The sequence below is a fragment of the Ambystoma mexicanum genome, chromosome 7q, assembly GCF_040938575.1.
Source record: "Ambystoma mexicanum isolate Mex_15411 chromosome 7q, UKY_AmexF1_1, whole genome shotgun sequence".
NCBI lineage: Eukaryota > Metazoa > Chordata > Amphibia > Caudata > Ambystomatidae > Ambystoma > Ambystoma mexicanum.
This window is the reverse complement of record NC_090941.1, coordinates 664,690,761-664,762,849: the sequence shown is the minus strand read 5'-3', so window position 1 is coordinate 664,762,849 and position 72,089 is coordinate 664,690,761.

Sequence of the window (72,089 nt, the reverse complement as noted above, 5' to 3'; positions counted from 1 at the left end):
CCAGATGCAAGGGTCAAAGGTGTACACCGCCATTGACCTGAGCAACGGTTACAGGACAGTATCCGTGAGTAGGGAACACCAGTACAAGCTTGCCTTTACCTTCGGGGCCAGCCATACATGTGGACCCGAACCCCCTTTGGATACATAAACTCCAACAATGAGTTCAACATCTTCCTACATAAGGCCATGCCCGATTTGGGCAAAAGGGGAAACCTGGCCTATGTGGATGATGTTTTGATCAAAAGCTCAACTGTGTTCAAATCCGCTATGTTATGGTCTTACCCAGTTTCAGAAGGCTAGAGCAAAACTGTCCTTTCAGAAGGCACAGTGGTGTAAGACCCGAGTGAACTTCTTAGGGCATGAGATCACACCTGAGGGTCTTCATCCCCAGGCGAAGAAGGTGGAATCCTTATTATAATTAAAAGACCCCATCACTCAGCAAGAATTAAGAAGCATTCTTGGACTTACTAATTATAGTTGAAAGTTCTTTGAAGGCTACGTAGAGGTCATTCGACCCTTGGTCCATTTATTAAAGGCCGGGGTCAAGTGAGAGTGGGGTCCAGAACAATCCGAGGCAGTTAAACAACTGAATAGAAGCCTTTCCCAGGTTCCTTGTTTGGCTTACCTCATAAAGAGCAAGGAGGTCTTCTTGGAGACAGGGTTCTCAGATACTTGGCTAACATTGGTATTGTACCAAAAGCATGACAAGGTCAACAAAGTCATCTCATCACACAAGTAAGATTTTTCTTTATGGTAAACTCAGGAGCGTAAAAGTCATGCATCATCAAAGGTGACTTCCCACTATCTGGAAAGACAACCGACATGCAGGGATTCTCTGGGGCTGTTTTAACGGTTCCACACACAAAGGTGTCGATTCATGGAATTAATGTGCGCCGAAAATTCCCGCGCAGAGGTGCCAAAACGTGCGATTCGCAGTAAAAGTGCGAAAATCGCAGCGCAAGTGCGAAAATCGCAGGGAAACCAGCGCACATCGATTCATGGAAGGCCGTGCGAGAGAAAAATATCGGATGTGCGCTGAAAAAGTGCGCGGCGCACGCCGGCGCACAGGATAACTAACGGCGTGCGCCACGGCCACAGCGAAATCGCACATAGCGCGGCGCACACAACAAAAGTAGGCGGAACACGAGGCGTAACACTCGGCATGGGGAACAACTCGTCAAAATGTGGGCGTCACGGGGGAAGTACAGGAGGCAAGTGCGCGGAACGCCCACACGCTCGCCTACAACACGTATTCATGGAATCCAATAGGGCAAACCAGCGCACGGTCAAACCAGCGCACAGGCCCAAACACGTCCGCCACAAGAAAGCAGGCGGTAATGTCCCTGCCCCTGAAATAAATGTGCGCCAACAAAAAGCACCTATATACAGCTCTGATGAATGTCAAATACTGTGGCCCTCTAAGACAAATGACGTGCAAAGGGGTACGCGACAAACACGGACACCCGCTGTGTGAAAAATAGCGTGTGTGTGCATTCTGTGCTGCGCGGAAAGTCCCACACACGATGTGCCTGGGTACGTGTATTCCGGGGTGCGCGGGAAGTCCCACACGCGATTGGCTGGGTACAGGTATTCCGGTGTGCGCGGGAAATTCCACACGCAAATTGGCTGGATCCGTGTATTCCGGGGTACGCGGGAAGTTCCACACGCTAATTCTGCAGGCTACGTGTATTCCGGGGTGCGTGTGAAGTTCCACACGCTAATTCTGCAGGGTACGTGGATTCCGGGGTGCGCGGGAAGTTCCACACGCTAATCCTGCAGGGTACGTGTATTCCGGGGTGCGCGTGAAGTTCCACACGCTAATTCTGCAGGTACGTGGATTCCGGGGTGCGCGGGAAGTTCCACACGCTAATCCTGCAGGGTACGTGTATTCCGGGTGCGCGGGAAGTTCCACACACGATTTCAGCAGGGTACGTGTATTTTGGGGGTGCCGGGTAGTACTACACGTGAATTGACCGTGTGGGTCCTCCCAGGTGTTCCCTCTACACCCTCCACGGCCCCTGCAGGCAGGCCACACCACAGGGGACTACCCTGCACCCCTGCTCATGTCCCCCAGGCAGCCCATCCACCATGGCCATGCCCCCCAGCCAACCCACATGTCACCTTGCACTACTGATCACCAACGCATGTCCCCCTGCACCCCCACCCCCCAGCATCCAGGGGTACCCTCCACCAGGCCCTCACACATGTCTCCCACCACCCCCACCCCCCAGCAGTGCAGGGGCACCCTCCACCAGGCCCCCACACATGTCTCCCACCACCCCCACCCCCCAGCAGTCAGGGGCACCCTCCACCAGGCCCCCACTCATGTCCCCCTGCACCCCCACCCCCCAGCAGTCAGGGGCAGCCTTCACCAGGCCCCCACTCATGTCCAACGCATGTCCCCCTGCACCCCCACCCCCCAGCAGTCAGGGGCACCCTCCACCAGGCCCCCACACATGTCTCCCACCACCCCCACCCCCCAGCAGTCAGGGGCACCCTCCACCAGGCCCCCACACATGTCTCCCACCACCCCCACCCCCTTAGCAGTCAGGGGCACCCTCCACCAGGCCCCCACACATGTCTCCCACAACCCCCACCCCCAGCAGTCAGGGGCACCCTCCACTAGGCCCCCACACATGTCTCCCTGCACCCCTACCCCCAGCAGTCAGGGGCAGCCTCCACCATGCCCCCACTCATGTCCCCCACTGCTGGTGGAGGGTGCCCCTGACTGCTGGGGAGTGAGGGTGCAGGGGGACATGAGTTGGACATGAGTGGGAGCCTGGTGGAGGCTGCCCCTGACTGCTGGGGGGTGGGGGTGCAGGGGGACATGAGTGGGGGCCTGGTGGAATTTAGGGTTTTCAGACCTACTTCCCATTTGTCAATCAATTTAAATGTGGGAATGGTCTGATCTTTTTGGAGTTTCCTGAATAATTGTTTGCTGATGAAGCTCCTTGTATTATTCAGGCGTACTCTGGCGAGCACTGGTTCCTCCCCCTCATTTAACAGAATCAGGAAAAACAACTGCTCTCTCTTTTTCTGAATGTTCGTTAGACTTTGAGCGGATTCTTCCTTGCCTGGTTTCACAGGACTCAAGGTTTCTTCTGATTTTGGACTGGCATAACATTTTAGGGTGTTCCCTTCCAGTGTGGATTGCCACTTAAAACTGGGAGGAAGGTTGATTTTCAAGAATGGAGAAGGGTTCCCATTACCAGTGTGTTCTCCTACAGAGATGTCAGTGATGTCTGGGAATGGTTATTTTTTAAATAGAACTCTACATTCTCAGAACGTTGATCAGTTACGTGACAGGTACCATTCAGGCTTACATAATTGGTACTCATTTTTAATTTGATAGGGAGGTTAGTCTGAGTCCACAGGACCTTGTTTTCACAGTTCATCAGAGGTGATAACCTCCTAAGGAGATTGTTCCCCAGTAAACAAAGTGTGCCCTCTGTAGTCCCAACGATTACCGGATGTTTCAGCTGGTGCCATCCAATTTTTATGTCCAGATCTGCAATTCCTTCGATGGAAATATCATACCCGTCAAAATTTTGGAGTTGCCCAGGTAGTGGTGTGAGTGAAATATGGTGCCCCCCTGCCCTGAGTTTAGTTGGTCATAAAATCGGCCTTCTTTCTCCTCCAAGGTGCAAAGAAAGTGTGAGTTATTTGACAGCCCGATGGTCATTTTCTTAATATTGAACTCCGACACTGTGTGATCATGGGCAGTTTTCTGTGTCGGAGTTCGGGAATCTAAAAAAAAAATGTGCAACTCGCAATGGGTGCTGTTGGGGAACCCTCCTTTTGCCCGGCTCCTTGGCTGTCCCTCGCTACCTGGCAACAGTTCCCAGAACCTGTTTGGAGAAAGCACACCCACTCTATTTCACTTCTGTGTGGCTCACATGTTAGGGGTTGAATGGTTTCTGCATCAGTCTCCATACGTTCCCTGTCCCACTCTGGGTCTTTTGGGACCCATCTTTCTTTGGGAGAGATCCCCCGATTTTGAAAGAGAAGGTCTGCTTACCTGAATCCTCCAGGGATTCTTCTCTTTTAACTCTTTCAAAGGGGATAATGTGGATTTCTTCCACAAAGTGGGTTCTTCTTTGGTGTCTCCTATCTACTCTTTGCTCTTTGGGTTCTAACATTTTGGGGTACAAGAGACTCTTTCAGGCTGTAAGGTTTTTAGGGTTTTGTTTGGGTGAACTAGGACGCTTCCTCAAGTGCTTGGCGTCACCCCTCCACCCGGGCCCCCTCCTCCCGAACATGTGGTTTGTCTGAGGTTTCCTCCTGTCATTTCCCCCCTGGGGCATCAGATCAGGGTGTTGGGGAATTCTGGGAAGCAGGGTTAGGTTGAGAGTTGGACCAAGCCCTTAGCATGTTCCCCAGATCTCTGGTCAGTTGTTGTAACTGTCGCTCCAGTTGTGAGACCTTGTCTGGGTGGTATGGAGGTCTCAGGTCACTGCTCTGCTGCTCCTGAAAGGGGTAACTGGCATTCTTGTGGTATGGGGTCAGGAAGCTCTTTATGGCTTTGATTTGTCTTATTGGATCTTTCACAAAACCCTTACTTTGCTTCCCTGTCTATTTCTTCCTATGCACACGAGTCCATTTACCTTGTGACTCAAAACTGCTACTGGCACTCCCTTCCCTGTCTTCTAGGCGCTCCCTATCTCTATGAGACTGGGATTATCTCCCAGAACCACAGGGTCTGGACTCCTCTTGCCTGGACCAAAGTGAACTCTCAGGGTCACTCTGCTTGGAGTTCCTTTCAGGCCCAACATAGGACCCAGTTTCCTCATCCCTCCTACCAGGGAGTCTGGGCCACCCCCCTTCCTCTGAATATACAGAATTTTTAGAATGCCCTTCCTAGGCTGAGGGTCTGGCTTTTCTCTTTCAGCGAAGCAGCCAAGGTGGTCTCTTTGTAGTTGCATCTTCAGCCAATCTAACTCCCTGACTTTCTCCTCATAAGAGTTTTCATGGTCTGATGTACTTACCATATTATTCCTTACTTCCCAGGACACACTGGTCCGGCCACTTTCCCTTCTGTCTGGTAGAGATGAATACTCATCAATATCAGAAAGGGACTGGCCTTCTTGATCATTTGGGCTAGGCCTGGGTAATTCTAACTTCCTCATGTCGCTCTGTTCTGGATAGGTGGCATGCATGAGGTCAGTTCCCATTTGTGAATGAGAGGATATAAATGACTGGCATGGGGCCCCTGCTGAGAGGGGTGCCAGACCTTGATCAGTGGGCCTTGTCCTATATCATGATTTTTCAGGGTTCCTCAGGTTCTGTTTATAATTTTCGATTTCCTTGGTGAAGCTCTCACACCTGTTTCTCTCTTTATTCATTTGCTGTTGGTAGGCAGCGAGCTGGCTTTTTAATTCTGACACTATGGCCTGATTAATCTCATGCACCCTGCTCAGAGCTACCAACCGATCCTTTGTTTGCTGCACCTCCTGCTGAAGTGATTCATTTTCCCTCTGTGAGCCTTGCATGCTACATGCATATTCAAGGTGTTTTTCCTTTAGGAGACTAATCTCTTTCTCTTGTTCATCCTTACATTTTGCTGCCTCTAAAAGTTCAGCTTCTATTTGCCTCACTCTCTCTACAATCTTTTTCCTTTCTTCTCTAATTCTGGTCAGTTCCTGAGAACCCGACTGTCCCTTTTCTACCTCGATTTCCAACTGATTTATCCTCTGTAATAGGATGCTGTTATCCTGATTCAATAGTTCTTTTCCCTGAATCAGCTGCATCCTCTGTTGTTTCAGAGTAATTACCTGCTGTTATATCTGTCATTTTGGGAATCAAACCCTTTGATAATTAATTGACTATTTTAAGTTTTCAGTTGTTTTATTTCTGATCGGAATGCGAGAATGTCGTCAAAAATGACTCATTTATGAGCAGCCTGGTCATTTATCTTATGTTGCAGTGTGCTCCTATTTTCTGCACACTCTTTTTGTGCATTTTTCAGTGCAAAAAACTGTGTTTCATGCCCTGCACTCTCTTGCTGCAGTGTTTTTAACTCAGCTTTCAGTTGTTGAACAAGATCCTGGGCCTCTGACAGGTCTCCAGCCTGATTCATCCCACTAGCCTCACTATTTTGCCAATGCTCTTCTACTAAGAGCAAATGAAAATAACTGAGCAGTTAGCTGAGCCATTTGTATTTGTTCATCACGACCAGTTGCGGTCATATGATATGCCTCAAGTGCTTTGTGCAATATCCCAGGTTCAAACCAACTATCGTTGCTTGCTGAGGTAACCTCCCACACAATTCTGGTTTGCCAGTTTTCTGCATCACCCTCAACCCATACATACTTTCGTTAGGTGATGCTCCCTGGCTTCCCCAATTTGTACAGTAGTCATTTTCACAATTGGCTTTTTGCACTTTAAAAAGCTTTCTTTATGCAGGAGCAAACTCATCCTATTCCTGCTTGATTTCCTCACTCAATAGACTGTCAATGTACATGCCATGGGTCAGGAATAGGAAGCTAAATCCCAGCCACAAGCCCCCACTCTGTAATGGTTTATTGAGAAGCCACCCTCAACACAGGGAGTGTCTTCCCTCCCCACTCACGTGGTTATAAAACAAACTGTTTAACAGATTATTTTTTAGCCCTATCTCAGACACATATCATGCCCCTTGTATCCCTCTCCCCTGAGCTAACAATGAGCCAAGAACCAGCACGGTGTACAGGAAGTATATTGGTATTTATTTAAATTAAAAGTAATATAAATTATCACGAAAATATCAAAAACACCACTTTTTCCAGTGCACAAAACAGTCAGCGTCTAAAAGCATAAATAAATCACAAAAGTGAGTTAAAAAGAACACAGACACACATCTTACTTTATGCAAATTTCACTTCACAAAATAATTACACTGATCAATTGTACTCTTGTGCGATTTTGATTTTCCTGCAGGCTTAAAAGGCCAGCAGTATGATTTTTAAGGATGGTTCAAATACATATGGTAATTATGATTTCGCCCACACTTTTGGTTTAAAATAAACACAGGGGCCCTCATTACGACCCTGGCGGAAATCGAAAAACGATGGCGGAAATGCAATACCGCCATCGAATACCGCTCGTTGCGACTATGACCCGTCACCGTAAAGTACAATGCCATTAGCGACACCGTAGTGAACGCCAACGCTAACTGCACCAAGTACGCGCACGCGCGCCATGCAAAACCGTAATTACCACCATGGCGCAACGGTACGCGAATTCTGACCCTAGCGGACATTTACATTACGCCATCAAGCATGGCGGAAAGTACCAATCCGCCATGGCGAGAAATACGGTATCGTGAACCAACCGTAAATGGCCCAACTGAGTGCCTGTACACCACTCCCTGGCCACATTGCACAACACCTCGTAGGTGCAATGAAGTAAAATGCAACCAGTGAAATGCACAAGTCACCCACGCATGCCAACGAACAAATGAATGTAGGGGCTCCAAGTGCCTTGTGAGTGGCCATCCATATTTGGCATGTCACCATTGCCGTACTGATGCAGCACAGGCATGCGAAGGTTCAAGTACAGCAAAATGAACTGAAAGATGAGACAAAACAACAACAGGCCCCCATCGCCTGACACCAGTGTAAGGCAACATTCAAAGCAGCATCCTTAGGGAGACTGCACCAGCCCTGTACACATGCCAGTAAACAAACCAACCATCAGCATAAGCATGTACCACACAAGTTGGCAGAGTGACTGAGCAGCCAGGCTCATCTCAAGAGGGGCCAATGGGAGCTGCAGGGCACAGATGGCACGAATACAGAAGCTATTCCAATGGACATGACCTCAGTCTCCCTCCAAGAAATGCACGCAAACACAGGCACCTGTGACCAGCCATTATCTGATAATCACATCATTCCACCAATCCACCTGGCTGACCGGCATCTGTTACACAAAAGCTAAACCCCCGCCCCTAAGCATGACATCATTAAAACAGTCATGATGGCAGCCCCTATACCTGACCTCACTGGGCTTCGTAGGCAAACGCGGCCAGTACAGTACCACGCAACTATACTCAGAAGCCGGAACCCAATGCAGATCTACTCACAATACATCGCTCCACAAATAGGAATATGCTACATTACTTCCAAAGAATAACGCTACACGGTTAACATCAGACTAAAATTTTAATGCACATCAAATTCACCAAGCCCATACAGCTATTAGGTCATGAACCCCAAAATATCTACATTACTGTGGGCTGCATCCGCAATAAATGACCAGCTACTCCTTGTGTGACGCCCTGTTCCTTCATGGTACACAGGGGCTACATTCACGTCCAAAAAGGCAACATGGAAGCGCCTAGAACCGCAGGCCCGTCCCATTAGGTAGGCACTAGTCCAGCTGAAAGGTAGATATGTTGCTCCTAGCCACTAGTACTGCGTAAGGGCATGTGGCCCATTGGCGATCCTCCCATAAGATCGTAATGGTGCTCCACTGATGAACTCGAAGCAGCAGGTGTCGGGAGTAAAAGCCATCTGCAGGAGTGGCATACAGATGGCAGCGGCAAAAGGGGAGGAGATACCTGTCACCCAAATGAAATGAAAAACAATAGTATGGCCATCAGAACTTCATTTGAATCACTCACTTCAATGATCACACCAAATCTACAGCCATATGCATGCTAGCCCACTCAAAAGGATTATTTCCACCCATGAATCACTTGCCAATCATAACAATATAAATCGAGGTGAAAACACTATTACAAACGAGTGTTTGTGTGCATGCGTCTGTTAAAACAGAATCCATGAGATGGGATTAGTAACGTGCATAGACACAAGTGTTGGAAGGCGCGTCGAGACAGGGAGGGTTCAACAAGGGCAGATAGACGATGGTCCCACTATGGCAGCTCTGCATCACATAGCGCAGGGGAAGGGGATAGATACCAAAAAGCCATGTACATGGCAAACTCTCTATTAAATCATCTGTCCATGCATCCATACATCATTCCCTCATCCCGGTATAAAAACGCATGATTATTAACTCACATTACATTTGAAATCTCCATTGAGTCTGTGCGTAATGCAGCCTGCAAAATCCACTGTGCTCCAGCCCGGAATTCTAGTGATGTGAAGTAACATGTATTTGGGAACGTCCTGCCTTATCGTCCACTACGCTATTGCGCATCCCATACTATTCATATCAATCATTGCATTCTCGCCATGGCCCCTGTCCCAAGGACATTAAACAATAGAAAGTTATATTTGCAGTCAGACCTGTGGGCGTCTCCTCGCCGCTAGCTGAAAACCGAAAGCGCTGTCCTTCGAATTCCTCATTTGCAACATCACGTCGAAAAGGCATCCGTGGGCGCTCGAAATCACAAAATCATCCATGTAGTGCGGCAGTGTGTGAAAATGGCAACTGGCTTCACTCACAAATGGGACGCCCCGCCCGTCGGTGAACCTCGGTACAGTGCTCGCCCAAAGGGGATTGCAGCTGGCACAGGTGGAATGAATCACCACAGGTGGAGGCTATACAGCCTGAAAACACATAAATTGCACACCCAACCCCCTCCCACAACCACACCCACTCCAAAATGCTACCGGCAGGACTAGCGATGTTGGGCCTGGGGGACCTGATAGCACTGCAAGTACTCCAACTTCAAGAAGAAGACGAACACCAACTACTACAACAACCGGCCGCACAGAGGAGACGCAGGAGGAGGAGGGCAAGGCAGGGCCAGCAAGGCCCACCAGCACAGCCACTACCACCACGCAGGCAGCCCGCAATCCCACGCCTCCGAGCTCATCCGTTCAACCTCACTGATGAGCAGATCCACACCCTCTACCGTTTGGACCGGGACACCATAATCTCCATTGTGGACATGACACACGCTGACCTTGTCAGCATGATAGATAGCCCAACCGCCATCCCACCCCTACTGAAGGTGGTGTCTGTACTCCACTTCCTGGCCACAGGCACCTACCAGCACACAGTCGGACAGTTGCATGGCATTTCACAGCCACTGTTCTCACGGACACTATTGCAAGTGCTCGATGCCCTCCTGAAGCACGCAGACGACTACATCTCTTTACCACGCTCGGAGCAGGAGATTACAAACACAAAAGTTGGATTCCATGCACTGGCCGGCATACCGGGTTGCATTGGTGCCATCGACTGCACCCATGTGGAATTGGTTGTCCCACATGCCATGGAGGCCCAGTACCGCAACCGGAAGCAATATCATTCTCTTAATGTACAGATGGTGTGTGACTCCAACAGGATCTTAACACATTGTTGTGCCCGATTTCCTGGATCAACCCATGATTCTATGGTCTTGAGGAACTCTACAATACCACGCTACATGGAGCGACACGCAGGGAACAGATCCTGGCTACTCGGTGAGTCTCATTCCATGCATGATAATGTGGGGTATGTGATGCGGCAATGACCTGGCAGGAAGGGGGGGGATGCGTACGTAGCAATGTCATTCCACAAACATCCTTTCTTGTCCACATACAGGTGATGCCGGGTATCCACTGAAGAGATGGCTCCTTACACCACTCCGGAACCCACAGGACCAGCATGAGGAGGACTACAACCATGCCCACTCACGTACCCGGGTAGTCATAGAACAGGCATTCGGCCTACTGAAGGCTCGTTTCCGCTGCCTCAGCAGGTCTGGCGGGGCACTCCTGTACCGCCATGAGAAGGTTGCAAAGATATTCATGGCATGTGTCATGCTACACAACATGTGCGTACGTAGAAATGTGCCCATGCCCCCTGACGCAGAACTGCACGCACCTGAAGATGGTCATGATGAGGCTGGGGATGTGGCAGCACCTCAGGGAGTCCGCGAGGCACAGGAGGCCCGTGAAATTCGTCAGAGTATCATAGATTCATGCTTCTAGCACTCACGCCTGGTGGCTGATACATGGACACGGGACTTGCGGCACTGTGTGTGTCTGGAAAATGCACAATGTGGACTGTACGCCTATAAAGGCCTCGTACACAAAGATCAATGTCCACACGTCTCATTGGATGATTATGAAATGTTTATAGCATATGTGAAGTTATGTTACACACCCCATCGACCCACCACCCAAGTAAGCCCAACACCCCCCCTCCACCCTCCTACCTCCCCCCCCGAACACCAGTGTCCAAAGATGCTCATTGTCAGTGGGCAGACGCTATTGCAAGCCCCCTCTCCGGGTATCAGGGGCACCCCTGCCTGTGGAGCGCAGGTTCCTCCCAGATCTACGTTGGGGGCTGCCCTGGACGGAACTTGCAACGGATGATGTCTCTGCCTGCTCACGTCCATGCATGTCCCTAAGGGTTTGTGAGAGCTCAGTGAGCACACGGCGCACAGCGGCAAGTTCAGCACATACGTCTTTGGACGTCGCATGCAGTTCCCCCCTCAGGCTCTCGGTGCTTCTCTCCATTTGTACCCTCAGGCTCTCGGTGCTTCTCTCCATTTGTGCCCTAAGTGTCTCAGTAGATGTTTCTATGGCTGCCTTAGTACCCCCACATTCATCAGCATGGTCCTTGAGGAGCGTGGCCAGTTGCTGCTGTTGCACGATCACCTGGTCGAGGGACTGTTGCCTCTGCTGTGCCATGGCCATTTGCGGTGGTGTCACAGAGGGGCTGATCACCTCATGTTGCCTTGCCACAGGGCTTGTGGGGGATGGCCAGTCGTCGTCTTGTGGGTGCCCCTGCGTGGTATCCTCATGGTGTAGGGGATGAAACAAACAGGGGGATTGAGACAGGTCATGGATGGGTCCTACATCGACAGCACCGTTGTCTGTGTCGGAGCATGCTGGCATCAATGCAGTGTCACCTATGGTGCTGCTGCCATCAGAAGCAGTGCCTTCTGTGGCATCCATTGGGGGGACCTGTGGTGCTGCTGGTGTGGGCATGCTGGCTGCTGGGGTGCCTGTTGAAGTCCCCTCCTGTGTGCTGCCACTTGATTTGGGCTGCTGCCGTGTCTTGATCCATGCAGCTGAGGTGGAGGGTCTTTGGCCGTTGGTCTTGGCCCTCTTTGCAGGTGTGCTGGTAGGGGTGTCCTGCAGCTCGTCGTTTGACTCGGACCCTGTGGTGGAGTAAAGGAGGGCGAGCGTTATTTATGGGTCTGTGGAAATTGGAATGGCAATGTATCACATGCATTGGGGTGGTACCTGAGGGTGATTTGGGTCAGGGCCTTGGAGGTGGTTTCATTTCTGTGTGGATTGAGGATGCAGTTGTTTTGCAGCCTGCAGTTAGGGTGTGCATGCTGCACGTGTAGAGGGTGTTTTTAGGATTTTTAATTATTTATGTATTTAATGTGACTTTTAAAGTGCGCTATCAGGCCAATGTATGTGGCCGTTCTCCTGGACATGTGTTTCTGTTGCACTATGTGGCCACATGGTACTTCACATGATTGGACATTGTGGATTTAGCATTGTTTTATTTGGCCCACCTACCTGATTCTTCAGATGTCTGCACTCCTTTCTCCATCCCTCCGACTCCCTCTATGCTCTCCATTCCAATGGTGGAGGCACAGATTTCTTCCCAGGGGGTCAACTTGATGGGTGATTCCGATCCTCCCCCGGTAGCTGTGGCAATGTTACGGTTGGCTGATAGTATGCTCCGTACGCGTATCCGCAAGTCGTCCCATCGCTTTCTGCATTGCTGTGGGTTGCGGGGTGCGGTCCCCACCGCACTTACCCGCTGTGCCACCAGGGCCCATGTGGCCTTCTTGTTCGCAAGTGCCGTCCTGGTCATTTGCGTCGAGAAGACGACGGCAGCATTCTCCTGGAGGGTCTCTGTGAGCACGGTGAGTTCCTCATGGGAGAAGTGGACCTGCCGCTTGCGGTCGCACGCTTTTTTTGCTACTTTTCCCATTTTGTTTGTTTTAACTAGGGTGGCTGTCGGGTTGGGATGTGTCTCAGGGTCGGATTTTAATGGTTGTGTTGGGATTCTGATTTTATAGGTGTGCGGCGTGCTGTTTCCCGTTCCGGCCCCATGTTTTTACTTCCGTTTCCGTATATTTACGGTCACCGTATTTTGCGATTGGCGCTCATTACGGTGACCGCTATGATGGGTGGCGGAATTGCACCTAGGGTGCCGTACGACGGCGGAGAGGGGCGTTTTGGGGACATTTCCGCCATCGCGGACTTTGCACTTCCGCCATGGCGTAATGCTTGTGCCCGATGGGTCATAATTGGCCGCACTTTACTCCATCGTGCAATGGCGGAAACGCTATTTACGCTATGGCGGTCGGGTCTGTTACTTTCCGCCAGGGTCGTAATGAGGGCCAGGGTGATTTATCGCTTTGTTTTTCATACCTCCCCTTGCTTTGGTCTATTTTGGGAAATCAGGCAGAAAAATTTGAATGCTTTGGGGAATTTTGGATTTCAGACCCCCCCTTACTGAAAGGCCTGTGTTGGGGAAGCTGGATAAAAAGGTCGGAACGATTTAAGAAGGTCTGTCTCTTCTCTCTGTCCTCCTGTCTTTCTGCTTTTTCTTTATCCCCGGTTTGTGTGTGTCTCCCCCTGTCCTAGTGCAGTCCCCCTTTATATAGCAGAAATTACATCACCAATTTTACAATTTGGGGAAGTACCCTGCAATAATCCCTGCCACCATGATTGGACAATTACCCACTCTCTCCCCTGCCAACACCACCTGCAAGTCAGGATTGAATTAGGGGACTGGAGCAACATATGGCAATTGCTATTTGTCATAATCCTTTGTTCTCCTTGCACCTTTTTGGCACCAACTAGTTACGTATCACAACTTCATAATGTCACTAGCAACTGCCAGACTAAACATATTTTCTGTTTTAGCTGATCATGGAAAATTAGATAAGCCAACCTCCAAATCCGTATGATGTAGCATGGCCATGTGGCACATTTTTGCTGTGCCCATAAAAAGTACAACAGTTATGGATATGTAAGTTATTAAGCATATCACTCATTTCATTTTCCACCCGCTCACCAACTCTCACATTTGGAACATGTTCAGATCCCAGAGTCACATGTAGTTGCATTTTATATCCCCAAAATCGCCTAGAAATTACATACAAAATGGTACAATAAGGAATTCAATCCACATTAGGATTGCTGTGAAAAAGGCCTAAATGTTAATATTCCTTTTAAATTAGATGTGAATGTTCATATGGGACAAATGCCAGTTCGGCTTTCAGGCCATCTGTTTTCACTGGGTCAGCTTGTGCCCAGAGTTTTTTTTTTATCAGTGTCCTTTGTGCTAGAAGATTGCTCTTTGAAGTTGCACCCCCCAGTCTTCACACCTTTTAGTCATCCTCCAGCCAAGGATGATTTCCCTTGAAACCCCAATCCGTTAAGAATTTCAATCGGGCAATACACCCGGGTCTCAGCCGAGCATGCAATGCTCAAATGAAATACTTATTTATTGTGTCTATAGGTTCAATATTCTGAGTGATATACCACTCATATCACACCCCTTCTCAAAATACCACCAGGTCACCATGGACCAGGAATCTGGCTGGTAAAGGTAATATTTATTTATTTATTTATTTATTTAAAATCCAAATCAAACATATGTTTAATATATGGGGCAGCAATCACAATGGTGACTATACAAATAAGAAAGTAGGTAATGCAGTTGAATTCACTTTTAGCAACACAGAATATAAAACACAGAGGAAAGAACAGTTTTGGCCTGTTGAAAAGATAGCGTTTAAGTTAAGATTTCCCCCTGCAAATTTCTCAACTTACAAATAAGCATTTCTACACAGATGTAAGTAAGCAGCAGGTATTCCGGAATATAGAAAAGTGTACAGGGTTTGAATACAATCTTCCCTCCCCAAACAAGAGAGAAAAACATTTGGACATTTTACACTTTTAAAATGACATTTGAAAATGGCTGAGCAAAACAATGAAAAGTGTGAAAAAGTCCTTAAATTGATATAAAAATTGATATAAATCTCTATGCGTGAAACACTGAAAAGATGCTAACAATCATAAGCTTTAGTATGAGCAACAGTAAACACTTTGAATCTTTATTGAAGTATGGAAATAGATGAAATTGAAAATCACACGTGTGAAACCTTTGCAGAAATGCAAATTTCCGCCTAATTTTTCACTGAACGGTATTTAAGAAAAACAGGTCAAATACACTGTTCCTAGATGCATATGGGGATGTAGGTAGCTAAAGGTCTTAGGTTTAAGTCAGAGTTGAAATTAAGTCTCTAGCTATTAACATGAGGCAGTTATGCACGTTTGAATGAGAGGTGTTTTTAGGAAATAAAGACGTGAAAAAGAAAACAGAAATCAATTTATACAATGACAGATATGCTCTACACTAGGGCATTCAGGCTGATTACCAGTTTGAAACACAGTAAGCTCTAGAGTGATCCACGGAACCAACCCCAGCACCTCCGTGTCCGCCCTGGAGGACTCAGTCCGATTACCCGAGGGAGGATTTACGTGTTTGGGATTTCACAAGACAAAAGGATATTAAAGAAATTATCACTAGCACAAGGAATCAAAGGCAAGGTTTCGAGACTTGGGTGACAATATTACAAGTTCTTAAGGTAAGGATAGGATGAATTAGATGTTGGGATGGAACAAAACAATGTATACTATGATTCTCTATGCTTCCTATTTATACTTACAGTCCACTTTAATTTAGGATTTGGACCCTCAAGCGTTCTGGTCATCTGGATCAGTCTAACCACAGACAGCAGGGCACCTCTGGTGGAACAGGATCAGGTGGGCGGTTCTGGTCACCGGACTGCACACTGGACTGGATTGGATTGGATTGGCCCTTCTGCTTACTGGAGACTAAAAATCAGTGGGATGGCGAGTTTGGAGCAGGTAAGCCTTAATGATAGCAAGCCAGATTGGATCAAAATTGCTTCCCTTACGTTTTGGGATGGTTTCAGAATTTGGGCCTAGCTGAAAAGGAGTTCAGCAATGCTGAGGCCATGGCTTTGTAAAGAAATCTGGAATCAGGAACAAAGATGGAGGCTTCAGGAACAAGGTGCAACCAAGAAATCAGGATGGAGTCAGGAATCAGTGTGTCTGTGTGTTATGAGGTTACCTTATTTATCCTGCCAAATGACATCACTCAGTTTATGGTAGGGGCAGACTTACAACCCACAACAACAAGGCTATGATTGGTCAAAGGCACAGTTCTCGCCTTACTCTTTGCTGGTTGGATGACAAAAAGGGTTGTCATGTTTGATGATCTGATCTGGAAACCTCCCATAGTTATTGGGACCATAAACAAACTTTCCCATAAATACATATTTATGTACTTATGCCCTCTAAGAAAATCGGATACATACATTACATATTTCGTGGGTCACATTTACATCCAACTCCCAAGTCAGTGGGACCTGGTTTTGTCTTTCTATTGAATTTTGAATTTTTTAATCATAAAGGTTTGGCCTAACATTTCCTACTTCAGCACATATATGTGCAATCACCCCTAGAACATGGATACACAATATTAGATTTGCAGCATTAATAGTTTCTGCGCAATTAGTAATTTTTCATAACTTCAGTTCCTTACGCAGTAAGAAATCCTACCAAGTTTTCAACGAGCTAGCATAAATTCCGATTTATATGTATGTACTTTTCACTCGTTTACTTATTTTTGCTGCCAAGTTAAATGTCTTGAAGTTCAGTGGCAAATAAGCATTTTAAATCCAAAAATCACATGTCCATTTTTTTTCCTTTCTTCCCAAGTGTGACCAAATTGCAAATCCTTTGAAGTTCAATGAGGAGCCTCTTCCTGGAGAGTAGAGCATCCTGCCCCTTCCCTGGAAGGATGAGTGTCCAAGCCTGCTATTGTCTTTGCCTGGGGCCCAGACAAATGTCTAATGAGGTCCTTTGTTATGAGTATGCAAGGCCTCCCAACAGCAATTAGCCTTCCCTGCCAGCAGTGAAATGTCAACCTTTCCCAGGCTAAGGACTGTCAGAGCAGAATTGTTTTTTTTAAAAAATAGTTAATTAACTCAAGACTGGGTTTAATTTTAAGTTTCATCTAAATCTTACATTTAAACATATAAAATGAACACAGTTTATAGGTGGATTTTCACATTAGCAATCCTTTGACATTCTTAAAGAATTAAGCCTTTAAACAAAAGCAGGCTTTCACAACAGGTCGATTTTGCACTTCATTCCTTAAAAAGCACATTACTGATTTCCTTAACTCCGATTTTCCTATGCAGCACATAGACATTTTATTCAGCACCAATTCTTCCCTTGAGTGCTGAGATTGTTTGCAATCTGGATACATGTATCCAGCCTTTGTTTAGAGTTTCTCTCTGCAGAGCTGATTCTGTTACTTGTTGCAATTTTAGCCACGTTTTCCCCGTGGAAAATGAAAACAAAGGTTCCTGGGCTGCTTTTTCATTAGGTACATTTTATAGCGCTGTCAGTCAATGAGGCCCGGTTCCTCTGAGCCACACTGGATGATCCTGGGCATTGGAGTACCCTTTTAATCTCAATGATTCAATGGAAATAATTTGATCTAGCACCAGAAACAGCACTTTTTAAGGTTGCAAAGCTAACATTTTAAAAGGCATTTTTGGTTTTCAGCACAATTCTGCTGATTTGCTCCATGTTGAATGTGGCAGTGCACACTGGCATGCTCCTGCAGTGAGAACTCTGTTTTCACCCCCCTGACTGTGTGTGGCAGGGTGTGCCCTTTTTCTGGTTGTGACACAAACGCAGTTTCAAGATTTTGGCGCGCACAGAAGTCAGCACATTCATTTTGGGCTGTTTCTTTCATCATTTGTAAAGTGATGCAGTGGGGCACATTGGAATGGGTCAAAATATCCCACAGCTTTCAGAGCCAGCAAGTCTGGAGAACACTGGGCTTTCAACACCTTCAGAAGCACATTTTATTGTGGGGGGTCATTAGATGGGAGATGTGACATCCAGGCTGAAAGTGGGAGTTTTCCTTTGTGAAGTTTTGACCACAGCCAGAAACAGGTTTTTCATGAAGACAGAGTCCCTTTTCAAATGTCACTAGATTTTTGTAGGTGAAACATAATATAGATTGCGTTTGTCAACCCACACATCATGTTTTGTTTTCTTGACATTTTTCAGTGAGCAGTTGAGATTGAGATTGATTGATATTTTATTTCTATTGCGCTCGTACACAAGTGTTTCAGAGCGCGACAAGGCAAGGGAGGGGAACAGGGGAGAACAAAACAGCGATCTTACTAGGCCCAGTGACATTGAGAACGCGCAAGTGCATGGGAGAGGAGGGAGGGGAAAAGTGCATGGAAGGGGGGAGCGTTAATTGAGTTGATGGTGCACTGCAGTGATGATGGCTTGATGAACCATCATCAACTCTGCAATCTAATTACTGTGGGGTCCCAGCAGAGGGTTCTGGGGTATCATTCACCCAGGCATTCCTTTTGCCAGCCACTAATTCTTTTTTCCTGCTGTTATCAACATGGTAGGAGCACCCATCCACATAAACTAGGTAACCCCTGAAATGTGTCTACTTCGTAGACCTTTTGTGGGGAATTTAAGTATGCCTCCATGTTGTTGTTGGTCATTAGAGTTTCGTCCTCGAGACAGTTTTATTGAACATAATTATGCAAGCCCTCCAACCCTTGCGCTGGGGGACTCTTCTTGTTTTGGCCATATTTGACCTCCCCAGGAAAGCCTTGCATGGACAGAATCCAGGAAGTAATTCTGGAATTACTGATGTTCCCTGCCCGGGCTGTCCCTTTGGAGATTTTGCAAGGGTTGGTGAGGAATCTTGACCATGATGTGCTCCGTCGGGATGAATGGGTGGTCATTTTTCAATGCCCACACTGTGGCAGGAGTGCCTTATCACAGTCATTGAATGTTTCCTCCACAGAGGACAACTCTTGCTTGCGTACAAGTTGACTTTGTTGACCGTGTCGTGCTTTTGGTACAACACCGCTGTAAGGCAAGTATCTGAGAACCCTGTCTCCAAGAAGAACTCCTTGTTCCTCCTGTGGTAAGCCATACAAGGAGCCTGAGAAAGGCTTCTTTTCAATTGTTTAACTGCCTAGGATTGTTCCGGACCCCACTCCCACTTGACTCTTGCCTTTAAATGAATGGACCAAAGGTCGAGAGACCTCTGCCTAGTCTTCAATGAACTTCCGACTATAATTAGTGAGTCCAAGAAGGCTTCTTAATTCTCGCAGAGTAATAGGGTCTTTTAATATCAATAAGGCTCCCACCTACTTCTTCTGGGGATTGAGACCCACAGGGTTGATCTTGTGTCCTAAGAGGTCCACTTGGGTCTTACACCACTGTGCCTTCTGAAAGGCCAGTTTTGCTCTGGCTTTCTACAACTGGGTCAGAACATAGCAGAATTCTGCTATTTGCTCCTCCACAGTTGAGCTCTTGATCAGAACATATACTACATAGGCCTGGTTTTCCCTTTTGCCCAAGTTAGCATGGTAGAAAGATGTTGAACACATTGTCGGAGTTTATGTATCCAAAGAGGGTTCCATGTGCACTGCTGCCCCCTGCCCCCGAAGGTAAAGGCAAGCTTGTACTGGTCTTCCCCACTCACGGGTACTGTCCAGTAGCCATTGGTCAGGTCAATGGCGGTGTACACCTTTGACCCTTGGATCTGTGCCAGCCCCTGATGTAGGTAAGTGGCACTCATGACATATGTGAGGTTGGGTATATGTGTGTGGCGCACGTCCCTTTCTATAGGTTTATAACTGGTCTGTGCATATTAAACAATAAGGTATATGGACTAAATATGAGATAAAATGCCTTTGTTCTAGAGTGTACCCTTTTGTTGACGTGTGTTTCACAAGTGTCAACACGTGGTTGTTAACACATGTTTCCACCAACATTGGTCTTTATCAAAACAGGGCAATTGTTCCGGTGAGTCACAAACATCAAAAGTGCAAAATGATAAACAATCAGAAAACAGATATGCCAAAATAAAACATTTTTGGTGAATGTTTTATTTTGACATATCTATTTTGACATATCTGTTTTTGAGTTATTTGCCAGCCCGGTGGTCATTTTCTGAATATTGAACTCCGGCACTATGTGATTTTGTGCAATTTTTTGTGTCAGAGTTCGGGAATCTGTAAGGAACATTTTACAACTAACAATGGGCTGATTTGGGGAATTCTCTTTCTCCCTTGATTCTTTGCTGTCCCCCTTTACCTTGAGTATGTTCTCAGAGCCTGTGTAAGGGAAGGACCCCTCCTTTTCTACCTTGTCTGACTCAAATGCTGGGGGTTGATAGCTTCTTGTTCTGGGCCCGTCTGCATAATGACCCTGTACCACTGAGGGTCATCCGGGACATATTTTCCTTTGGGAGGGATCCCCCCATTTCTGAAGGAAAAGGTTGCTTACCTGAATGCTCTGAGGATTCTACTCTTTCAAAATCCTAAGTTCCTCCACAAAGTGGGTTGTTCTTTGGTCACTCCTACTTACCCTTTGCTCTTTGGGTTCTAACTTTCCGGGGGTAGAAGAGTCACTTTCAGGCTGAGAGGTTTCTAGGGGTTCTGTCTGGGTGATAAAGGAAGCTTCTTCTAGTTCTCCTAGGGTTTGGCATCTCCCGTCCACCCGGGCCCACTCCTCAGAAGCCTGTGGTTTGTCGTACATATCCTCCCATCATTTCCTCCCGGAGCATCAGCCCTGGATGTTGGGGAATTCTGGGGATCAGGGTTAGATTTAGGGTTGGACTGAACCCTCAGCATTTGCCCCAGGATGTCAGTCAGTTGCTGGACCTGTCTCTCCAGCTGTGAGATCTTTTCTGGGTTGTAGGGGGGTTTCGAGTCATACCTCTGCTGCTCCCGAAGAGGGTAACTATCCCTTCTCCCAGAGTAGCTCGGGTACTGGAAATTTCCCCCATAATTTTCCATCCTGAATCTCTCTTCTACCGGGTTCAGGGATCTATTGTCCTGGAATCAGGGAGAGACGGGAGTATTATTTTGGACGTTCTGGTTCGGGGGATATCTAGGGGAAAAGTTCTGTTTGGGAGGTGGAGTAATATTTCTCTCCTGAGGTAAGTTTGGAGGGAAGTTTCCTGGGGCAGTAATTACCTGATTGCCCCCCGCACCTCTTGGCCAGGGGAGTGTATAGATACCTGTCACGATGCCTGCCCCCGGGAAACCAGGTTTGGCCCAGCTACCCCGGAAGCAGGCATCATGCCATTTAATGCAAGCCCATGAACCCCAATTAGGGGCTATTTGGGTGCAGTCCTGGTGCCTATGGCGCCAGGCTCATAAGTTCAGAATAAGTCCTGGCGCCATGGGCGCCAGGCTCATGGTCAAGGACTTACCTGAAGCAGACCATGCTGCTAACTTACCTGAGGCAAACCATGCTGCCAGTGACCAGAAGTCAAATGAGGCCTAGGAGGGACTATTTTTCCCTAGGAACTATTTTTTACTCGGGTGGGGCCGCGGAAGGATACTTACCTGGAACTATTTCCAAGGCTATTTAAATCACGCCCTGACAGCAACCCATGCTTCGCGTTATTCTGCACCTGCAGCGTAACGCTCACCGTGCCTGCAGCAGCTCCAGTCTTCAGCCACGCCCGCCTGGATGCCGGAGCTCCTGAAAACCTGAAAGAAAGAAGAGGGAAGGTTAGAACCGGAGTTTTACCTGCAATCCTTACCTAAATCCTGAATCTTCACGGCTCTGACCTAGAAGGAAGAAATCATCAGACGCGTGCCGCTTCGCATCCTGCAGCGCTGCGCGGGAACTCACCTGAAGCAATCCTCCGCATTCCATCGCGCTTTTCAGCATCCAGCGGCCGCTCTCCAACACCTGTGGAAATAAAGACAATAAGGAGAGCAAGGAAGCATTCCCAGACAATAAAGGCAATCCCCAGGACTTACCTGATACCACAGGGAGTACTTACCTCATCTCGGGTCGGCGCGGCCTCCACAGCTTCTCCGCCGTACCCCGGCCCCAAAGGGGAAAACTAAAGCAACACAAAAGCGCAAGTAGGGGAAAACGAATTCCGCTACAGACTTACCTGGTTACTGCCTGAGGCCACAATCATCGGAACCTCCACCGATTCAGCGCCTGCAAAAGGAAAGGGTCGCAGGTTAGACCAGGTCCTCATTATCGAACTGAACAGAATCCATAAACACTTACCTGCATCTTACTGGTTGACACTTGGAACTCTTCTCAAGAACTATTAAGGCAACCTAGGGAATTTGGACAGAGTGAAGGCCAGACGTTTTTGAACTCTTTTTCAAACTATTTCCTTACGGAGTCAATACCGTTCTGCAACTCTCCAACATCCCACACCAGTGAAGTAACTGGTCATCTATGTGCCCCTGCGCTCGAGGCAGGATGGAGAGCTCATCTTTCCAAACTATCAGGTGAGAACATAGCAAGAGTTCGGAAGTAATTTGTGGGAAGAGATCGCAGGAGTGGGGGAAGGTGGGGTTAGCGCCCAGTCCCCGCAGGTGGCTAATTCCCTTTTCTCCATTACAGAAGAATATTCATACGGGCAAAACAAGCTAAGCTGGGTGGTCCGGTCCAGTCCATCATTTCGGCGCCCCGTGTGTCGCTGGAAGAGGTAACAACAGCCCAGTTCAGATCGACGCCCCCGTGGACACCAGGTGAGTGTAACAATACCCCAGGATTGGCTTGGTTTCCTTTTACCTAGGGCTTACATAGGTGGAATTGTCAGAGGGATCATTGTTCTGGGCCACTTTTTTCTTGTTGGCCGGATGGTTACTTTTAGGCTCCCCCATCTCCACATCCAAGGAGGGAGGGGTATTATCACCTCTGCCACCTTCACAGCTGCAGGTGTGTTAGATGGCCTAGGGGTTTTTTAGGGGTGTTTTTATTCTCAGTGGGTTTCTGGACGTCATAGATCCTGGCGTCATGTTCAATTACCCAATCCAGGGTCCTGTGCTCATGAAAGTCATGCACCAGCTGAGTAATTATGTATTTGGGGAGCGGATGGAAGGAAATACATGGTTACGAACTCCCTACTATTTGTGTTCACCCGCCGGGAAGTCTGCGCAAATGCACACTTTAATTCCTGCACAAAATTCCTAGGCACCTGATCCTCCCTACATTGTAAATTATATGCAGCCTTACAGGCCTCTTGTGGGTTTCTGTTTGAGGAGAAATGTTTTAAAATAGCTGCCTTATAGGTGGACAATTTATAATGATCCTGGACCTCCAGTCCTGCAAAGAAATTGGAGTACTCAGGTGAGAATGTCCATTTCACAAATGCAATGCAATTCATATAATTTCTGATCTGAAATGATGCCATCATCTGCTCATACATTTTCAGGCGCTCCCATACCGAATACTTGGTATTCTTGGGGTATGGGGCCAGGAAGCTCTTTATTGTCTTGATTTGTCTTATCGGGTCTTTAACAAAACCTTTTCTCTGTTTTCCTCTTTTTCTTCCTCTGCATTCACCTTCTGACTCAGAGCTGCTACTGGTACTCAATGCCCTGTCTTCTAGCTGCTCCCTACCTCTATGAGACTGGTAATGTCTCCCAGAACCACATGGTCTGGACTCCTCTAGCCTGTGCTGCTGTGAATTCTCAGGGTCATTTCACCTGTAGTCACCTTTTGGCAGAGGATAGAATACAGTTTCATTATCCCTCCTTCCAGGGAGTCGGGAGAATCCCCCCCGTCGCCTGAATGTACAGAGGTTTTTAGACTGCCCTTCCTAGGCTGAGGGTCTGGCTTTTCTCCTTCAGCGAAGCAGGCAAGGTGGTCTCTTTGTAGTCTCATCTTCAGCCAAACCTGGGTATGTCCAACTGCCTCATGTTCCCCTGTTCTTCATCATGCATGAGGTCAGTTCCCATTTTTACCTGGGAGATTGCAAGTGACTGGTCTGAAGCCCCTGGTGGGAGGGCCGCCGCACCTTGATCAGTGGACCTTATCCACTATTTCTGATTGGTCAGGATGCCTCAGAGCCTTTTTCTATTTCTTAATTCCCTCATTTAATTTGTCAATCTTGCCTTTCCTTGACCAGATTTCCTTCTGGTACTCAGAGGGTGGAACTTAGAGTTCTGACACCGAGGCTTGGCTGGCTTCAACTGTGCTGCTTTGCCCCACCAATCTATTCCCCACTGCCTGAACCTCTTCATGGAGGGCTTCATTTTCCCTCTGGGCTTGTAAAATGTGCGCCTGCTCCTGGCGCTTCTCTGTGAGACTGACTATGTCTTTCTCCTGAGCATCTCTATTATGGTCTCCCTGAAATAGGTCAGCTTCTACATAACTCACACGCTCTAGATGCTCAGTATCGTCTAACCCTCACTTTGGTGAGTTCCTGGAACCGAGGCTCCCCCTTTTCTGTATCCATCTTCTTTTGGTATACTTTTTGTAACGGGACACTATTGTCCTGCTGTAAGCTTTATTTTTCTTTCACCAGTTGCATTTTTTGTTGTTTTAAAGCCTTTAAATCTTGTTGCAACTTGCCAAATTCTTTCTGGGAGTAAACCCCTTTTATAATTAACTCGTTGCTTTCATATTTCAGTTCCTTGATGACTTACTTTTTATGAACCGCCTGATCATTCAGTTTACCTTGAATGTGGGTTACAGTTTCTGCACACTCCATATAGGTGTCTTGGAGTGTAGCAAACAATGTTGCTCGCTCTGCACTGGCATGCAAATGGGTGTTTAACACATTTTGCAACGGTTTTATGAGACTTTAATGTTTCACCTCCAGAATTTGGCTCTGTTGCCATTCCTCCCTCATTTGTTCACATGAGTGCTGACCCTTTTTTAGGGCCTCAGTTTGACTCAAGACACTGGTCTCTTTTATTTGCAGCCACTCTTCAGCTAATTGCAAACATAAATAGAAATGTGATGTGAGTTAAGCCATTTGAGTCTGTTCCTCACGTGTAGTCTGGGTCATGTGAAATGCCTCTAACGCTTTATGTAACCTCCCACCTTGAAGTCAAATGTCAATAACTTCTGATGTAATGGCTTGCATCATTTTAGTTTGCCAGCTCCCCTCATCCACCTCTGTTCACTTTCTATGAATGAACAGTTTGGCGAGGAGATGTTTCCTGGAATCATCTATTTCAATGGTACCTATTTTAAAAATTGCTTTTTTGCAACCCTGTACCTTTTTTTTTTAGTAACAAAACCACCTTACGCTCTATTCCTACAAGCTTTCCAGAATCAGTGCCAAATCAAATGTAAATATTACTCAATCTTAATGTTTCACCTATACACCCCCATGGAACTCGCGGGTCAAGTCATTGCGGCACTTTAACAAAGCAAAGATGATTTTCAATCTACTTCAGTGCAATTACATCAGAATGTATACTGTGTCACAATGCACTTTTCATAAGTCAAATATAACCAGCCAACTCCTGGACGAGCCCCCATTTGTAGCGGGTTATTGAGAGGCCACTCTCAACATGGGGAGTTCCTTCCCTCCCCAATCTTGGTGCCACACAATAAACTGTTTAAAGGATTCTTTGTTCAGCCCTATTTCAGATTCATACCATGCCACTTGGATCCCTCCCCTGTGACACCAATGAGCCAAGAACCAGGCCGGTGTACAGAATATATATTTATATTTATTTGAATTATAGGTAATGGAGATCGCACTAAAACTACACACGCCAGCTTCTCTGTGACTCACAATTAAACCTCTTTTTACATAAATAAAACACACAAGTTGGTTTGGAAAACACAAATCACAATACTTTACTTTATGCGGATTTCAGTTCAAGGAATAATCAACACTGGTCACTGAACAAAACAATTTATATATGGTTCATAGTGATAATTTCGAAAACAAAGTTTCGACAAACAAAAGTTTCGAAAACAAAGTTTCGACAAACAAAGCTGTGACAGCCTATATATATATTTTTTTTAAACTTTTATTTTTGCTGACAGAGGCAAACCGCAAACACACACATCAGAGCAATAGAAACAAATTTGGTACATATGTAGGTGAATACCAGAGCATATAGGCAGAAGTATGACAACAGTAGCTGAGTAACAACATATCACGGAGCAACAAGTTACCAAGCAGTTAATAGAGAAGCTAGGAGGACTCATCCACCAACAAAGTGTCATTTAAGCTAAGTAAGTTGCTGTTGAATGCAGACCATATGTTTTGAGGATGAGAACGTACTGGGAGCATACCCAGGAATTCCTCCTCGCAGTTTTGGGACCACGTGAGTAAATTTAACCATTTCTGGAATGTAGGGGGAGTAGGGCTCTTCCAGCTTTGTAAGAAACATTTCTTGGCTACGACACAGCTCACATTCAAGAACTTAACAATGTCCTTAGCCCCCCCCGGGCTCCCATACCCCAAACAGAACCCCCATTGGATCGGGATCAACAACAGTATCAGTGATTGCAGACAATTTCTCTATGACTTTACTTCAGAATGTGGCCAGTTCCGGGCAGTCCCAAAACATGTGTAGATGGTCAGCACCTTCCGCCCCGCAGCGGGTGCATAGCCGAGGATCACAGCGAGCAAACCTCGAGATTCTACATGGAGTGTAATACAACCTGTTGAGCAATTTATATTGTAGTTTAGGGACACCCTGCTAGTATGCAAGCACATCTTCTCCCACTGTTGATCAGTGAGTTCCTGCTCCAGTTCGGAGGCCCAGTCATCACGAGCCCTGGATGGAAGGGGAGAAGCAGTGGTCAAGAGGAGTTTGTATAACGAAGAAACCACCCCAAGGGCGCCGCCCGAGTTGGCGATGTAGGCAATCCCAGGAGAGTCCTGGGGATCAATGGGGAAGACAGGCCATGCATTTCGAAAGGCAGCGAGGAGTCTGTAGAACTGCAGGAGTTCCAGAACGGAACCCGAGTGCCCCGGTGTCCATGTCTGCGGAGTTATAAACTGTCCCTCTGGATAGTAATCAGTGAGGGCTCGGTATCCCAGGGCCTCCCAGTGTCGTGGCAGGGCGGTGTCATGTGTGGGTTCCAGCCCAGGAAAGCTCCAGGCGGGGAGCCATTTGTAGTACGGATATTGCTCGTCACAAGTTTTGAATATCTAGCCCCAAGCTTGTACCATGGTCTGGACCGGGTCAATGGGCGAGTCTGGTACATACTGCCAGTTTAGAATCAATGACATTACATTAATGCCTGCCGCTGCCAGAACCTCAAGTTTGACGTGAGGACAGGGTGGGGGCCCAGGGTACCAGCAAGATGCGAACTGTGCCTGTGAAGCAGTCCAATATCGCAGCAAGTCAGGGGCTGTGAAGCCCCCTCTATCCGACCACTTTTTACGCACCGCGCCAGAGTGCCATAGGAATTGAGCAAACAATTTGCGCAGGTTCGTGAAGTATCTCCTACCCGGCCAGACGGGGACATTACCAAATATGTATAGCAACTTGGGGAGCAAGATCATTTTTACCAGCGAGAGTCTTCGGCTAATGATAGTGGAAGGGTACGCCAGCGCGTAATTTTGGTCTTGGCTTGCTCTGCAACAGCCCGGTAGTTGTCTGCTAGTAGCGAATCTTTGGACAGGGACACCTGGACTCGCAAGTACTTGATCCCATTCGGGGACCAACGGAGCGGGTACACGGTGGTGGGCTGTATCGTGGAGCTAGTAAGGGGGAAGATCTCAGATTTAGTATAATTTATAGTGAACCCGGAGTATGTACCTATGCGGGTGATGTCGCGAAAGATTGGGTCCAGATGAACAGCTGGGTCTCTTATAAAGAGTAACACATCATCCGCATAAAGCGAGATGATCTCAGGGGAGTCTTTCAGCCGCACCCCTTTGCGCGCGTGCCGCTCCCTGACGTAGTCGGCCATTGGCTCTATTGCCAAGGCGAACAGGATCGGGGAAAACGGGCATCCTTGTCAAGTGCCTCTAAAGAGAGGGAACAAACCGGACGTCTGGGAGTTAACTCACACCCTGGCCACCGGGGAAGTGTACAGCAACTTAATATATGCTATCATATTAGGCCCTATACCCATATTTTCCAAGACCAACCAAATATATTTCCAATACACCATGTCGAATGCCTTCTGGGCATCCAGCGTGACCGCAACCGCACTCGCCCCTTGATCAATGCGCGACATGACATTAAGCAGCCTTCTGATGTTATGGGATGTTGATCTCCCAGGTACAAAGCCTGATTGATCATCGTGGACCATGTACGACATGACCGGGAGGAAGCGGATAGCAATCACTTTGGCGAAGATTTTGGTGTTCAAATTCATTAGCGAGAGGGGCCTATATGATCCGCACTCGTTAGTGGGTTTACCGGGCTTGAGCAAGACCGTGATGAGGGCCTCGCGCAGTGATGGGGGAACGGTGCCCAGCCAGAGTGACTCGTCCAAACTTCTAGTAGTTTGGGGGCCAAAATGGCCACGTGCTCCTGATAGAACTCGGCTGTCAGCCCGTCAGGACCAGGTGGTTTTCCTTTGGGGAATTTAGATATAGCCTCGATTATTTCATCCAGCAGGATGGGGGAATCCAATTGGTCTCTGGTTGCAGGGGTGTAACGCTCACCTGATTCTCGCAGAGGCGCCGGTCTTGACTGGGCGACTACCGTATCTTCAAAGGTGATGTGTAGCACCCGGTTGGCTCTTTGGGCTGGACCTCTCCATCTGCCTCGGGGCAGGGTGCTGTAACCAGTTTCTTCACTGGATAGGTAGCGCAGGCCTCTTGACTTCAGAGGACTGCTGTCCGTCGTTTACTGCACGAACGGTAAGTTTCGAGTCATTCAAATGTCTTTAAAGTCTTTAGTAATGATGTCTCTTGTTTTGCAGGGTTCCGGCGATGGCGGATGACGGGCTGAAGTGAGTTGAAGATGGAGCCCGTGTGATGAATAGAAGCGCCTGGAAGCACGTAAGTAAGCACTTGTTGCCTGCTTCACTATGCGCTCTAACTGTCTTTTTATTTTGCAGGTACGAGTTCGGAGCGGCTGCAGGGTGCCGGAATACCCACTGGATTAGATGTGGAAAGGAGTAATGGCACGTGAGTATTAAAGTTCCCCAATGTCTTTAAACGCACCTTGTTTTGTCTTTCAGATGCGGGATGCAGCGCCGAAGGCCTCCGGAGCGTATGAAGAGTAGGTAAGCCTTTGCCTTTCAGATGCCGGAATGCTAACCTGTTCTTTCTTGTCTTTATAGGTGCTGCTGAAGACTGGATTCAGGATGGTAAGCCTTTGCCTTTCAGATGCCGGAATGCTAACCTGTTCTTTCTTGTCTTTATAGGTGTTGCTGAAGACTGGATTCAGGATGGTAAGCCTTTTTCCTTAGGCCCAGGACCGGATGCAGAAGACACGATGAGCGTTCTGCTGCAGAGGTTGCAGAATAACGCAAAGCAAGATTCATCCACCGGGTGTGGTTTAAATAGCCTCCTGTAGTGCTTAGGTATCTCCTTCCACAGCCACACCTAAGTAAGAAAAGAGTTCCTGGTAAGAAAAGAGTTCCTGCCTTCCAGAAGAGTTCCAGTGTTCTGAATCTAGGGAGTGGCTCCAGCCCCACCCAACAGGAAAAGTAGTTCCAAACAGAAGAGGATCAGAGGCTCAACTGGCAGGCAAGTAAGCAGCATGGTCTGCTGAAGGTAAGTCCACCCAAGCATTATGAGCCCGGCGCTTCCAGCGCTGGGACTGGGCATATTTATGAGCCTGGTGCCACTGGCGCCAGGACTGGGTCCAAAAGGTCCCAATTGGGACTGGTTGGCACTCGGAACCTGGGTTATGGATCTGCTTCCAAGGGAGTTGGGAAAACCCTGACCTTTTGGAAGCAGAGATCATGACAAGGGGAGACGATAGTCGTGGGGATCTGCTCGAGGAGGTCGCGCATTTGGGACTCACTGCGCTCGGGGGGCTGGGAGTACAGCTCTGAGTAGAAGTCTGTGAAGACTTCCAAAATATGTTGGTCAGACCAACGTTCCGACCCCAGGCTGTCCTTGACGCTAGTGATCTGTGCTTGGCCCCACTCATCCCTAGCCAATGCAGCCAGCGTCCTGCCGGGCCTGTCTCCCTCTCCATATTTACGAGCCGCCTGTGGACGACTGAAGTAATGAACTTCCCTGGTGGCCTGTTCGTTAAAGAATTGGAGTTCCTCACTGATCCGGGAGAGGGTAGCAGGGTCAATGGATGTAGGATGAGCACTCTCAAGTTCGCGCAATTTGGCCTCAGAGCGGGCAAGGGCAGCTCTAATGGCCTTGAGGACTCCCGCCTCCCTAGATATGGACATTCCCCTGATGAATACTTTGAAAGCCTCCCACCGGACCCCCATAGAGGTGCACTGGGGTGTATCAAGCTCAAAATAGGACTGGATGTCGGACAAAATATCAGCCTTAAATACTATGTCCTGTAAGGCCAATGACTTGAAACACCATGTGTTAATTGTGGGGGCGGGCACTCCTAATTCTAGGGATAACCAAATCGGTGAATGGTCCGACAGGGTACATGCCAATATTTGAGTTTCCACCACCCTCCCGAGCAAAGTACCAGACAGAAAGAACATGTCAATTCTGGAGGAGCTGTCATGCACACAGGAATAATGAGTATATTCACGCGTCTGCGGGTGCATTACCCGCCATGCGTCTCAAATGTGAAGGGTAGTGCTATGTGCCAGGAGCCTGCGCGCCACATTGGAAAGGAGTCTGGGGGCTGTGCCTGTTCTGTCCAGTGTGGTGTCTAATATGAAGTTCATGTCCCCCCCCTAAATGATCTGCACCCCTACGTATCCCAGCAGTATGGAAGCCACCTGGTCAATAAAGTTGGGAGAGTCCATATTAGGGCCATAGGTATTAACCAGTAAATATTCCCTGTTAGCTATTGCGCAATGTAGGATAACATACCTTCCCTCCAAATCGATGTAGCTCTTATGGAGTGGAAACTTGAGTGACCTGTGGATCATTGTCAATACCCCTCTGGCACGGGTCGAGTAAGCAGTGGAATATCTATGGAGACCCCATGATGGTGCCATGCACCTTGTCAGCAGGCCCTTACAGTGTGTTTCCTGCAAAAGCAATATCTTACAGCCATGCCTGTTGGCGTGGGCCATGATTCTGCGCGCCTTGGTGTAGTTACTTAAACACCGGACATTCCAGGACATCACTGTTGTGGACATTTCAGAAAACTAAGGTACATCCCACAACCGCTGTTGCAACTTACATGGTGAATGAAGAAGGCCCCCGCAGGGGTGCCCCTATGTCGTGAGTTTTGCCAAACTGCCCCTGTCATTTACAATACTGTTACCCCAGTTCCCAACCATACCAACCCCCTCCCTCACTGCCCACCCCCAACGTGTAGTGGAAATCACCCTCCCCCCGGATGCATGTGCCACCAACTAACCCGACCCTCCCTAGGAAGTAAAGGTTGGAGGGCAAAATCCAACGGGGATATGCCCCTACCAGGGCCCAACTGGTGCCAACTAGCAGTAACATCCAACAAAACATAAGCATTTCAATTGCAGTGAGGTGCGCTGTTGCCGTGTGGACGGCTACTTGAACATTGTGTAGGACAGCATGGGCTGTCAGAAACAGGTTTCTGCAGAATATGGAGTCTTTGCAGGGCCCCAAAGCTAGTAAGCCATCAGAACCAAGGTGTGGCCGAAGAGGCTTCCAATGCCAGAGACCAGCTCCACTCCCCAAGAAGGGGAAGGAGAGCAATGACCCAGCGCCGAGCCAAACCGCGGCCCGGAAGTATGTTGAGGGGGCCTAGACCTCATGGTTAACGATAGAGTATTGCCATCGACCCATGTGCAATGGAGGATTACCAGCCAGGTGGAGCCATGACAGGCTGAGTCACATCTGGTCAGTCAACGTAGGCGCGGTCAGGTGCCGGATTACAAAGTGGTATGTGTGCTTCGATGAATTTTACTGCTTCATCCGGGACAGTGAATAAGTACAATTTGTCGTTGTGAGTAATTTTGAGACGTGCCGGGAACAATATGGCATACGGGACATTGCGTTCTCTAAGCAGTTTCTTAACCCCAAGGAATTGGCGCCGTTCCTGTTGCACCGCAATTGAAAAGTCTGGGAAAATTCTGACGGTGTGGGACTCAAGGTCTCCCTTTTCACAGGCCAGTTGGAGGATAAGGTCTCTGTCCCGATAGTTAAGAATCCTGGCGATGATGGGCCTTGGGATATCCCCCGGCTTGGGCCGCGGAGACAGGGCTCAGTGTGCACATTCAACAGTAAAGTACGGTGAGAGAGTCGGATTGCCTTGTAGATCCTTGAGCAGAGCCTCAACGGCGTTCTCCATGCGCCCCTTAAGAGTGTTCTCAGGGATCCCAATTATGCATAGGTTATTTCTACGAGAGCGCGATTCGAGGTCGTCACACTTAGCTCTCACACTCTTCATGTCACGCGACAAGGAGGCGACGGTACTCTGCAGCACATGGATCTCATCCTCATTCGTGGATATCCTACCTTCGGCTTCAGTAATTCTGGTGCCTGCCTGGTCCACTCTGGTTTTAAGAGAAGCAACATTAGCGTTAATGTCGTCTAATTTCTCGTCGAAGGAGGCAAAATTCTTGGCCGTGGACTCCATGCGTGTAGTCAGATCAGGTGTTCTCGCCCCAGAGGGAGTATCACTTTTCCGGTCCTCCTGCAAGGACAATGTGTGCCCCATCTCCACCCTCGGGACAGATTTGGCAAATGTATCCATGGCTCCCCTCACAGAGGCCCCTTTGGATTTATTTGGCATTGTGGATAGAGACACAGAGATGGTGGAGGGCCACCAGGGCAGACAATGGAGGAGAGTGAGCAGCCAAGGGATTCAAATGACGAAGAACCACGGGGGCCGCACCAGTGGCCAACCGAAGACCAGATTCCGTGTGGCAGAGCTCGTGGATGCAGCAATTAGAAGAAGGCAAATAGCCCAAGGATCAAAGCAATGGCAAACGTCGAGAACTGCGGCGGCGGCATGAGCAGATTATGGCAGCAGTGGATTAGGGCAGGCTGCAGCCAAAGGAGGAAGCATGGGACCATGCAGGAGCCAGTAGGGGGAGGCAGCCCGCCCCAAGGAGCGAGTGGTTTCCTGAGGAAGAATTCAAGCAGTTGTTGTATAGTGGTTCACTTCCAGTTAGGTCAGAGAGTACTGAGCAGATTCAGTTTGCCAGGTGCCCCCGGTGGAGTGGGGGGAAGGTGCAGAGCCAATACCCCACTAGTCCAAAGATGCCACAGCCACGGGTCACCCGCATAAGGTGGGGAGCCCAGTGCTGTCCGGGTTTCCAGTAGTGGGAAGTGGTGCAGCAATCTGTGTCCAGAGACCCCCAGGGCCCTCACAGGGGCAGGCAGTTCAGGTGTGGCGCCCCACTTCAGGGTAGAGTGAGAGGGTCAGGCTTCCCAAGAGCAGCTAGACAGGGAGATGGGGGCCAGCCCAGTGCACCACGAGCGCCGCAGCACGGGTCACCTCCCCCCCGCTCCTCACCTCAGTGTCAAAGTCCTCAGCCCAGGAACGTGGGCCGCGTGATTTCAGGGCAGCCAGGCTCCTGCCCAGCCGCCTCCCGCTGTGCCGCGATGAGTGCTCCGGCGCCGATTGCAGGGGGAGAGGTGGGGGCGGCCTCCCCTCAGCCCAGGAACATGGGCCACGTGTTTTGAGGCAGGCAGGCTCCAGCCCAGCCGTCGTGCTGAGATGAGCGCTCCGGCGGTGACTGCAGGGGGAGAAGTGGGGGGCGTGCTCCAGCGTGGCCCCCACGGCCTCCCCTCAGCCCAGGAACGTGGGCCGCATGTTTCCAAGGCAGCCAGGCTCCAGCCCAGCTGCCGTGCAGAGATGAGCACTCCGGCGCTGATTGGCGGGGAGTGGGGGCGTACTCCAGCGCAGGCCCCTGCGGCGGCCCCCCGCACGCCGGCGTTATCTGGGGGAGCCGCTGCATCCGATGGCAGGGACCCGCCCCAGGTAGGCAGACACAGCCGTGGAGCGGGAGTCCCCGGGGGGGCGGGCTCACAGACACCGCACACCATGGTCGCCGCCCACCGCCGATGAAGGAGGGCAGGAGGGAGGAGGTAGGAGCTGGGCGCCCGCTAAGGCCCGGCGCGCCAACAGTCAGCCGGCCCAAGAGTCTCGTTTCCAGGCTTCCCGGGGCCGATTTGGGCCGGGACTGCAGCGAAGCAGTCAGGAGGGACGTGAGAGCAGCTTCACCAAAGATTATGCTGTAAGGGCAAAAGGAACCGCAGTTGATGGAGGATTTCAGCCGGAGCCACATGGAGCCCGAGAACTAAGCAGCCATCTTGGGCTGCTCCACAGCGCCACCCCCCTGACAGCCTATATTTAACATGCAACGTGCATTTCTTTCGAAACCAATCCGTCGACAATAGTCATGGACTGGTTTCAATTGAAATGTACTTTTATATGTTAAAAGTAGCATTTAAATGCATTTTTTTTGTAACTTTGCAAAGTTAGATGGAGCTGTCCAGTGTTGAAATTATAGCACTGGACAGCTCCATGTAACGTTTCAAAGTTACAACAAAAAAAACAAAAAAATTAGAATGCCAATATACACAAAAACTTTGAAACGTTACATGGAGCTGTCCAGTGCTGTAATTTCAGCACTGGACAGCTCCATGTAACGTTTCAAGGTTTTAGTGTATATTGGGGGGTTCCCCTCCCAGCCCCCCCAAACCTCTTTGAGATCGGGCAAGTGTGCAACAAGAAGTGCAGGGGGTACAGGGAGAAATGCACTCAGAGCAGCAGGGCCCTGAGTTAAGTGAAACAAAGGTTGGAACTATAGGGAGCAATCCCGGCCCAGTAGTGCAAGGTTAGCTGGGTAGCAGTGCAAGTTGGGCCGGGCGGCAAGTGGAAGTGGGAGCGAGAAAGAAGAGGAGAAAAGGGAGGTCTTGAGGAGCTTCCAGAACGTAAGGTGACCCGGCTCAAGGCGGAGAGAAGCAGGGAGGCCATTCCAGAGTGAGGCACCTCCAGAGGAGAGAGATCTACCCCCATTCTGTGCTTGGAGAAGCGACTCACCCACAAATAGTTAGAAATAAATGAGCGAAGGACTCTATGAGGTACTTAGGAAGAGAGATTTGAAGGTACTGAGGGCCACGTCCCCAGAAAGCCTTGTGGACATTGCAGAGGGTCTTAAACTTGATCCTTGCAGCCACCGGGAGCCAGTGGAGGGATTTCAGGGCCGGAGAGATGCAGTTCCTGGGCTTGAGGCCAAGGATAAGTCTTGCAGTACTGTTCTGGATGAGTTGAAGAGGCAGAAGAGTAGGGATAGACAGATTGCGAAAGAGTCTGTTGCAGTCGTCCAGCATAGAGAGAACCAGGGCTCTGGAGACAGTGAGCTTCTGGGGGAAGGTGAGAAAATGGAGACTACCTCTGAGGAGGAACAACTGTAAATGGGCCTTCTTGGCAAGGTATGTGATTTCTGGAGAGAAGGAGAGAGTGGAGTCGAAGATGACCCTAAGGTATTTTGCCTCACAAGAGGGTGAGGGCAGAGGGCCCAAGGAGGGCGGTCAGAGTGAGAGCGGAAAAGCAGGAGCAGGGGTCCCATTGAGAAGGATCTCAGTCTTACTAGCATTAAGGCAGAGATTGTTAGAGGTGCAGCATCCCTGAATAGCGGATAGACAGTCAGGGATGCGTGAGGAGGAGGAGGAGGCCAAGGGTAGCCTGAAAGAAAGCTGCATAACACTGAAAGTTAGAGGAAAAGTTAGAGATCAGGAGGGCCAAAGGGGCCAGGTAGACAGGAGGAAATGATAGAGCCCTGTGTAACACCACATGTGGAGAGAGATGTGATGGAGATAAAGGACCCAAGCTGAACCTGGGAAGGTCGATCCTAGAGGAATGAGGTCAGCCACACCACATCCAAATTCAGGATGCCAGGTGTCTCGTGGAGATGAGTAATCAGGATGTTGTGGTTGACCATGTCGAATACAGAGGAAAGGTCGAGGCAATTGAAGACCGAGGGAGAGCTAGAGTCAAGATTAGAGAGCAGATCTTCACGGGTGTTCAGGAGTGCAGTTTCGGTGCCTCTAGCTGCTCTGAAGCCAGACTGATGGTCACAGAGACAAGCAACAGATCGTCTCCCCAACTCACCGGCTGTGTTGATTTCACCGATGCTGCTTTGTTCTTGGAGCCAAGGACGATACCACTGTGGCTGCTGCTTCTCCCTGCCTTGATTAATGATGCAGGAGGGCCCCGGGTTTCTCCGACACACAATACAGGATTCTTCAGCCTGGTTCCTGGTCTTATGCATTCTAATCTTGAGGGCTCTTGAAAGTAATAGTTTCTTGTCGGAAAGGTCCAGGGAATTTCCCTCCTTGTGATCCCCTCTGGTTTTGCTGTCTTTTTTTTCTCTCGTTCAGCTGCCTTCTCGAAACTGCTTTTTTCTTGTGCGCTTTGCCTCGCTCAGAGAGTAGTTTCATGCTCCGCCTTTTATCTGTGTGGGGAAGCTTAATGGAAGTCAGGTGTGAGTGATGTTGAATTATACAAAGACATCTTTTCAATATCTGCGCCCTGCAGGTAGTGGAATGTTGATTCCAATTTAAAGAAAAAGTTGAGCTTGCCGAGTTGAAAAACGAAACTTTTGATTAAATTTAAGGTTAACTTAGTTGGATGTTGATTCACATCAAAGTAAAAGATAAAGCTTCTTGATTAAAGTGCAAACTTGGTTAAATGATTTCACATCATGGTCTGGATCTAGTGTATGTCCTTAGATACTTCTATTAATCACATTCAATTTAGGCAAACCCTCGGCATGTGTTTCTCCAAATTAATTCATTTGGTTCCTCAGGAGGAAGCGTTAAGCATTATGGTTAGTTTTCTTACACATTCCTGATGTATCAAAACCTTTCAGAATCATATGTTGGCTATTCAGTCACTTGACAATGGTTTCAAATTGTCTTGAGGGATGTATTTATTTGTCAATGGACAAGATTCTATACCTTTTGTGGTGGTGAGAGGATTTCTCCTTAATCTATCTAAGTTATTGATAATTTCTTGTTCAAACGCAATAGCGAACAGATTCTGGGGGGACTCGCTGGCCTGATAACCGCAGCTGTATGCCTAAACATGATATACCATTTTAACTTGCTGTCGATGTTAAAATGTCCAATTGCAAAGCACTGAGCATATGGATGTTGTTCAGGGGCGTAAATGAATTATACAAAGATGTTTTGAAAATAAATGATGTAGCCTTATGAAACGTTGCTCTTAAAACATCTTAGAGCAACGTAATGATATTGGTACACATCAATCAAGTTTGGGGCAAGCATTTAATATAATGTGCATATACTTTACAAGACCCATTTAGTCCTCTTAAAAATGGCCGACACAATTTTAAACCATCAAGCCTAAGTCGCCTCTTCACTTTTCACTTTTTGCTAATTGTATGCAGGTGTGTAAATAGACTCCCAACACAGGGAGGAGTTACTGTGAGCAAGCCACAGGAGTGTGGCGAAACGCCTCAGTCAGCCTCTCTGGCATGAAAACATTTTCGAAAGCTGTTTTTTAAACTGCATTGTAAAAATAAAGCTTTTTCTACCTTTAAAAGCTTTGTTCAGCAGTTTGTTTTGAGTGCCTTTCACCCATTTTTTTGGCAATTTTTGCCACGTTCTGGCGAAACCAAATCTCTGTGATGGGAGTGCAGCTCTACAAAAAACAAAGGTTTTGTGCCTCTGTAACTGGGAAATATATATATAACGACCCTTTAACAATGTTTTTTCATTGAATTTCATAGGTTTTTATTAGTGCAATTTAACCATAACGTCCCTTTGACAATGTTTTTTCATTGAATTTCATAGGTTTTTATTAGTGCAACTTAACCATAATGTCCCTCCTTTTAACAAAGATTTTTCTTTGAATTTCATAGGTTTTTTATTAGTGCAACTTAACCATAATGTCCCTTTTAGCAATGTTTTTCCATTGAATATATATATATATATATAATTTCACAACATCTGTGGTGTTGTACCTGCAGAGGCTGCAGAGGGAGAGAGAAAGCAGACATCCATGCACATCCATGCAAACAATCGCAACTCCATTATACTACAATGATCTTCAATATCAAAAAGGCGCAGTGGTAGCTGATGCACTTTAATGTCAATGAGCAACTGGGTCAGAAAGAGAATGTGGTGCAAAATAATAAATCAATAGGGAACTTTATGAATGACACAACTCACAGTGGGTCAATAACTGGGCCAGGAAAACTTCAATAGGACAATGGGAACATACTGTAATATGTAGCTTTATTCAGGGTCAATACATGGATCTGTTTCATGAGAATGTGAAGCAGTGTCGGGTGCTTTCCGAACGTCAGATAGGTGGACATAGTACTGCAACACCTTCACCTGAACCACAAAAGGTGTAGCAAACACCACAGTAAAAAGGCCCTGGAACCTCTGTTAGTTCCAGTGGTGAACAAAGTTCCGAATAAATATTCTGCCCCCAGGAAAAAATTGTGGTGGCAAATTCATTTCATCAGTCGCCAGCGTTACTACTGCATCGTCTATTCTAGGAGCAATCTGTCAAGAGAGCACTTTAATGCATTTGGTTAATTCATGCAACTACCCATGAGACTCCTCCTCCAACACTCCTGCTGCCCTGTGAGCGCCTGATCCTGTGTGTGTAGGAGTAAGAGTTGTCTACATCCTTCTCCCTGTCACTATCCTCTGCAGGGACAAGTGGCGGTCTTTGCTGGGTTGCGTTCTCAGGGTAAACAAAGCCAGAGGGAGACATTGCACTCAGTTCCTCCTTAACATTACAAATAACTTAGACAATTGACTTTTTAAAAGCCTGTTCACTTTTTTTCAACCCTTTTGTCTTGAGAGTGGTATATGGAACACATTTTATGCCAAATTCCTAATAGAGATACTATCTCTCTCAAATAAATCTTTAAAAAAGTGAGTTCTGTTGTCAGATTTGAGGACCTCACACACCCCAATGAAGAAATACCTTGCATACTAAAAATGTTACATATTTTGCATCTGGGTGTGCACACGGTCCAGCCTTAACCCAACGGGAGAATGTATACACCACAACAATATGGTAACGGTAATTACTACACCTGTTAGACATATTTGCATAGTCAAAGTGAAGCTCCTGGAATGGCCCAGTGGGACATGGCAATTTGCCACGCAGCATCCTGAGCGTCTGCCCACTATTGTAGAGGTGACACGTTGTTCTGTTTGCCACAAACGTTTTCAGAAATTCTTGCAAATGGGGACAAACCAGTCCTCCGAAATGTCTGCAGCAATGTGCTGTTTTGAAATATGTGCTAGGTAGTGCAGCTGCTCAAAAGCAACCGTTAGGAGCTCCCATGGCATTACCACCCAACCGTAATATGTTGTCTCCAAATAAGGTCTGTCAGGGGCTGCGTGCAACCCCTCTTCGCCCACAAATCTTTCTCTTCTTGGCGTGCCTGTCAATGCAACTCATTTATTTGTGTAATCGGTACTGCAGTGTATTGAACAGTTAACTGCAACTGCTGATTTGCCACCTCAGGATATGCATTGATATCGGGGTCCCTGTAATAAACCACTTCTTTGGCGGCCTTGTCCGTGGCATCGTTGCCAAGTGAAATAAGGTCTTTAATTTGTGTGTGGGCAGAGCATTTAACGACCACTACCACAGGACAACAGGACAAAGAATAAATTAATCTTTCCAATAAGGCTGAATGTTGTACAGGTGTGCCATCAGACCTGCGAAACCTCCTCCTTTTCCATCTGGACAACCCTGAATGTACAGTGGTGGTGACGTATGCGAATCAGAGTAAACAGTCACCAAACATCCCTCAAATGCTTCTAGCGCTTCAACTAAAGCAATTAGTTCCGCTGCTTGAGCAGAATAATGTGTTGGTAATCTTTTCTGAACAATAATCTCATATTCCCCATCTATGAGGTGCACCACTGATACCCCTGTGTGCTTCTGGTCAGTCTCCTGATCAATTGTTGATGAACCATCAACAGATTGGACCCCCGCTCCTCCAATGCGTCCTCTCGTGCCCACACTAAATCATCTTGGGACCTTTATTCATCACGCAATCATGCAACTCAACCCCTTCCTCAACAGGTCGAGCAATAAATGTGGCAGAGTTCACTGTGCGGCATCTTACAATATGAATGGATGGGCTGGATAAAATTACTTCATCATTGGAGGCCCTCTTTGTTGTTAATGTGGATTTTGATCGCTCCAGTGTGGCGAACACTGCATGCTCTACATATTGTGGAATATTTTTTATCGCCACCAATGCACCACACTGCACCCCTTTCCCAGTGGGTCAAGAAAACTGCCAAAAATGGAGGCGATAACTCCTGTGCACACTAAATCTGCAAAATTGCGCATGGTGCACAAACCGCAAAAGAGCTGCACACCCTGCTACACACAGAGGCAAAGTTAGTGCAAAAACAGGAATCACTGCTGTCATCTGTCACATGAATCAATGCCACAGAAGTAGGCTAAAATCCGAAAATGCCCTTAAATACAGCTTCCTAATCAATGGGAATCTTCAAAGTGCTGTTTTGGCGCTAAATTCAGTCATTTTCCCCATTGAATTATTGAAAGGAAAGGGTGCTGAAATCATGGATTCTCCAGGCAGTCAGAGGAATCCAGGCCTCACTGATTGACAGCTGCATCAGAAAATTAGCTGTCAAACCCAGTTAAAATGGGTTTCTGTTTCCTGATTAAAATGGCACAAATCGCCTATGTTTGTGAAGGGCTAATTCTTTTAAAATGTCCAAATCCCTTATAAACTGTGTTTGTATTTTATATGTGAACTGAAAAGATTTTAATGTATAGGAACCCAGTCTGGAGCGAATCAATTATTTAATTCTGATCTGACAGCCCAGCCTGGGAAGATTCGCATCTCAGCTTGACACTTCCTTGAAAACAGGAAGGCTTAAGTGATGCTAATTGTTCCTGCATAATGAAAAAAAAGAGAGCTTCAGACATTCGTCTGCTGGCTGACCCAAGGACAAAGGAAGGCTTGGACACCCTTCCTCCTAAAGCAGGGGCAAGATGTAGAGGAGGTTTCTCAGTGAACTTCAAAGAACTGGCCATTTGCTCACTTTGCAAGTAAGAAAAAAAAACTGGATTGTGAATGGAAATTACTTGTTTTTGCCTCAGAACTTTATGACATTTAACATGACAGCCAAAATAAGAAGACAAGTGAAAAATACAAACCTATAATTCTGAACTCATGCTAGACAGTTAAAGATTTGGTAGGAGTTCTTACTACATATGGAACCAAAGTTATGAAAAATATCTTATTTTAGCAGAACGATTAATGTTGCAAGCCTAAAATTGTATGTACATGATCCACTGATCAAGCGCCCAGAGATGTATCGAATTAGAAATGATTAATCCAAACCGTTATGGTGAAAATTGATAACAATCCGTAGAATGAGAAATACAGCTTGCACAAGGATGGGGAATGAATGTGGATGTAGACAATCAAATATGAAATAAATGTGTCCAATTTTATTAGGGTACATAATGTTAGAAATGTACATGTGTGCAAGAGTTATGTTTTGGTAAAAATCCAGGTGGGAGTTCCTAAATCCTGTCATAATGATGACAGCTCTGTTCAGACTGCCAACCAGCACAAAGCACATGCCTGTAGCCACTCACAGACATGGGGGGTGGGTGTTTTAGAAGTTCTGCCCATGCCATAAACTTGGTAATGTATAAATATAGGAGTTTCACTACACATAGACAGACTGCTTCCAGAACACACTGCTTCCAGAACTCATCCAGATGTCCGCGCAGCACCTTAATCCAGAACTCTTCATCTTGTAGCTGACTCCAGTATTCTTTGAAGATCCAGATTTCTTTGCAGACTCCAGACTTTAGCATTGCAGAACTCTTGCTAGCTTGACCCAATTGCAAACATAAAGAACTTAAAAGAATAATTCTGATTCAGCTTGGCTTGCTACCATTAAGGCTTGCCCGTTGAAACTTGCATCCTGTTATCTACTGTGTCCAGTAACCAGAAGGGGCCCTTCCAAATCCAGTCTGAGGTACAGTCCAAAATTGACCAGAACCGCGCAGCTGATCCGATCCCTCCCGAGGTGCCTTGCTGCCAGTAGACCTGATCGACCCTATGACCGGAACCGGACGGTCCAATTTAATTATAAAGGACTGTAAGTATAATAGGAAGAACAGTGACCCATAATATATCTGCATTGTATTGTCCCAATCTCAACCCAACCTATCTTTAATTCTGAACCATATCGCTGTTAGAATCCTTCTTGCGCTGATTTTTCTCTCATCTGTGTTACAAAACCATAACTCCCTAGTGATTTTGAATGACTAAAGTAAATCCCTGAAGAAATTAAGGACCCATCACGTGAATGGTTGCACCGGCCACGCAGCCGTGAAGATTCATGTGTGGTCTCTTCTTTTCCATAGTCATTAATATAGTATAAGAAACCTATCTGTCATTTTTAAAATCGAAACGCCTCTTACTAAAACCTCTATAACTTCTTCCATTTTAAAGATAGAAACGAAATTTCAACTCTCAATGATACCAAACACCCTTAGCTACATCCACAACTGCACTGTGGAACAGTGTATTTGAGCCGTTTTTCTCCAATATCGCATAGTAAAAGTTTGCCGCAAATTTGCAAAGTTCAAAAGTTTACACGTGTCTTTGTTCCATTTCAAAGTGCTTCTTCCATCCCATCCTAATCTGAAGTGTGTATTGTTGTTTATATTATAGCTCATGTGTGTTAGGACTTGTTTAGAGTTGCTTTCTTTAGAATTTCTCTCCATTTAAGCATTTCTGACCATTTTGCATTATTTTACAAAGCCATTCTCACCTGTCAGTTTAAAGTGTCATTTGCCAAAACGGTTTTCCTCTCTTGTTTGGGGAGGGAAGATTACCTATAAACTCTAGAACTTGTCTTTCATTCCTGAATACCTGCTGGTTACTCACATTGGTGTAGGATTGCTCATTTGTATTTAAACAAAACTTTGCAGTGGGAATTTTAACATAAACGCTATCTGTGCACAAAACAAAACTTTTCTTTTTCCTATTTTCTACTCTGCCTCATTATAAGTGAATTCAATTGCTTTGCTTATTTTCTGAAGTGTATTGTACCCCTTGGTGATTGCTGTCCGATCTATATATATATATATATTAAACATATGTGTGCTTTGAATATTAAATAAATAAAATAAATATTTACCTTTACAAACTAGCCTGATTCCTGGTTCAGTGTGACCTGGGGGTATTTTGAGACGGGTGTGATATGAGTGGTATATCATTCAGAATATTGAACTTATAGACAAAAATAAAATAAGGCTTTCATTTGCACACTACCTGCTAGGCGAGACTTGGGTGTGTGTCTGATTGAAATCCCTTACAATATAATGTAACAGAGCACCCCATAGTAATGATTGAACTTTTCTCAATAGCAAAGGCTGCTGTGGCCACTGAATGTTCACAAGGGTATTGACCCTGCATTACTGAATTTAAGTTACCATTGTAATATGCTAGGGGCCTGTGTCCCAAGGTCGTTTGCTGAGCCAATACAGCAGTCATTGCCTGCCCGTTGGAATGTGAAAATATATTAAATTCTTTTGCGCACTCAGGTGTTTCTAGTACTGGAGCATGACTGATAGCATTTTTCAATGTATGCAAAACATGTCACCATTTCCCCAGTCCATGCCAGTGACCCCTTCCTCTTCTGTGCTTCTTTGAGTACCTGCAAGAGAGGTTTTGTGTAACTAGAATAGTCAAAAATCCAAGCTCTACAGTAGTTACACAAACCCAGGAATTGTTGCATTTCTTTAACTATATTAGGCTGTGGTGTATTCTGCACGGCAACAGCTCTTTCCGGAGTTACTTTTGTCCTTGCTGATGATATTAGTTGTCCCAAATATACAACCTCTTTCTGGCAATATTGCATTTTCTCCTTGCCTACCTTGTACCCTTTGTCTGCAAGCAATGGCAATAGTGTGATGGAATCTGTTCTGCATATCTCTTCCATGGTACTACATACTAGAAGATCATTTTACATACTGAATGATTGTGTTTGGTACATGTTTGTTGCCAATATCCGTATGTAGTACTCTGTTAAAAATACTGGAGGACTCATAGTACCCCTGTGGGAACCTGGTATGTTGGATTCACTGCCTGTGGTAAATAAGTGTGGTAAGGTATTGAGAATCTGGATGTAATGGGATAGAAAAGAATGTATTTTTCAAATCGATAACAGTAAAATATGTGGCTTCTTTTGGAATGTTACAAATAATTGTGGCAGGATTTGGTACAAGTGGGTATTCTGCATCCACTATGCTATTCAATGAGTGCAAATCTTGCATGAACCTCCAACATACACAGGGACTCAGAGTACTGTAATGCCCTGCCACCACAGCACAATAATTGTCTCATGTATTCCTTCATCTGCTTCTCTTGACAACAGGTACTGTCACACTCTAGGTAACACTGTTCCTGGCTTTAACTTAATGCATACTGCTCCGATGCTCTTCAAGAGCCCTACATTATGGGGGTTGTCTGTCCATAAAGTGCTTGGGACCTGTAACTGGTCATCTTGTAAATGTGCAGGCATGCTCTTAGCAGTAAGTACAAGACATGGGATAGTCCTTTGCTGAATCATTACTTGACAGGGACGGTCACCTCCTGTCTCATTTCGCCATCATTGTCTGCGTCATCAAACAACTGTCCATCTGATACCCCAGTCAATGGCTGAACAGGGTCAATACACAAAACTGTTTGCCACTCACCTCCCTCTTCATCAGTTCCCATGAGCACTGTTTTGTAATCCGCAATGAACAACACTTCCAAAATCTAGCGTGATAATAGCACCTGGGACATGGTCTTGGGGCACAGCTGGTCTAAACAAAAATTCTGATGGCACTCTCCATGGCTTGCTTCGAATAAATGCCCAGCACCCAATTCAACAATTCTGTTATTCCATACATAAACAGATTTGGGTATACAGGTACTCCACCAAAAGCACTGTCACTGAACAATGCTCTTGGATTGCCAAGACCCTGGCTTAACAGATTCCTGGTGTTGAACACACTACCCCTCCTTCTGAAAATCAAATGGTCATGTTCAATTTGCTTAACAAATCCCTTCCCAGAAAATGTACTGGCATGGCCTTCAAGAACTATAGTGGCGCTAATACCTCTTGCTTACCTACCTTGATTGGTAAATCTTCTGTGAATGGAACTGGATTTATTGCCGCAGAGAATCCCTGCATGTCCATTATTTTGCCTGATAATAGGAAGCACCCTTGATTTATGAATGATTTCGTTGCACCTGTGTTAACCATAAAAACACATTTTGAGTATTGTTGTAAATTCAGTGTACTGTTGTTTGTAATATTGGTTTATGCATTCTTTTTTTATCCGAATAATAAACATTATTGATGATGAAAAAAAATAATTATTGCCTTCACACCTACATGGTTTCCTCTTCTGGGTCGGCGGTTACTGACAAAGACTTGGCACGTCAGGGCTCTCTGTGGGCTGTCCTAATCAGGATATGTGTACCTTAAACCAATATTCAAATTGAAGGGTATTCAACGGACAGTAGATGCAATGGACCTATGCAGGAAAAGTGGAGATCTTAATCTTTTGTACTTTGTAGCTAAATATCTGCATAGGGCATGGCTAAGGAGGTTGAGTCTGAGCGGGAATTGGAATGAACCTGATAAATGATTAATTGGTTTTAACAAGGGCTGGATTTTCCCCTTTTAACTGTGATGTAGAGCTGCATGGTTTGTTAACACTATTCTGTTTTTATATGCTATTTTTGTATGGAATGTAATCTTCTTTGATGACAGAAATGTCAAATAAAGTTTTACTATGTGTGGTATTGATATTTGTTTGTCCTTGGGCCTATGAAAGGATTGCCGCCCACCACACTTGCCCCTGTGTATGATGTCACTGTGCTATGCGGTAACGCATTTTTGTCCGAAACCTGTGGGGCTGGCAGTTGTGTCTGTTGCTCTGCCTACACTGGGGCGCGGGTGCTTGATATTGATACTAGGGCTGTTGCATTACAGAACTCTTGGAGCATTGCCCCATACTGCTGTTGATATGTAACTGGGGCTGCTGGTCCACTAGGATACGCTCCGGATGTATATACATAAGCTTACCTGCTCCTACATTCTTACGCAAAATGACCTATTTTCCCACATGACCAATGTTAGGAAAGATTTCCCTTGGGTGCAATTTTCCCTCCATTCAGGGACCCCCCAAACACGTTCCTTTTGTTTGGAGTACCTAACCTCACTTTTTCCAGTGGAACAAAACCTTCAGCTGCACTCCTCTGGGCTTTCGCTCATTTGTTATGGGGAAACTTACTCGTCCTTCAGGCTGTCAGTACTGGGAAACTGTTTCCCTTAGTCTTCGACTTTGTTGCCATTTCTTGGTAACTTTTTATCCATGCTCATAGGGATCCTTTTGTTTTATGACCCTAGCCACCCACTAAGGATTTTTTGGGTGATTGTACACGTGTGCCTAGGACGAACTGGTGGAAGCAGTTTACTTTAAAAGTATTTTTAGTTAGTTTTCATGCAACATATTGAGTTTACCGTGTTTGGCCCAAGACTGTGGCCAGTCCCGAAAATGGCTGTGCCACAAAGTCTTTCGTTCTGTCCTTTGGCCCTTGGCCTTCCCCCAGGTCGAGAGACCCGGGTATTCCTTATTTGGGCATGCAGCCTCCTGCAAAAAAAAAAACTTTCGTGGGCTCCTGCATGTCACGTTTGCTAGTGCCCAGGAAAAAGTTTGGGACTGTCTGGTCCCAATCCAACATACTGGTGCCAGTATGTCTGGTAGCCATGAATGACTGGAGCCACCATGGGCCACTATTAGCCCACGTCTGGCGAGCATGCAAGAGAGCAGATCTTCAATTGGCTATCTGAGATTTGAGCTCAAATCAAAACTTGGATAAGAGAAGGGGCTCTGCATCCATTCCAGGTCGATCTACTGAGGTTCATGCTGAACCTCATAAGGAGCCAAGTATCCTTAACACAAAAGCAGACTTGAGGAACTGCTGGTGATGTGCTTGGAGGTTTGGCACTCTGACCCCGCTGCTGTCATGTCGGACCCCTGTTTCTTCATTGAACCAAGAAGGCCTGCAAGGGTGCTTCACCCCTTTGGAGTAGTGGGAACAACTACTCTCGGCTTCTACTACTTATCCTTGAAAAGAGTCCTAGCTCGTCTGGGTCATGATTTAGGAGAGTGCGCCACGCCGTGAGTATTTGCGGTTACTGTGTCGCCCCGCTGTGCTCACCATCGCTGAAAGTGCCTATAGTTCATGCCTACTGTGTCCTGAGAAAGTCCAGAGGATACAATTTAAAGACCAAGTATCAAAGGATTTTATTAAACCTGATACATTATTTTAATATACAAGTTGAATCATAATTTAATCGGCACTAAAGGTACAATTTACATAGCAGGATAATTTAAGAGCACATAAATCAAAGTAAATTTCATAATTTTCAGTCATTTATCCATTCGTCCACATGCATCCATACACTCACACCAAACAGCAATGTGTATAAGATAAACCGTATAACAAAGCCATAACATACAATTCATCAATTTAGCTGTTATGGAAAAAAAGATGTACAGTCAATATACGTGACCACAATAAGTTGGCCTTTCTTTCCGAGATCATTAGTTATACTAATACCCTAACCCAGAGTGTGGGGTTCCCTGTGGCTTTCAGAGAAATATACTGTGTCCTGAGACCTGCTGCACTGCAACTATCCTTCTACTTTCAAGGGCTGAGAAAAAGCAAATTTCCCGCCACAGACTCGTACCGCAGCTGCTGAGAGCCGCAGCGTGCTGAAACTGCATAACGCCTACAGGCGAAGTTGGCTAGACTACCAAAGTTTGGTCTGGACTGTGTCGAGGGTCGGTGAGTACGTTCCTAACTTACAGGTGGCCCCGTGGCACATCCATCCCTTCTTACATACGAGTGTCCCTCAAAAGACACTCACCTTGGCTGGGATAGCCTGCGCTCCCCAGCTATTCCCAAACTTTGAAAGTCGCTCTATCTGCAAAGGTAGACCATCTTCTAGAATTAGGAACTTATTCTTCATTGCCTCAAGCCCTTTTCTGAACAGCAACAGCCCCCTGAAGAGGACCTGCTTTTTCGTTTACGCATGACCGCACGTTGTTAACACACAACTGTACTTTGAGCGCTAGGCTACTCTCTTCGTAAGGCTGGACTACATAAGATAGGGATTGTTGATTGCATTATATTCCATTATACTACAGATTGTTTCTGTTACAGGTTGTGGTTATTTTTCTCCCCCCCTTTTCAGCCTTAGGCTAATCACATTTTTGTATATATGTTAGATAGTGAATGATTGTGTGTGGTATTCTTTCTTCATAACTGTGGTTTAATTGTGTTTTGGTTATAAAGGCCTATAATAAATGTATTTTTAATATACATCTATCTAAGGGTAATCTTTGGAGTTTTACTGTGTGTGCTCATTGTGGGCTTCCGATTACTCTCACCCCTCCTGAGACTTAGGGGGTCGGAGGTAAGGGGTTACCGGCACCGGTGTCGGTAACCCATTACCTTTGTATTCCGAGGTCCCTGGGTGGGTCCCTCTAAGGCAGACCGGTTTTACCAGCCGCCCTTAGCGGGAGCCGTTAAGGGACCATGGAGCTAATAACGAGCCCGCTATTTGCGGGCCCGTTATTAGCTCCTTCTCTATTCCCATTGAGCCCTATGGGGGCTCGAATGGGGAATGGTATTCGAAATGGGGACTTACCGGGTCCTCCAAGGTCGGAATGACCCGGTAAGTCCCCATTCCGACTACCCGGACCCAACTTTGGAGGCAGCCATTGTGCTAATAGCACCAGGGCTACCTCCAAAGTCGTAATGACCCCCTTAGTCTTGACCGCATTATGAAGTGGCCCCTGAGGGACCCTCGCATATGGAAACATACACCAGGCACAACGTTGTATTCCTAAAAGCTAGGGTTTATTGCAAAGCAAATAGTCTCAGTTGGCCAACTGGGTCCCACGCCCCGCGAGGTGTGTTTCCAGACCCGGGGGACGCAAGAGAGAGAGAATCGTACAACTGTTACATATATACAAAACAGGCATCTTACAATCAGTGGTGACACATTCAATACCACCCATAATGTATTTCCTTTGAATTGGGTATGATGATTGACAATTATGACGAGTATGACACCTTCAGACATTTATTTAGCAACAGTTTGCAATTTCATGAGCCTGCAGACACAATTCTTTGTTATAAGAACACACTGCTTCTGTTCTCTGCAAGCAAGCTGCGTGCAGGGGAGAGACACGTTCCAGGCCTCGCTATCTCCTAGTTTCTATTTGTGTACTGGGGGTCAACTTGCTCTCCAGGGCTCTACAGGGCTCTACAGAGCTCAGGAAAGGGGGGCCGTAAAGAAGAGCATAATTCAAGCCATTTAATGTTCGCTTCTAACATTTCTACTGTATTAACGAGACTAGCTGGCACCGGTTTACTGATTAAAATGCCTCGCTGCTTACTTCCAAGAACTTGTCACGGAGGACACCAGGCATTTCTGTCTGGGTTGATGCGTTATGTTTCAACAAGTCTCTCGCGGCATTGCGTTATGCATGAACAATAATGTACTAGCGGAGCAGAATACGTTTTCAGCAAAGCAGTTTTAACAGAAAGCAAAAGGCAAACGTTAGAAAACAAAATGGCGATTTCAGTCACTTCAAAATGGCCGCACTTTAGTCAAGTTTACGGCTATATATTTCTAAAACTTAACACATGAGGCGGTTGGTCTTCGGCCAACAAAGTACATTGCCTCATGATTGAGGGGTGTCTCCTTTTTATGGACTGACAAACCCTTCTTTTGGCTGTATGCCAAACGCCTCATCCGTACATTGCATCCTCTTCCGACCAAGTATCTGATTCTGATTCTGAATGTTGCACACTACTGGTCTCCTCATTGTCATCAATATTGATTGACATTACTTCTTTTACTGTCTTCAATTCATCATTACCGTGAGTACTTGATTTAGTAGTGCTCCTTTTTTCTACCATCATCTCCTCGCTTATTTCAGTACATACTATGGGTAAGCAGTGTATGCAACAACAACATGTCATAAATATTCCTAGCACTGCTACTAGGATCGCAAATAATTTCCATCCCCATGAGCGTAATACCTCCCAGAACCAGGAGCTTATGTTTAATTCCCAACTCCCTTCAGGGGGGTGAAGGTCAGAGCTTAAAACGTGCAACTTTCTTATCGCTTCGAAAATCATAGGGGAGGAGTCACTTACAAATACGCAACACGCTGATCCCATGATTTTGCAAACTCCCCACGATCAACCAGGATTACATCAAGAGCCATTCTATTTTGGAGTGTCATCAATCAAATTCCTTTTTCCTCTAATGTCATATTGTATAATATATCTGTTGTTCCATTTATTGTTTTCTCTAATGTTCTGGACAGTTGTCTTATATTATAGGAGTTTATTGCTTGGCCCCAAAATGGTATGAATGATTTTGCGATGTCCTCTGCGATCAAACCTCCTTCCACATTTCGCCGTGGTCTTGACCGGGCCAATTTTGCTATATCAGCTGTCTTGAAAGGAATACCCCTGGGAACAAAAATCCCAAGTAACAAGTACCTCCCCAGTTTCTAGGTAACCAGGGACACACTTTTTCTCCACATATAAAATAAACAGGATCACCTACATAAACTGGCTCTACCTCCTTATCAAGGAATGCTATATTCATACATCTAGTGAATGTCCCCACCGAATGAGAACCCTTTTTTCTCAGGCACAGGGACAGAGCGTGGACTGTAATTTACTGTATAGGAGGGGGGCACTGTATCTTTATTTCCTTCTGGGTTCATATGAAACATAATTACAGATGATATATAGGGCACAAATAGTCTGTCTTGTGGCATCACTACTGGTGTAATCAGTTGTGCTTTGTGAAATATAGAACAACCTACAGGTTTCATTATAATCTCTTCGAATTCATTCATATTTGTTCTATCTAATTGACCAGTTTCACTTTTGTTCCATTTCCCATAATATAAAGCACTCAAGGATGCGTAACATGCAGAACTCAATGGCAACGGCTGCACATACCAACCAATTCCTTTCCTACCATGCTGCGCCAAGTGGGCACATGCCCAGCAATTATTCTTTCTCAATATTGAGTGAGTCATATTCATTATTAGCAGTAATGTGTTATTCCCAGAACCTTCCCTGTGTCTTTCTTCCATTGGGTACAGAGTGTAAGTAATTACATGAACCGGGCTTTCAGTAGTGGAGATGTTTCCAACAGGCAAGAGTACTTCTAAGGGGTGTATTTCTTCCAAGTACCATAATACCAGTACGGTCATTATTGGGGCTAATATACTCATTACACACATCACTATCGTTAAGATCAGCATACCATTTTTTCGGCAATTCTTTTTGTGTAACCTTCCAGTCTCTATATTTAACTCATTATCAGCAGTGGTGCAGGAGGGAGCAAAAGCTGATTCCGGCATTTTTCTCTCGCTTTTCATCTTCTCCGCCATTGTTCGTCGTGAATGTCTCTTCTCGCTGCATTCATTCGAATGTCAATAAATTCAGTAAATGTCAACAGTCTGTTCTGCCAGTTCTTAGCAGCCTGGATTGCTATACGTTGGGCAAGATCTCTGTGCATTTCCAGAGCAGTTAACAATTGCCTTCCTACCATGTGAGCCCCTCTTGTCCGTAAGGGGTGATCTGCACATGGATTTTCTTTTAGCACCGAGGAGCCTCGATCTTGGGCTGTCTGATTTGCACAAGCCTCACGCCGCTCTCCTCTAGGCCTCCGGTTCCTACTTCATCCGCAATAGGAAACAGAGGCAACAAAGATCAAAAGAAATGAAGATTTGAATACTCCTTCTTCCGGTTCCGCAAATTATATCACCTTGCTCCTGGTATCGTGTGATCAATGAATAGTGCAGGTGCACTTCCAGACTCGAGCTCGGAGTCAGCCTGTGGCGCAATGACAGATGATGGTGGGCGCCAAAGTGATGATGCAGATTGTGTTTCAGGATGCGGCACAATGAAAGATGGTGGGCGCCAAAGTGGTACACGTTTTGTGTCAGCCAGCAAGGTTGCAGGTTCTGCTGGACAACGTTGGGGCACTCTTTGCCCTTCCTCCTTTATAGCAATCTTTTCAGGCTTCATTGCAGGCTTTATTTCAGGATCAGACAGATTTTGTGGCAAAGAACTGGCAACAGTTTCTTTCATTTCTGGGACCGCTGTCTCTTTCTGGTCTTCTCGATCAGGCAGTTTCTCGGACGGTGATGGGACCTTTTTAGCGTGCGTTGCGTGTATCCACGCTTTCCTTCCGTCCACACGGATGGCGGTCTGCATTGTTAAAAGTATCTGGTAGGGTCCACGCCACCTGGGTGCAAGTGATGTTTTTCTCTCAAAATTCTTGATCAGAACCCATTCTCCGGGTTCCAGTGAATGCCCCGGACCAGTGTATCTGATTGGTAGAGCCTCCTGCACCTGCTGATGAATCAAACGCAATTTCTGAATTAACAGATTACAATAACTGCTGAGCACAGGGTATTCAAGCTCCCTTAGCTGCTTTGGCTGCGGTGCACACCAAAGATTCGCCGACCTCCCCATCACTCTCTCGTATGGGGAGAGCCCAGTTCTTGCCTGCACAGATGTGCGCATGCACAGTAACGCTAGCGGTAATGCCTCTACCCAGCTCAACTTGTTTCCTGCACAAATTTTGCTTATTTTGGCCTTCAAAATGCAGTTGTGGCGTTCAATAAGACCGGCACTCATGGGGTGTCTAGAACAATGGAATCTCTTGTCAATCTGGAAACCTGCGCAAATCTGTAATATCACTGCGCCTACAAAATGTGGACCATTATCTGACCATATGACACGGGGAAGACCAAACCGGGAGAAATACTCCTTTAACATTACTTTTGCAGTGCTCATCGCGGTGCAGTCTTTTAATGGATATGCTTCCACCCACTTACTGAACGCACATATAACCACTAGGACATACTTCAAGTTTTGGCATCTCTCCATCTCTATGAAATCAAAATGGATTACCTCAAATGGCATAGAGGGAGGGCCGAAACTGCCTGTTGGAGTCACCGTTCCCTTCCCCACATTGTGTTGTAGGCACGTGATACAATTTTGGACCAGCCTCTCGACATTTTTCTTTATGTGTGTGTTCTCCCATACTGTGGCTAGATGCTGAACTATCTTCTTGGCACAAATGTGTGTAGGGCTTTGGGCCATCATGACCATTGCAGTTACATAAGAGTTGGGCAGCATCCAATTTTTACTTTTCTTGTCTACCCAGCAACCTTCTAGATCTAATTCAGCAGAGCCCTCAGCCCACCCTCGTATTTCATCAGCAGTGGCCTCTGCCTGCATCTCTTTGACAGTAGCAATTCCATCTTCTATCATGCAGGGCACTTCCTGAGACTGTACTGTCAACATTCTGGTATTCAAATCAGTGGTAGTATGCTTTGCAATCCTGTCTGCAAATGCGTTTCCCTCTGCCACTTTACATGTTACTTTTTTATGCGCCTCGCATTTCACTATTGCTAGGCGCTTCGGACACGTAAGTGCAGACAGTAACCGTACAATCAAAGGGCCATGTTGAATTCTGGCCCCATGTGATGTCAAGAAACCCCTCTCAGCCCAGAGTCGACCAAAGTTAGGAACCACGCCAAAGGCGTATTGGCTGTCAGTTTATATGTTTACATTCAAATTTTCAGGTATCTCACAGGCTCTGGTTAAAGCTATTTACTCCTACGTCCCGTCCCCTTTCCTCCATACTTGTGGGACATCTCTCCGTTCTGTGGGACGGGACCTGAGCACTTTGTAAAAAGCATCCAAATTTTTCCAAAAATGTGTCCTTCCTCTCTTTCGGGCGCGGGGCCCGGCACGTGGCCGTAACCCCGCCCACCTTGGCTCCGCCCCGCGCATCGCCCCTCAGTCCTTTTCTCCGCTCGATCGGGGCCGGACGCACTTGCATCCTCTGAAGATTTTCTTCCCTGTTTTCCTCTCTGGCTCTCGCTAGCGTTCGTCTTCTAGTCTGTCTATGTCTTTTAAATTAGACTTTCCAGACTGTTCTTCGTGTCATCGTCGCTTCGTGAGGGCGGATCCCCATCCTCTTTGATTAGAGTGTTTGGGTCCGGAACACCGTTGGCACTCCTGTTTTTACTGTGACTCCCTTTCGGTCCGGGCTCTTCAACGTCGGTTGGAACGGTGGGAGGAGGTGTTCCGACGCACTCCTCCATCTCATTTTCAGGCGTTCATCGACGAGAAGAAGAAATGCCCGGTAAGTTCTTTAGTTTTCAGAGCACCCCGGCTGGGGGATACCTTCCCGGGTTCCTCTCGAGCCGGGAGGGGCGTTGATCGTTCTGTCACCGGGGTTCGCCCTGAGGTGCCTGTCGGGCCTAATAATTCTACCGGAGTTTTCTCCGAGGGTCTCCGTAAGGGGCCTGTGTACACCAGAGTAACTTCTGAGGCCCCTCCTGTGGGGGCTGTGTGTAGACCCAGTTCTGCTGAGTCACAGGGTACCGGAGCTTGCTCTGAGGCCTCTCTTTCGGCTTCCCTTAAAAACAAGACCGGGGTGCGCCCCGAAGCCTTTGCTGGGCTTGTGTTTACCAAACGGATGTTCGAGGCCTGTGCCGATAAGGCTATTACCGGGCCTAGGCCCGAGGTCCCTCGTACAGAGGCTAAGGCTACCAGCAGTTCTGAGGGGCCAGGCAGGGCCCTGTCGGTGAAAGCGGTTTCTCACTGTTCCCGCTCTTGTGGTGATACCAGATCTGTTGAGGGGGCAAAGAAGCAAGGTTCTTCTTTTACCGGCAGTGCCGAGGTCCTTCCTTCGAAGGCTCAGTTGGTGGTTGGTATGTCACAGAAACATTCCAGGCCTCATAGTACCGGCTATGCCGAGGTTCCTTATGTTAATGCTAAAATAAAGACACCTGATCCATCGACGGGGACCCCTGCCTCACCTCTTCACGTGCCACAGTTCCCCTCAGATGAAGACAAAATGGCAGCCGTTCCCGCCACGACCACGGAGGCCATTTTAAGTACTACCCCTACAACTACGCCATCGGCCTCTGGTGTAGGGTTCGGTCCCTTGGGTGAACCTAAGGTCACTTGTGCAGATCCTTACCGGCCCGTTTATGATTGGAACGCCCGGGTGCCTCTTCCGCACAATGTTTCGTTGCCTGCAGGGGCGGCCCGTTTGATTTATGTGGATACGTCGGCGGAGGGCCCGGCGTGGCACCCTTCTCCGTTACGTCCCTGGATTTGTCCACCTCATGAGAGGCCTCCTCAGGTTCCGAAGCAATCTCCTGAGGATGCTTTTTTCAGTAAATTTCAAGCGCTTATGCGCACCGACCCCATGAGGGAGTATTTCAAAGGGCTTTTTAAGGAAATTTGTCCACCAGCGCCTCTGGCTCCACCCGTTCCTCTGGTGGTTCTGCCGACGTCTCCTTTGCCCGTGGTGCCTGCCCCTGCTCTTCCGCCTTTGCCACCGTTGTCCCCAGTGGACAAGGCAGTGCCTGACACGGTTCAGCAGGATCCTGACCTGTCAGATGACCCTCAAGGCTAGCAGGACAACAAGTACCTTCCCCGCTCTGTTAGAGCTTTTCATGACTGGGTACTGGACATGATGAATTTCTTAGATGTCCCGGTTCCCGAGGCACCTGCTCCACAGGAGGGCGTGCTTTCTAGGGCGTTCACCCTGTCTCCTTTGGAGCATACTGGCCTTTTCCTGCAGAAGGATGTTTTGGCTGAGGTCCGAAGAGTCTGGGAGAAGCCACACTCAGGACTTTTTGTCAATAAAAAGATTGACGCGAGGTACAGGCTGCACTCTTCGGAGGAAGTGGCCTTGTCGTCTTGTCCGCCTCCCTCCTCCACAGTGGTGGCTGCGGCCACGTTGCAGTCCAGACCTGCAGCATCCTCTTCCGCGACGGCTACTCAGGTCTTGGGAAAGGAGGACAAGCTCCTGGACTCCCTAGGGAGGAAAATATTTGACAATTCGGCCTTGCAGCTCAGGCAGGCCAATGCCGAATTCATTTTGGCGGGAGCTAACATGCGAATGTGGAAAGGTCTGTCGGAGTTTGAGGAGCACATTCCGGTCGAGAAGTTGGAAGATTTCAGAGGTGGCCTTTCCGATGCCAAGGTCTTGGCCCAGGATCTCCTGGAGGCTGCGGCTCATCACGTAGACACCTCGGCTCGGGGCATGATGCTCGGGGTTGATACCTCGAGGCAAGCTTGGTTGCATGCCACTAAGTTTTCGAAGGAAGTGCAAGACAAAGTATTGGACCTTCCATTCGATGGTAAGGAGCTTTTTCATTTGTCTACTGATGTAGAGCTCACCAAAACCAAGGATAGCACTCAGACGGCTAAATCATGTCTGTTCTGGTTAAAGCTCCTTTCAAACCTCAGAGACCGTTATCGCAGAGTCGACCTTCTTCTGGTTTCAGGGGTTTCCTCGACCGCAAATCGCGCAGAGTGGATACTCCTGCGGGAAATAACTGCTGTAGACAACAGCGTACGCGGTATTTCTCCCGCTCCTCAACCTCTTCATCAGGTTCAGGTGGCACCGTCACCGATAAACCTGCCAAATGAGGTTTTTCCGTGCTCGCACGAGACCCCGGTGGGAGGACGCATTGCGTCTCATTGGGAGGCGTGGCAGATCATCACAGAAGACAGATGGGTCTTGTCAGTCGCTCGGGCGGGCTTCCGCTTACCTTTACCCCCTACCCCACCCCTCAATCCTCCTTTTCAGCTGTCGGGCTCACCCTCCCTCAAGGCCGAGGCTCAGAAACCTCTGCTCCTCAGAGCTGTGGAACCCGTTCCCCTTGGGGAGCGAGGGGAGGGCTTCTACTCCCGGCTGTTTACGGTGCCCAAACCCAACCAGGCTGGCCTGCACACCATCCTAGACCTTTCCCAGTTAAATTTTTCCTTACCCCAAGAGAAATTCAAGATGATCACGCCCGGCCAGATTCGCTCCTCGTTGCAGGCAGGCGATTGGCTCAGCGTGGTGGACCTTCAGGATGCGTACATGCATATCCTAATTTGGGCTCCACACAGGAGGTACCTCTGTTTCTCTTTGGGAGAGGAGCACTTCCAGTTTCGGGTGCTTCCTTTTGGCCTCAGCTCGGCGCCGCGTGTCTTCACGAAGATGATGTCGATGATTGCGGCCTATCTTCATCTTCAGGGTATCCATGTGTATCCTTATTTGGACGATTGGCTTCTACGCAGCCCTTGTCCGCTGGCAGCAGTGGGCAACCTCCAGTCTCTCCTTCAGCTCCTGTTCCATCTTGGGCTGTCGGTGAACTGGCGGAAATCATCCATGACGGTCTCTCAGGACCTGATTTTTCTGGGTTTTCGTTGGAACACGATCGACTGCAGAGTATACCTGACCGGGGACAGAATGGCGGATCTGTTGGCCACGTGTCAGATGTTTGCGCAGTCGGAGAGTATGTCGGCCTGGTGGTTCCAGAGGCTTCTGGGCCTCATGGCCTCGTGTGTGCTGGCTCTTCCTCTTGCTCGTCTCAAAATGAGACAGACCCAGATGGCCCTTCGGAATTCATGGCGTCAGGCAGTGGACCCAGACTCCATGTGGATAATGATTCTGGATTCCATGAGAGTGGACCTGGACTGGTGGTCATCTCTCAGCAATCTGTCTGGGGGTGCGGGGTTTCAGGACCCGGTCCCTATGGTGACGATCACGACGGACTCCTCCCTCCTAGGGTGGGGTGCGACGTTAGATCTCCTTCAGGTCTCGGACCTCTGGTCGCCTCAGGACAAGCTCCTGCACATAAACCATTTGGAGCTTCTGCCGATTTTCTTGGCGAAGAACGGACAATGTGGTGTCAATGTATTACATCAACAAGCAGGGGGGAATGAAGTCTCCCCCCCTCGTGGACCTGTCCATCCAGATTTGGGAGTGGGCCATGCTTCATGGTGTCTGGCTGCTTGCAGTGCACATCCCGGGCCATCTGAATGTCACAGCAGATGCCCTCAGCCGGTGGACAGTGGTCAGCTATGAGTGGGAGTTGAAGGCCGAGGTCCTCTCAGGGATTTTCTCGCGCTGGGGCACACCGCAGGTGGACCTCTTCGCGACGGCGGCAAAGAAGAAGCTTCCTCTGTATGCCTCCAGAGGGGGGCTGGGAGCCTCCTCTCTGGGGGATGCTCTAGAGATTCCATGGCACAACATGAGAGGTGACGCCTTCCCGCCTCTGCCTCTAGTTCACCGGGCAATTTGGAAGTTGAAGAACTCAGTGAACTGTTCTCTTCTACTGATAGCCCCGTGGTGGCCGGCCAGGTTTTGGTTCTCAGAACTCCAACACCTGTCGGTTTATCCGCCGATCAGGTTACTGGTAACTCCCAATCTTCTCCACCAGGGGGAGCAGCAGCTGTGGCACCCCTCCCCACAATCGCTCAGCTTGGCGGCTTGGTGCCTGAGTTCAAGTCTTTAGAGCATCTGAATTTGTCTGCGGATAACATGCGTATTATCCAGGCAGCCAGAAAACCCTCAACCAGATCTCAGTACAAGAGTAAATGGCTCAGGTTCTGTCATTGGTGTCTAGAGAAGAAATTGGATCCATAAACCCTTTGAGCCGATGGCTACTGTGGACCTCAAGTACTTGTCTTGGAAAGTGTCCTTTTTGGTCGCCGTCACATCGGCAAGGAGAGTGAGTGAGCTCCAGGCATTGTCGGTGGAGCATCCTTTCTTGGTCTTTCACAAGGACAAGGTAGTCCTCCGAACTAATCCGGCTTTTCTGCCGAAGATAGTGACCGAATTCCATTTGAATCAATCGATCTCCCTACCGGTCTTTTTTCCGAACCCCGCCTCCGAGGCGGAGAGGGTTCTACACTGTCTTGATGTCCGAAGAGCTCTTAAGTTCTACCTGGATAGGACTTCTGAGCTTAGAAGTTCTTCTAAACTTTTTGTGACTTTCGGCAACCCTCAAGGCAAACAGGCGTCTAAGGCAACTATTTCTAGGTGGATTGCCGCCTGAATCACAGAGTCTTTCACTGTCCAAAAGCTGAAACCTCCTAAAGGTATTCATGCACACCTGGTGCGGGGCAAGGCAGCTGCGGTTGCTTTTCAGAAGTATGTTCCCTGGGAGTCCATCGCTAGGGCAGCTACTTGGGCCTCTCCATCTGCTTTCTGTAAGCATTACTGCCTCGATATGAGTTCTAGAGCTGATGCTTAGTTTGGTCAGGCTGTGCTGAAGAACCTTTTTCAGTAAGGGGTATTTCCATCCACCCGTAGTTCCTGTAAGGAGTGCTTGGGAATCTCCCACAAGTATGGAGGAAAGGGGACGGGACGTAGAAGTATTACCAGGTTACTCACCGTAGTGACCACCTTACTCCTAGTCCATAGTCCCCTTTCCTCCATACGCCCGCCCGCCGTCCCCTCTAATAAGGTTCCACTGTATTGGTAATGGGTCTCTGACCTGGCAAAGAAAAGGACTGAGGGGCGATGCGCGGGGCGGAGCCAAGGTGGGCGGCGTTACGGCCGCGTGCCGAGCCCCGCGCAGGAAAGAGAGGAAGGACACATTTTTGGAAAAATGTGGATGCTTTTTACAAAGTGCTCCGGTCCCGTCCCACAGGACGGAGAGATGTCCCACAAGTATGGAGGAAAGGGGACTATGGACTAGGAGTAAGGTGGTCACTATGGTGAGTAACCTGGTAAATCTCAGCAGCTTGTGCAGAGTTGTAGGGGATTCTTTTACTCTCTACAATACTCTTCAACGTAGTGATAGCATAGGCAGCAGTTGATGTGCCATCAGGTATTTTAAAACAGGAGCCGTCACAAAACAGTTCTCCATCTGGCTCTTTTTGTGGGGTAGCTGTTAAATCAATTCTTCCTTTATTTTCTTCCTTAGTAACCATTAAACAATCATGGGGAGGTGATTCATGTTCACCTATTTCTTCCATGGGCAGTGGCATTAATTCTGCAGGATTCAAAGCACTACACCTCATAATTTGGATGTGTGGCGCAAAAAGGACAATTTCGTATCTAGTCAATCTAGCAAATGTGAGGTGTTGCGTCTGCATTCTATTTAACAGAACGTCTATGGCATGTGGCACCATCAAAATTAAGGTGTGCCCCAATACCATTCCTTCGGTTTATTTCACTGACGCAGCAGCCGCTGCAACAGCTCGCAAACAACGTGGTAGTGCGCGCACTACAGGGTCCAGCACAGAAGAAAAATAGCCGCTGGGCCTATTTCTTCCACCTTGTTCCTGTGTCAAAACAGCCAACGTGCAGCCCTCACTTTCATGTACAAACAATCTGAACATTTTCTCATAATTTGGTGTGTCCAAAACTGGAGCAGAACACAATGCAGTTTTGAGCAGATCAAATGCTCTCTGACATTCCTCATTCCACTGCAAGGGCATCACAGCATCCTTTTTTCGTCAATGCCACCACTGGCTTCACAATCAATGCAAAGTTTACAATCCACTGCCGGCAATAGGAAGCCATGCCTATTATAGCTCTGACTCCTTTCTGTGTCTTTGGAATAGGCATACCAGGAATACTCTCTATTCTCTTTGGCGTCAGTCTTCTCCCCTCTCTCGAAAGTAGGTAGCCCAAATAAGCCATCTCCTTTTGACAATATTGGAATTTCTTTAAACTTGCGTTGTGTCCATGCGCTGCTACATGTGTCAATAATAAAACGGTACCTTTTTTACAAATATCTTCGGTATCAGCAGCGATTAATAGGTCATCTATATACTGTAACAATACACAGCCTGTCGGTAATTCTAGCATATCTAGCTGTTCTTTCAATGCTCTGCTGTAAATACTCGGACTCTCTGTGTAGCCCTGTGGTATGCGCGTGAATGTAAATGATCGTCCTCCTAATGTGAAGGCAAACAGATATCTACTTTCCTTGTGTACTGGAATACTGAAGAAGGCATTTTTCAAATCAATAACACTAAAGTACTCTGCCGAGGCAGGAATCATTGTCAAAATTGTGGTGACGTCTGGAACCAATGGGAATTGAGGATCTACTACCTTGTTTAGTGCGCGCAGATCAATTATGAAACAATATGGTACCTCATTACCTCCTTTCCTATACACCGGGAGAATGGGACTGTTACATGTGCTGCCTGTAATCTCTTCAATCACCCCCAATTTTACCAAATCAGAAACAATACTTTTCAATCCTTTCTTTCCTTCTGCTGAAATTTTGTACTGAGGAATACGTGGTAACTTTACTCCTTCTTTTAGTGCAATTTTTACTGGCTCTATCTTCAAGCATCCCACATCATTGTCATTCATCGCCATTATACAATTTGGCACTTCACTCAATTTCCTGGCAAAGGTTTGGACAGAAACTCAGATACTGGTACATTCTGTGGCGAAATTGTCAAGAACACTCCATCTGGAGGGCAATGGATAACTGCACTCAGTTTTTTCAATAGATTTAACCCCAAAAGGTTTTCCCCACAATTTTCTGTTAAGAGAAATGGACAATATTCAGTGAATGGACCTAATGTCACTGCTACTGGTTGGGACACTGGATTGATCACTGGGGTACCTGCAAACCCTACCGAAATATTTCTTTGCCCTGACAGTGGTATTTCCGGAACCAAGTGATGGTCTATCGAGCACTTTTGTGCCCCAGTATCTACAAGAAAGCTATGTTCTCTATTCCCGACTTTCATTTCTACGTAGGGTCCTTTTTGATTCACGGGAATAGACACTGGTTCCGACCCCTGTCTTGGGCTGTCCTATTGAGGAAATAACACATCATCCGATGTGTAATCGCTACTATTACTATAGTACGTATTTGATTGGGTATCAAAAATGTTCCCGCCCCTTCCTCTATTTCCATTTTGCGTGTTCTGTTGGCTCTGATTCTGGGTAAAAGCAGTCTGATTCTGAGCTTGGTTCTGATTCTGGATACCATTTCCTTGGCTATTTTGGTGCTGCTGCATGAGGTTTCGATTCTGCCCATTTGTTCCTGGATGCCCCCTATGCTGTCTTCTCTGGCCATACCCATTTCTATTTTGTAAATGTGGACACTGCGCTCGCCAGTGACCTTCCTCTCTGCAGTACGCACAATGATTTAGTCCCAGAGGCCCTCCATGCATGTTCGAATTACTTCTGCCTTGTGCGTTTCCTCCCCCTCTATTGTGTCCTGCGACATGCTGAAGTAGCACCTCAACCATTGTTTGTAGTGCTTCTCTTTTCATTGGCAAGGGGTATTCATCAAATATCTCATGTATTTCCATTGTGGGAATACTAGGATCTGAAATCCATCTTAACGCCTCTTGTATACATACTTTTAGTTTATCCCCCGTTTGTCTTGGCGACAACAGAAATCGCCGCTGTACATATGGTGTTGCCACCTCCCTCCTATCTCTCCTAATATCTTTACTGCTCTTCCCCGGTGTGGCAAACATTTCAGCATATTCGTCATCCAGTTCATTCTTAAATTCAAAAAGCCTGTCTACATGCTCCATTATTTCTTCATCTCTCCCTCTACAACGTGCTAATGCATTCAAATCCAACAACTGTTGCGGCGGTAGCCTTCCAATTAACTGTTTCCATCTACCCGTTAAATATTCCAACAATACCTGTCTTTCATTGCTCCTCCTGAAATCATACATTGAAGCTAGCGTTGATGTTTCATCATTCCCGTTTATATACATCTCTGCCTGTTCTTGCAACTCTCGTTTTCTCTCTTTGCTGATCGCACTACGAGTCACTCCGGCGCATCCACTTTGTCCGGCCCCCTCTCTCGTTTCAATGAGTTCAAGTTCAATTATTGGAGGGGCAGATGGGACGGAAACAATCTCTTGGGAGGGAGGTGCGGATGGGACAACGGGAACGGGAAGTGACTGTTGCGGCGCTGGCTGGCTAATGGGATGCGCTGATTGTGTGGTCTGTGGCTGTGCTGGGATTTGAACAGTATGGAGGGGCTGAGCAACTGGAGGGGGCTGAGCAATAGTCAGTGGCGCAGTCTTTTTAGTCTCTCCCCTTGGGCCTAGCTTTGTATCAGTCAATATTTTATTTATCAATTCATCTGATGAATGCAACTCTTGTTGTGGGTATATTTTATCTATACTCAACTGACCACGTCTATTTGATTTTCTCAAACTATCATTCCACCCCTCCTCCTCTTTTTCTTTCACTCTTTCTGCTTTCGACTTATGCCTGTGCGCGTTCTTCTCTCTACTTTTCCAACGAAGCATAGCTTCCCTTCTCCAGTCCCTAAGGATATCAAATGCTGCAGCACGTGTTTTCTTTTTCATCAACACCTTCTCCAAGTAATCTGTCCTCATAATCTGAAAACTCCCGTGATTCGGCCACTACAGATCTTCCTCTTTTCTAGTTTGCCTATGCCAATTCTCACAAAACATTATCGCCCCTACCCCATACTTCACATACATCTCATACGCCGGTGACCCCTCGGGTGGCGTGACCTGGCCAGTTCCAAAGATTGTCTACCGCAGTGGAAAAATCCCACTAAGGTGGACAATACCCCAGGCATGTTTTAACCTTACCCTCGCCTAATCAACCTTACACTGGGTGTTTGATTTTGCAAAATCAACTCTCAACCAATATCAGGGATACTTTGAATCGGGGCACGACTCAACTGATCAGTCAAATCGTCTTTCAAGACACAATTCGTCCGTATACTGACGCAACCAATAATCGTCCTGTCTGCGTATCTTGGCTCACTCTGCCTCATTTCGGGACCCTCGCCTCCTTGTTCTCTGGCCGGGCACGTCGATCAGGGATCAGTTGTGTGCAGATCTGCAAAGGAGTCTCTCATCACTTTCACAGGGGCGCCCCGAACACCTCTTGATCCCGGCTCGATCGTCCCGTCCTCGCCGTTCTCTCCACCTTCCTTATTTTACAACGTACACGATGGAACAAGTGGGGGAGGGTCCCTATTCGGGCACCATCTTGAAGGGGCCCCTGAGGGACCCTCGCATATGGAAACAAGGCACAATCACACGAACTGATATGCCAGACATGAGGTTGTATTCCCAAAAGCTAGGGTTTATTGCAAAGCAAATAGTCTCAGTTGGCCAACTGAGTCCCACGCCCTGCGACGTGTGTTTCCAGACCCCAGGGGGACGCAAGAGAGAGAATCGTACAACAGTTACATATATACAAAACAGGCATCTTACAATCAGTGGTGAAACATTCAATACCGCCCATAATGTATTTCCTTTGAATTGGGTATGATGATTGACAATTGTGACGAGTATGACACCTTCAGACATTTATTTAGCAACAGTTTGCAATTTCATGAGCCTGCAGACACAATTCTTTGTTATAAGAACACACTGCTTCTGTTCTCTGCAAGCAAGCTGCGTGCAGTGGAGAGACATATTCCAGGCCTCGCTATCTCCTAGTTTCTATTCGTGTACCCGGGGTGAACTTGCTCTCCAGGGCTCTACAGGGCCCAGGAAAGGGGGGCCGCAAAGAAGAGCATAATTCAAGCCATTTAATGTTCGCTTCTAACATTTCTACTGTATTAACAAGACTAGCTGGCACCTGTGTACTGATTAAAATGCCTCGCTGCTTACTTCCAAGGACTTGTGAGGGAGGAGACTGGGCATTTCTGTCTGGGTTGCTGCGTTATGTTTCAACAAGTCTCTCGCAGCCTTGCGTTATGCATGAACAATAATGTACTAGTGGAGCAGAATACATTTTCAGCAAAGCAGTTTTAACAGAAAGCAAAAGGCAAACATTAGAAAACAAAATGGCGATTTCAGTCACTTCAAAATGGCTGCACTTTAGTCAAGCTTATGGCTATATATTTCTAATACTAAACACATGAGGTGGTTGGTCTTTGGCCAACAAAGTACATTGCCTCATGATTGAGGGGTGTCTACTTTTTCTGGACTGACAATTAAAGCTACCGTAGATTGGTCTGGTTTGTCCAGAAGGTGGCCTCCTAAAATTCTGTCCACCAGGTCAGAGTTTAGAAATCCATTTTAACAACCAACACAGTCCTAACCCACCAAATCCCGGCCCCAATCCACCAAATCCTCCTCCTCTACCTCCTCAGCCCACTTGAAAGTTGATAACCTCCAGGTTACCCTCCTTGATAACTATCCAAGTCCCCTCAGTCGTCCGTATACTCTTGGTACCCACCTTCGGTCCACTCTTGTGCCATTCTCACTTCTACCGGAGCTGTCCTTTGTTCCACCTGCTGTATGGGTGACCCCGTAATCACTGTTCCTTCTAAACTCAACTTTGCCAATTTCTTTTGCACTACTTCACTTCTACCTTCTGTGCTCTATACACTACTTCCTTTTCCTTATCCTGCCACCTTTTACAATGATGCACTATAATCGCCTGAATCTCTGCCCATCCCTTTGCTTCAATGCATACTACCTTATCCAAACCCCTCTGCACTTCCTCTAGAAGTCCCTTCTTTAACAAGTGATAAAATATTGCTAGTGTCTTGTCCAATGATTCCCCTGTCTCAGTCCTCCACATCTCCTGAATCTGTAATATGTACTGCTCTGGATCTTTGTCCTCCTTCATAGTGCACACCATTATTGAATTTATGTCTGATGTGTCAGCGTATGCTGTTCTCAATGCAGCCCACACTGTAGCCCAACAATCGTTAAAGTGTTCCCCATCATGAGTGTCATCACCTATTCGTACCCCTGTGCATCATGCTTTCTCCCAAATACCATCTGCTTGATCCGCCCAATAGGTTAGAGTGAAGAGTTATAATGTCCTGTTGACAGCTTCAATTCGGTTAACACTGTTTGCTGAGCATGGGTGTGATTTACAGATCGGTAGACTCCCATGTGCTGGTGTGCAGGACTATAAACGTTTTGTTTTGCTGTTGCAGTGTAATGAAGTCCCTGCGGATTGCTGTTCAAAGATGTAAAACATACATAATGCAGTACTTGTAACAGGGTAATCGAAATCTGGAACACAGCGAACAGCTAGTGTGTGAACTATATATCAATGGACACAGAAGTAGTTGTTATCTTTGGCATTGCTGTGTTAAACAAGCCAGAAAAGACCTGACCTAGGGAGGTGTGTGCTGCTGTTTACACAGGAGCAAAATTCTGCACGAGCAAGGCCTAAAAATTAAATAATTGACCAGGATTTAGTATCAACAGAATTGCCTGGATATAAATGTATCTATGAGGCAGCTACCACTATGATAGAAGGAACCTATTAGAATGGTCTGTGTGCACACAGGGGAGTGCTTCTGATAACGTTATCTTTGCTGGAGTATAATACCTGGGACAGGTTCTTTCAATATACCCAAGACCCCCCATATTTAGTATTATCTAAGCGTAATACTGGGTGCCAGAGGACTTTAAAATCCCCCACCATTTAATGTAATATCATTGTGGCGCACACAAATCTGTGGCACCACACAGTTATTTTAAATTGAAAACACCCACAAGTTTCAACTGGGGGTTCTCACAGCCCTTTAAGATGGGCTAGCAATAACTTAGAGATGGACGGTGGATGCAGAGTTTACTGAAACATCAATAATAGAAACACCTCAGGTAGTTGGCAAAAGATACTGTTTTAATATCAATTATCTAAAACGGGGAGTACAACGGACATCAACAGACGTCCCTCATCACGATCTCTCTCGAAACTTCTCAAAGCATTTCATAAAAAATGACATTCTTATAGTAAATATTCATCATAGGTGACGTTTAACCTACGTATTACTAGCGTCATCCTACATGGCAAACTACAAAAACCTAATGGTGAGTGTTATAGGTTCTACAAGGATCATCTAGGTATACGATCCATACTCGTTTAGGGCAGTGGAATAATGTGATAGGCTTCTTAACATCAGGTGGGGCAACTAAGCCCTTCCCCAAAATATGTCACTCTGAACGTCAGTAAATATACGATGTCTAATTAGCTATGCAACTATAAAACCCTTGATAATGCGGGCCTCTACCATTGGTTACTTTCTAACCTCCGTCAGTGCCTTCCCAACCTACATTAGCAATACACAGGCTGAGAGTCCAGGTGCAGATGAGCTAGTCTTAACCATAGCTTCCCACCAATTAGCATATCCATCCATCATCACCTCAATGGTCCACTGTCAATTAGGTCTTTGAACTCGGACGTGAATATGTTCTTTGCTCTGGGGAATTCAGGGGAGGGATGGCACGTTTTGCACCCGTACGTAGGTGTGACCATCATGCTCGTCCGACTTCTTCTCCCCGCGTGACTAAAGACCACGAAATTGAGATTTCAGTGTATTAAAATGTTATTCTTTAATAGACCTCAGAAGTCTTCTTGTTTTTGTCCTTGCCTTCTGAACAGGAGATTCGTTCTTTCACACGATTTGTATCCAATGTCTGCTCACCCCAGTCTGATATGGTCTTGGCTTCTTGGCTCATCCAACCTCACTTTTCCGAGTTTTTCGCCTGTAATTCCTTTTTTTTTCTAACTGTGCCACACTTGGAAAATGGACAAAGCAGCCTTCCTTCTTTTGCTCAGCACTGCTATTGTACGTAGTGGGAACGTCCATTCTATACTGATTCTAAAATATATATGTATATGTTCATGTTGTCACATGCCACACTCTATTTACTATAAAAAGCTAGCCTTTAAGAATACTTCATCTGCTTGCGTTTCTTTGCATGTATACACCTGTGAGATAGCTTGATATCTTCATTATGTCTGCAGAAACGGTTTCTTCATCTTGATTGCAAGATGTCATTTGTCTCAATACTTTCTTGATGCCTTATAGAATTGCCTGCATTCTCTAGTATCTGCATCTCTTCTCTATACGTCAGCTTTGTGTTGTATGATGTCACCATTCTTCTTCATCATTCATTTGCTCTGTTTCTTCAGGGATTTCATTCAAATGGCCATCATATTGTCTCGTATGCAGGTATGGTTTTCTCAATGGGAACCTTGCTTCCCAGATTCTCCTAGGTATCAGTATTTTCACTGGTACCACACAGGTCTCACTCTCTGGCATCCAACATATAGGTGCTGTGGGCGAGAGTGATGAGGTGGGGGTACTTAGCTCCTTCTCTATAAGTAGCTTCTCACCCGGGACTTCTCTGGCAGACTACAAGGTGCGCGCTGCACAATACCCCTTTGTCAGAAAATGGTGTATCACATCATTTGGAGGCCCCCATGTGAGCCATGCTGTGGGGGCCCCACAAGCTCTGTAACAAAGCAGAGGGCACGCCACACCCCAGGTCTGCCTGGACCACCATGAATCTGCAATATCCATGGTGATTATGTTGCTACAGGGGCATGCATTACTGCAAGTGAAAGAAGTAAATATGTTTTTTAATCAAAACTTAAATGTTTGTCATAGCATAGAAAGAAGGGGGTGGTGCCTGGTCCACAAATGTACCAGCCACCAGTGGTGGCTTGTGAGTTGTTTTTTTGGTGGCTGTAAATATTTGCGACAAGTATGCGATTGTGACCGAGCATACCGAGGGAGCCCGAAATAACGAAAATGGGTTTGGGGGGTTTGGGGAATTCTTCCCCCTCCCCTGAGAAAATGTTTTGAATAACGGCTTAACATGGTGCATTATACAGCACACTTTCTGTGAGGATTTGGGTAACAGGCCAACAATTTGGGTAAAAGGCCAACAGTCGGTTTTGTAGTGTAGTGTAAATCATGAAAAAAAGTACAATAGATGCAAGTCACCAAAAGTGCACAGGGCATTTCCCAATGCAGTATCGTGCCAGTCCTTGCAATATATGCCAGTATAAAAATGTTCATGCTGGCTGTGCCCATACAGTTCCATGTTGGCTTCACCAACATATGCTAGTATTTCCATATAAGACCATACTCATGTTCGCTTTAAGATGTTTTTTATAGTATCATTACTGGCACTGGGCACAAAACTGGCTCTGCCGTTAAATGCCAGTACTCCTGTGTAAGAACATACTCCTGTTGGTTTGGCCATTAAAAGTGACATGTCACAATATTAAAACATGTCCAAGCTGGTTCCAATATAAGCCTGTTTAGACCCATAAGAACACTTATCATGCTTGATTCGTCATAGATGCTCAGTAAATAAAAAAGTCATGCTGCAGTAAAAAGTATCAAGGCGGCTACACCAAAACATCAGTCTAGCGAGGTAACACTACTTATCCTGATTGCTTTTTCATTCCACAATAAGCAACAGCTAGACTGACTGCACCAAAATGGCAGTCTAGCCAGGTAATGACACACATTAACTTGGCTTTGCCCGAAACTACCAATAAAACATGCAAAGTCAATTAAGGATGTGTCAAAAATGCTCTAGTGATCCTCAGTCTCCCAGGGCCTAACACACACATGCCTGCCCACATGCATCCCATTTAACCCACCTGTCGCTCACCCATACATCCCCTCTCACATTAATTCACACTGCATTCACCACACAGGCACACACCCACCCACAACATTCAAACACACACTACCACATTCACACTCATTTACCCACCAGTCACTCACTGATACCTTTGCTTACATCCACTCATTGCATTCTCTACAAAGGAACACATACACACCACCCACCCAGAACATTCAAAACACACATCACATTACTTCTCTTTCACCCATCAGTCACCCACTCACACCTTCTCTTACATCCACTCATTGCATTCTCTACACAGGCACACACCCAAACACCCAGAACATTCAGAAACACGCCATCACAATCATACTCATTCACCCACCAGTCTCTCACACCTTCTCTTATATCCACTCATTGCACTCTCTACTCAGGCACCCACCCACCCAGAACATTCAAAAACACACATCACATGACTTCTCTTTCAACCACCATTCACATACATTCTAACACGCACTTTATACATTCAAAATACACATCATATTTTTTTTTTAAAACCTTCTTACCTTTTTCTTTTAGCTTAGGTCCGTCCTTCCAGGCCACTCTCGGCTCCTCCATGCTGCTCACAAACAGGAACCAGGAAGCTTCGAGCGCTTCCTAGTTCCTGTATGGGAGCTGTGAGGCAGCAGAGGGAGAAGGGGTTGGAGCTGAACGTGACATGTGTAACATGTCACGGTCACCTCCAACGCCAACTCCCACTGAGCGCCTCCCTGGCCCAGCCTTCACCCTGTTGGGTGAGGACTGGGCCGGGGACCCCCACAGACCTGCTGTGGTGGGGGCCCCCACACCACAGGAACTGTGGGGGCCCTGCTACACTAGAAGCTTCTGTTCTGTTTTTAATTATTTGTTTTCTTGTTTTAAATAATTGGGGTTGCAAAGGAGTCCCCAAGGGTTGCAAACTGCGATACAGGGGTCACAGCTGTGACTACCAAATGACGTCCCTCTAGCCAGGGCACATACTGTGCTTTGCGAGGGCCTTTTTGTAACAATGGAAACTGAGTTTCCCCCCTGCTTTGCTGGTAAATTTCTCCCCTCTCACTTCCCTTTTACCACTGCCATATGGCCTGTTCGCACTCTTAAACTTGGGCCCCACAAACACTCTACTATTGGCATCATTCTGGATAGCACCTCTTCTCCTTGCTCCTCATCTGTCCCCCACTTTTCCTCTTCCTTCACTACTCCTGCATCAACATCTGATCGGATAGATTCATAATCTAAACGGTCTGCTCGCGATCGCCCTCCCCTCTATCCTTCATCATTGGGAACCTCATCCCTCATTTCAACATGTACATCGCAGGGCTGTCAATTCTAAATAAAATATTGCCTGCTCTCCACTCGTTGGTACCATGTGGTGCTCTTCAGCCTTCTCCCCACTCCTGTGTTACTCAGGTGAACTCTGCTCCTATCCTTCGAAGCGCTGTTTCCGAATCACTTTGTGCTTTTTTTTTCTTATTCCATCACTAGTGGGATACGCATGGCACTCGCTGCTAGGGGCTGCTAGACATTTTCATAAATTGTGGGGGTTTGCTGTAGCAGAGTTGCATGGGGCACATTATCAGGGTTAGTATATCCTGCAGCTGCTTGCATGGAGTAACAACCCTATGAGGGTGGTGGGGCTGCAGTGGTTTCAGGTGTATCTGATGTTGCAGGCTGTTCACAGAGTGTGGGTGGCATGCTAGGTGCGGAAGTGACACAAGGCGCTTGTATTACTATTTTTTCCCGCTTTGGATCCTGGGGGACATCTTCCAAATCCTCTACCATTCCCAAAAGCTCAAGAATGCCCTTCCTATTCCTCAACTTCTTCCCCTTATATTTTGTCACCAAATAAGTGTACATGTGATCAGTGCCCAAAATCTAAAAAATAAGTACCAGGTCCCAAATATTTTCTAGTGCACCTCAGACACATCGAGCGGGCTACTCCTGGCTCAGTGGTGCCAACACCCATGATTGTTTCCCCACAGTGCCTGTATTTTAAAGGTTAACGCTGCAACTCTTACTGGCAATTTTGGGTGATGGATGCACTAGCCATGGCAGATGTGCAATTTACAGATGCCAAACCACATAAAATACCATAACATACTTGTTTAAGACAAATGTTTAAGTGCTACCTTAAACACATGATCATTGTTAACATTTCGCTCTGATTTTATAGGTGGCAATTGGAACATGTTGACCATCTATCCATAGAAAACAAGCAAACCTGCTTTCCTATTAAGTTTAATTGACAAATGCACACAAAATAATTACTGACCTGTTAAACTTGTCTGTCAAACATTGCTGTAAAACCTTTGTGTATAGGTTGACATTCATGAAAGGCATGCCTCTTAGGCAGTGACTTTTTCCCTGACGTTTCCCCTTTGTTGGGGCTGCTGACTGGTGACTGTCCTTTTGTTGACAACCCACACTAATGCTGTAGTGTTGCTGCGTATTGCAGCAGTGCAGGAGATCCAATGTTATGCAGGATGACACATAACCCCTTTTATTTGTTTCTTCTTCGGGACAGGGCTTAAACATTCCCCCACTCGTATCAACCACCCACTGGTTGTGATACTTCATAATGTTTTCCCAGTACAGCGGAAGCGCTGAACACATATATTCGAGTGGCGTTAAGGAACTCATGCTGTATCTGAGCCTAACCTTGTAACACTTTTTCACCTCATAAACACACGATCCAGCAGTGTCAATCCCTCTCCTCCCACTATTGTCCACCCATTCCATTACCCCTCCCTTCACTCCTCACCCACTTTCACCATACACTAATACCCCACACAACTCTCCACATAATTCAACAACCACTGCTTCACACCACAATAATTAAATAACACCTTAAACCACAAATTAATTAAAACAGAAATATATGCACAATGCTATAGAGCCATCCTCAATCTCCACCTTGAGACAAGGGCATTTACCTCTTTAGCCCCCATCTGCTGGGGCAAAGGGATCCCAGGTACGCAATACAATGGACCTCTTCACTTCCAAATCACT